This window comes from Pan troglodytes, chromosome 1, assembly GCF_028858775.2.
Source record: "Pan troglodytes isolate AG18354 chromosome 1, NHGRI_mPanTro3-v2.0_pri, whole genome shotgun sequence".
NCBI classification, from domain to species: domain Eukaryota; kingdom Metazoa; phylum Chordata; class Mammalia; order Primates; family Hominidae; genus Pan; species Pan troglodytes.
This window is the reverse complement of record NC_072398.2, coordinates 114,820,481-114,892,355: the sequence shown is the minus strand read 5'-3', so window position 1 is coordinate 114,892,355 and position 71,875 is coordinate 114,820,481. Positions and strand designations below refer to the sequence as shown.

At 45.4% G+C, this 71,875-nt stretch overlaps 1 protein-coding gene, 1 long non-coding RNA gene and 1 pseudogene across 4 annotated transcripts; 2 read left to right on the top strand and 1 right to left on the bottom strand.

The window, feature by feature from the left end:
* The first annotated feature begins 26,182 nt into the window (after positions 1 to 26,182).
* On the top strand, positions 26,183 to 27,043 carry LOC469435 (voltage-dependent anion-selective channel protein 2-like; annotated as a pseudogene).
* Positions 27,044 to 43,211: 16,168 nt separating this feature from the next.
* Positions 43,212 to 61,914, bottom strand: TENT5C (terminal nucleotidyltransferase 5C). Of its 3 annotated transcripts, none has more exons than XM_054665856.1 (3): positions 61,675 to 61,914; positions 60,719 to 60,875; positions 43,212 to 45,011 (listed from the first exon to the last, which is right to left on the bottom strand). In XM_054665856.1, the coding sequence occupies exon 3, from the start codon at positions 44,982 to 44,984 to the stop codon at positions 43,809 to 43,811; it is 1,176 nt and encodes a 391-aa protein (XP_054521831.1). In that variant the 5' UTR covers positions 44,985 to 45,011; positions 60,719 to 60,875; positions 61,675 to 61,914; the 3' UTR covers positions 43,212 to 43,808.
* A 96-nt stretch (positions 61,915 to 62,010) lies between these two features.
* Positions 62,011 to 71,009, top strand: LOC101058849 (uncharacterized). The gene is made up of 3 exons (XR_001708530.3): positions 62,011 to 62,271; positions 62,892 to 63,039; positions 70,839 to 71,009. It is a non-coding gene; the product is annotated as an uncharacterized LOC101058849 (long non-coding RNA).
* The last annotated feature ends 866 nt before the right edge of the window (positions 71,010 to 71,875 follow it).

The window sequence follows — 71,875 nt, the reverse complement described above, 5'->3', positions numbered from 1 at the left end:
GAAGGTGCCTTGGGTTGCAGGGAAGTCTTCATAGAGGAGATGACACGAGTTCACCAAGGGGTGAGTAGAAGTTGGGAGGAGGCCAAGTCAGAAGAGCATCTTCTAGACAAAAGGATGGCCTTGAACAAAAATGCAGAGAAATGGAAGAACACAGTGGGTGTTACAAACCCATCATCTTCATCCTGGGGATATTTTCCTGTTAAGAAAATATTTTTCAGCATAAACTCTGTTGAGCCAATTTATTTCCTTCATCAATTTTCTAATGCAAGGCAATTCAATAGTTTCCTATTTTTTTGACTTTCACTTTTATGTTATCAGAATTATTTTTGCCATCTATTCTTTTCTTTCCTTTGGCATTGTATAGTACCAGTTTCACTGGTTGATCTGTTTGTTTTGTTCACACCAAATTGTACTGAATAAAGCTTTTTTCATGGTGATAGATGTACATAGGCCTTTAATTCTACCAACTTTGACTTTCCTGGGTCAAATTTTATATAAATCAATATAGTCTAGAATCTTATTATTTTACACATCTTTTGGTTAAAAAACAATATTTTATCAAGTATACTTTTTGCCACTCTCACTTTTTTAAATTTCATTTTGATTATTCTACCAGCAAGATGCATTGTGAATTAGGTAGACTACTGAGCAGTTTTTGTTTCTTAGATTATCCATGAGAAAATGCAGTGAATGTGTGAGACCCAACAAGCCAGGCTGACAAATGGAGAGGAAATGCACAAGAGGTGACATGACTAAGAGAGACATGGAAAGGCGGCAGCGCTCCTGGCACGCTGTCTGCCAAGCACCAACACGGGGCTCCCACTGCCCTCAAGGGCCAAAGCATGATGGGGAGAAAGGCCTCGGGATCTAAATGATGAGATAAATGGGTAGGGTCAACGAAGCAGAGCCAAGGCATCCTGCCATGAGCATGGCATGTCAAGGAAAGGGGGAGAGGTTCACTGTTGAGGAATTTGAAGTGCAGGGACGAAGTGGGTGAGGGGCCTTGTATGCTAAACTGAAGAGTTTGGTTGGGCTTTATACAGAGATAAACAAGAGTGGATAATACCTACACAAGATTTAGAAAATCAAATTGTACAGAAGGACTTTTTCTTAAAAAAGCAGTTGAACCCAGCCCCATCCCTCACCCCAGCCAGTCCCAATTGCAAAGTAGACAGAATTACTTTTGACTATTTCTGACATTGGATTGTCTACAGATTACCTGTATATATTGAAAATGTGCCTATATGGTTGTTTCTTAACTATTCAGCTTTAGCTGGGTGTGGTGGCTCCTGCCTGTAATCCCAGCACTTTGGGGGACCAAGATGGGAGGATCACCTGAGCCCGGGAGTTCAAGACCAGCCTGGGCAACATAGCGAGATCGTGTCAAAAATTAGCTGGCATGGTGGCACACGCCTGTACCTGTAGTCCCAGCTACTCAGAAGGCTGAAGTGGGAGGACTTGCTTGAGCCAGGGAGGTTGAGTTTGCAGTGAGCTATGTTTGTGCCACTGCACTCCAGCCTAGGCGACAGAGTGAGACCTTGTCTCAAAAAATAAAAATATTCAGTTTTAGATGTTATGTACAAACTTCTTGCTGTGAAATATGGGGATTTAGTTCTCAATGGATGACAGACTAACTAGTACTAGACTTGCCCTTCTGTCAAAAACAATCATAAAATCAAACAAGATACATGAGATGATGTTTTCAAGCACTGAATGGCAGGTAGTGCAGGGCCCCGTGATTTTTGAGAGAAGAGAAACATACAAGGTAAGTCACATGATCAGCCTGGCTTTCTGTCTAGGGAGGTTTTCTTTCCTTGAGCTCTTGAGGTAGAGCTCAAGCTGAACTGAGGTGGCAGAAGTGAAGTTCTGGGCTGCTGAAGCAGCTGGGATGTGTGGGGCAGGGAAAGAAGGAAGAGGAAACTGCACATGGTGTACGTGTTTTAGGGGATGGGGGCAGAAATCTGGATAAGTATTCTTGATCCAGGGTTAAAGTATATATGTACTGGATGAGACCATTGCTTAGCAAAGATCACCAGTTGCAGAGCTGAGAGCGGACAGTAATTCTAGAGATGATGCAATATTGGAGACTCTAGAGTTCCAGGCAGAGTGGAGAAACCTCACTGAGCACTTCAGGCTTTCAGTGGTGATACAAGAAAGACCACACTTTAAAAGCAGGGAACACATTCTAGGGTTAAGAGGCGTGCCCTAAGACTAAGTTCAAAACAGAAATAGACCTGCCCTAACAAAGAATAAAACCAAGCCTAACAGGACCAAAAAGATGTGCTAGTAGTTTAACTGTCTGCTAGAACAAAGCTCACCACCATTTAAAGGAAGACAAGAAAATCCAGGCTCCCTACAAAGTATCATCCACCAAAGTCTAGCACATGATAAAAAATTACTGGACAGGCCGGGCGCGGTGGCCCACACCTGTCATCTCAGTACTTTGGGAGCCGAAGTGGGCAGATCACAAGGTCAAGAGATCGAGACCATCCTGGCCAACATGGTGAAACCCTGTGTCTACTAAAAATACAAAAATTAGCTGGGCATGGTAGTGCGTGCCTGTAGTCCCAGCTACTCGGGAGGCTGAGGTAGGAGAATCACTTGAACCTGGGAGGTGGAGGTTGCAGTGAGCCAAGATCGTGCCACTGAACTCCAGCCTAGCGACAGTGCAAGACTCTGTCTCAAAAAAAAAAAAAAAAAAAAAAAAAAAAAAAAATTACTAGACATGTGAAGAAATAGAAAAATGCCACCCATAGTTAAGAGGAAAAGTGGTAAATCGTTTCCAATTAAGATTTTTTTTAAGGGAAAAAGGCATTAGTTGTATCTTTTAGAAGGACCACTCGGGTATTGAAAGGCCCAAGGACCACTCCAGAAAGACTGACCTAGGAAGAGACATTGAGTTGTTAGAAGAATCTCCTCACGGCTCTATAGGAAGGTGATGAGGATATAGACTAAAGTTCTGCAGATCTGTAAGTTTTATGGTTATACTAAAATCACAAAATATCATCCTCTATTTGTGTGTGAAAAAAAAAATCACAAAATGTCAGGACAAAAAAAATCCCTTAGGTAGCATTCTATCTACCTTCTCTTATTACATCTGGGAGAACTGGGACTCAGAAAGTGTGATTTTTCCTAAGATCCCACAGACAGTTTGAAGGTGCACTGGGATTAGAATCAAAGCCTCATAACTTTCCATACTCACATGGCCTTCCTGTGACTACCTTGTACTAAAAAAGAGTCTCCAAGATGACTAATTATCTGCATGCTTTCAGGGGGAAGTCCCCAACCATAGCTTCTGAGAAAAACATCAAGGTGTCACTTCTTCTTTCTTCGACCACGTAGAATGGGAGGTTTCCTGTAAGCCACCAGATAGTGACAAAACAGTGCAAAAGTCATCACAAACCAGACGCTTGATGACTACTCACATAAATAGTTGATATTTAAGGCTTCTGACACTGGATTTCTAGAAATGTGTGTGCTTTAAATTCATATTTAAATTTGTTTAGTTGTCGCCCAGAAGCAACATGATGAGGTCATGACTGTGGCTTTGATCCACGGTAGTGCCCAGATAATATAATCAGAGGAAAAAGAAAATACATTCCATGTTGTATTAGGCCTTTCTTGCATTGCTATAAAGGAATAGCCAAGACTGGGTAATTTATAAAGAAAAGAGGTTTAATCGGCTCATGGTTTTGCAGGCTGTACAAGAATGGCACCAACATCTGCTAAGCTTCTGGTGAGAACCTCAGGAAGCTTATAATCATAGCAGAAAGTAAAGCAGGAGCAGGCATTTTGCATGGTAAGAAAGGGGACAAGAGAACAAGAGTGGGGAGGTCCCAGACTTTTAAATAACCAGATCTCTTGTGTACTAACTGGGGGAGAAATCACTTATTACCAAGGGGATGATGCTAAACCATTCATGAGGGATCTACCCATGATCCAGTCACCTCCCACTAGGCCCCACCTCCAACACTGGGAATAACATTTCAACATGAGACTCAGAGGGAACAAATATTCAAACCATATCATTCCACCTCCAGCCCCCCACAAATCTCATATCCTTCTCACATTTCAAAACACAATCATGCCTTTGCAATAGTCGCCCAAAGTTTTAACTTGTTCCAGCATTAACGCACAAGTCTCAAGTCCCAAGTCCAAAGTCTTACCTATGATGATGAGTTCCTTCCACCTATGAGCTGTGAGATCAAAAACAAATTATTTATACTCTCAATATACAGGAGTGGTACAGGTATTAGGTAACATTCTCATTCCCAAGGGAAGAGGTTGGCCAAAAGAAAGGGGTAATAGGCTCCATGCAAGTCTGAAACCCAGCAGGGAAGGCATTAAATCTTTAAGCTCCAACACAATCCTTGATTCCATATCCTGCATCCTGGTGTGAGAGGTGGGCTCCCAAGGTGTACCCTGCCACTGTGTTTTGCAAGGTACAACCCATGGTGGCTGCTGTCACAGGTTGGAGTTGAGTACTTGCAGCTCTTCCAGGAAGAAGTTACAAGCTGCTGGTGAATCTACCATTCTTGTATCTGGAGGGCAGTGGGCCCCTTCCCACATCTCCATTAGGCAGTGCCCTGGTGGGGAGTCTTTGTGGGAGCTCTAACCCCACATTACTCCTCCACATTGCCCTAGTAGAGTTACTCTGTGGGGGCTCGGCCCGTGTGGTAGGCTTCTGCCTCAACGTCTAGGCTTTCTCATATATCATCCGAAATCTAGGGGGAAGCTGCCAAGCCTCCTTCACTCTTGCATTCCAGGCGCCTGCAGATTTAACACCATGTGAAAGCCACCAAGGCTAGCAGTGGCTTGCACGCTTCAAAGTGGCCACCCAAGGAGTGTCTGGGGCACTTTGAGCCAAGGCTGGGGCCAGAGCAGCCAGGATGCAGGAAGCAGTATCCTGAGGCTGCACAGGGCAATGGGGCCCTGGGTCTGGCCCAGAAACCATTCTTCCCCTCCTAGGCCTCTGAGCCTATGATGGGAGGGCTGCCTCAGAGATTTCTGAAATGCCTTCAGGGCATTTTCCCAATGTCTTGGAAATTAGCACTTTGCTTCCTTTTGGTCATGCTAATATTTCTAGCAAGTGGTTGTTCCACAGCCTGCTTGGATTCCTCTCCTGAAAAGGCTTTTTATTTCTCTGCCACATAGCTAAGCTGCAAATTTTCCAAACTTTCATGCTCTGGTTCCTTTTTAAATATAGGTTCCAACTTTAAGCATTTTGTTGCTCCCGCATCTGATCACAGGTTGTTAGAAGCAGCCAGGCTACTCTCAAATGCTTTGCTGCTTAGAAATTTCTTCTGCAAGACACCCTATATCATATCATCACTCTTAATACCAAATTTCCACAGATCCCTTGGGCATGAATACAATGCAGCCAAGTTCTTTGTCAGGGCATAACATGGGTGACCTTTAATTCAGTTCCCAACAATTCCTCATTTCCATCGGAGACATTCTCAGCCTGGCTTTCACTGTCCATTTTTCTATCAGCATTTTGGTCACCACAACTTAACAAGTCTCTAAAAAGTTCTACACTTTCCTTCATTTTCCCGTCTTCTTCTGGGCCTTCCAAACTCTTCCAACCTCTGCCTGTTACCCAGTTCCAAAGTTGCTTCTGCATTTTCCAGTCTCTTAATAACAGCACTCTACTCCTCTGTACCAATTTTCTGTATTAGGTTGTTCTTGCGTTGCTATAAAGAAATACCTGAGACTGGGTAATTTATAAACAAAAGCTCATTGTTCTGCAGGCTGTAGAAGCATGTCACCAACACCTGCTTAGCTTCTGGTGAGGCCTCAAGAAGCTTACAATCATGGAAGAAGGTGAATCAGGAGCAGGCACATCACATGGCAAGAGCAGGAGCAAGAGAGTGAAGGGGAAGGTCCCAGATTTTTAAACAACTAGATCTGATGTGAATTAGCTAAGTGAGAAGTTACTCATCACCAAAGGGATGGTGCTAAACCATTCATGAGGGATCCACCCCATGATCCAATCACCTCCCACCTGGGCCCACCTCCAACACTGGGAATCACATTTCAGCATGAGATTTGGAGAGGACAAATGTCCAGACCATGCCACATGTTCTCAGTTTGTAATTGCAGAAAAAGTTGTTGGCAACATGCAGCAGCAAGTAAGGAATCTCAGTGGATGAATCTTGTGCTCTTCTTGATCCCAGGAACAAATATAGGCACCAACAGTGGTTCTGCAGGTCATTTCCCTTTCCAAAGGCTGTCACCTGCACCTCCCAACCCATTCCCTGGCTGATCTTGTCCAGTCTTTTCAGAAAGTATTTTCCAGGTACCTGACGTAGCTGATAGTGAAATGAGCTCCCTGCTGCAGAAGTAACTCCCTTCCTAATCCCTAGAACTGGTCAGGACTGGGCTGTACATTCAGAAGCTTCAATCTAATAGGGTTTTGCAACCCTGCTCCTGGCTGATACTTGGTGCTGATTCTATGTGTGGGGTACTAAGAGGATTGGAGAAGGCCAGGTGTGGGAGTGGCCATGACCTTTATGGCTCCATTCTACTCTACAGTATTGAAGTTATCCTACTGGTTACAGAGGGAAAGAGGCTAGTCCCTCCCATGTGGCAGGCAGGAAGCATTGATTTCATGTATGTCACTTCTTTTCATCCTAACCACAACCTCATGAGGGAGGCATCAGCATACCACTGTTTTTTGTTTTTTGGGTTTTGGGTTTTTTTTTGTTTTGTTTTGTTTTTTTAGACAGAGTCTCGCTCTGTTACCAGGCTGGAGTGCAGTAGCACGATCTCAGCTCACTGCAACCTCCGCCTCCCGGGTTCAAGTGATTCCCCTGCCTCAGCCTCCCGAGTAGCTGGGACTACAGTCATGTGCCACCACGACCAGCTAATTTTTTTTTTTTTTTTAGTAGGCACTAAGTTTCATCATGTTGGCCAGGATGGTCTTGATCTCTTGACCTCGTAATCTGCCTGCCTGAGCCTCCCAAAGTGCTGGGATTGCAGGCATGAGCCACTGTGCCCAGCCATACCACTGTTTTACTAATTGGGAGACTGAGACTCCAGTGATTAAGTCTCTGACCAAGGTCACACAGCTTATCATTCATGTCCAGTGAATGACATGAGTGACTTCAAAGGCTATGCTCATCCTGCCACACCACTCTGCCTCCAGAAGCAGGAAGAAGGACACATACCTGGGGAAGCTTTTGGATGGCCATGAATTTGTAACTGAATGTATGACAAATATCTAGAGTAATGAAAGGAAGATTGAGAAAACAAAAATACGTTAAGGAGATGTAGCAGCTAACACTTATGTCTCCAAGCCTCACGTTGTGGGACACACAATTCTTTACAAACTAACCATAACAGAAGATCAGAAACTAGAACAAAAGGCTAGCATGTGGGCATGAAGACGTGTGTGTGTGTGTGTGTGTACGCTGCACACTCACACATGGACATCTGCATAAGCACATGTGATGGTGGCTTCTTATACACATGAGGGTATAAATGTGCATGAACAGATCCACATATACATGTTTCAACAGGTAAGATTTTAATTTATTTAATTTTTCAGTAAATGGAATACAAAATGAAACCAAAAATGCTCCTACTTGTATTTACAAGATAGTTGTAAAGTTATTCTGTGACTTGAAATATTAACATCTGCATTTTCAAAAACACTTCTTTAACCATTTTAAGTGCATGAAATGGCAAATTCTGAGCTTTTAGGAGCTGATCACAAGGACAAGCACATCATGACTTACCCAAATGAGTGGTAATGAAACTCTTGCTAGTCAGGTTCTTGAAACATTCTTATCTAAGGATTGCATGTGCTGAGGATGAGAAACCAGACCTACCCAGTGGGCTTTGGAAGGGGCTGGCTGAGGGGAGGGGAGACAACCTGGTAGACCGAAGGCAGAGGACCTTCTGCATTCTTTATCTGCTTCTTCTGGAACTGCCAGAACTTAGCAGGACCCGGGGGCAACCAGCTTATTTTTGGGAAGCACTTCAAGTCCTCTGCCAGTGTGCACAGGCGAGAGAAGAGCTTACTGGCTCAGTGAAAGCTGCAAGCATCCCCAGAGGGAGCCCAGGAGGCCTGCAGAACAGTGGTAAAAAGGGCCACCTGTCAGGCCTGAGGCCAAGGTTCCCGTGCTCTGGCAGAGGACTTCCTTGCCAGCCCCTCAGCCACCGAGAAGCACAGACTTCTCTGACTCCTTTGAGCAGTGAGGTGCCTTCGCTGCTCTCTACCTCAGCAGAGAGAGGGGGCCTCAAGTCTGTCCCCAGCTCCAGCACACACTGTGCATCCCCAGCGCCCAGCCTCCATGGTTCAGCCCACAGTGAACACTCAATAAACAGCTGCAGAATGAATGAAGGCATCTACCCCATCCTTCCTGCTCTGCCCAACAATAAGGTTTCCAAGGATAACTCGAAAGGGATATTCCCCTTTTCACCTGCTAAGCCATCTGAGGAAGTACAGGATCTACTGGACACTCAAGAGGAGAGGCACTCTAGGTAGATTAAATTTCATTCACAGGTATTTATGGAGTGCCCACAAGACTGCACACATAGGTCTAGGTAGCACGTGGGTCTACACAAGTGGGTCTAGGGAAATACAACTGAGTCATAGAGATGGTAAGTTGGTGGCATACCCCTGGCAGGCATCAATAATTGATCACAGCCTCTTTCCTGCAGGGCCAGAGGTGGCCTAAGAATTCTGTCTCAGCAAAGTCCTCCAGGAAGCTCCTGCATTGACCAGAATTGGCACTCAGGATGAAACCTATTTGCCAACCTGGTAGTTGGTACATGCACAGGATGGGCTCCTCCTGTACTAAGTTCAGCAAACTAGGCATAAGCAAAAACCTCCTGGAGCTCTGGAAACTACAACTGGGGGTAAAACAGACACCTGGAAGGGTGAAGGGCCCTTTCCTTCCTGCCTCGCTGACGTGGGCCACCTGGTGCACTGGTGTTGAGAGCAGGATGCTTTGCAGCTCAGGAAACCCAGAAACCCTAATTGTCCCCACAGAACCACAACACACACTGAGGCCCCAGCACAGGGTCTCCTTCATGCCACGATTAGCTTCCTCTGAGGCCAGCTTCAATCCTCTTCACATCAGGACCTTGAGACCCTTCTCCAAGTCCCTGTTATGCAAGACTGCAGGCTAGTGTACCTCCTCCTCCCTCTGCATCCCCCACCCCCTCAAACACACACACAGCAGGCCCCTCCTTGGTGCCCATCCCTTCCCATCCTCACTCAACAAATGGCCTCCTTTCATTGACCTGGTTGGGTAGCCTTGTGCCCTTCCTGGAACCTGCTGGATGTGAAATTGTTTAGAAACTCCACACCAAGCTACTCTAGGGACTTATTTTCAGCCATTCCTCTCACCAGTACAGCTCAGCTTCCCCCCATGAACATGAAGCCTCCAGCAGTTTTCAATCCCTAGGGTGTGTATTTCAGATTTCAAGGGCAATGTGAACAGCCAGCAGCCCAAGGGACATTTGCCAAGAGCATCTATTCATGGCATCTTGTATTACCAGCAGAAAGCCAGAAGCACCGTGCAAGGAGGAGACAGGCCACGCACTGGCTTCATTTGTGCTGTGCTGCCACTAATGTCCCCCAAATGCTCTCTATTATCCTTGTAATCATCCCCAAACATGCACAAAGCCACATAGTCAATGCAGCCCACTGGCATACGCTTTCGTCCCGGCAGCCATGATGTTCTGTTGGGGAAATAGGTTACCACATAAAGCACCAAACACCATCCAGCAGCACCTGTGCCCTGAGCCCAATCAGCAGCACAGACACTCCTAAGATGACACAAGTTCTGGGAAATATATTGAAAAATAAAAATTGATCGATGTCTTTTTCATCTTTGTAGCCCAATGCCTGGCACATGGTATGAGCTCAAAAATGTGTATAAAATGAGTGAATAATTTTGTGAAAAAAATTTTTTAAAAAGTAAAAAATAAAAATAATTAGTATTTGAATCAAACATCAGTTTAACTTTCTCATGTAGTTGGTATTTCTTATATTTTCTTTAACAAAGTAAAATTGAGTTTTTTGGGCCAAAAGAACAAGGAACTAATTAGGTAAGATTTTTTCATTTAAAAACACAGTTAAACTATTTTGTTTTAAATAAATATTACATTACGAACATTGAGTTTTAAGCGTTGCCTTAAAGATAACATTCTATCTATTAGACTCTGTGATCTGGGGTGTTTTTTTTTTTTTTTCTAATGATCTGAGAGACTCGGCTCAGAGGTAAATCCAAAGAAACAAATGGAAATTTTGCATGGTTTTGTCTACTTCTGTGACAATTCACCGACTCACACAAAACATCAGCTATACCTTCCCCATCTCCCAGTATGGAGACTGAGCCATTTGGATCACAGAACAGGATCAACAGCCTGATCCATCTGCCTGTGGGAAAAGCGGATGTTCCTGTTGTCTAAAAGAATCAGACCCTCCCAAAAGGGTCAATACAGCAGTGCACATATTCTCTAAAAATGGCATGTAAAAGCCTGTCTCCTGATGTTTCTTTCCCTGCATTGATTACACTGTACCTTGTCTCTGCCCTCACTTGGATTCCCAGTCAAGGGAATCAGCTTACCCATTGCTTCTTCCGGGAAGTCTTCCCCAGCCCCCAACTAAGTCGTGTCCTTCTTTACACTCTTTGCTATTAGTCATCACATTGGCAGCCCCAGCAGTAACTGAGCTATAAGCTCTGCAAAGACTTGCCTGTCTGTCTCACCAAGGCTCAACGTGATGCCTGTCACATGGCGGGTGTTCCAAACTAGTCTATGAATGAATAAAGGAAGGAAGGAACATTCCCTGAGAACTAGGCAGTCTCTTCCAGATTTTTAGGCACTAGGGTCTCAATGGTCAGACACCTTTAGGCTCTTTTCAAACACATGCCTTCCCAAACAGACTTGTCTTCTGTCCCATAAAGAGCAGAATCAAATAAAAATCTGCTCGAACAGATTTTCAGCATTCGAAAATTTCAGCATTTCAAATCCTCAGCATTCTTCTAGAACAGCGGGATGGGCAAACAACAGCTCATGAACTAAAGCTGTACTGAACCATGCTCACGCATTCACGAATTGTCTATGGCTGAACTAAACACACTGCAAGGGCAGAGCTGAGTGGTCGCAACAGAGATGGTCTCGACCCCAGAGCCTGCAAGATTTACTGTCTTCCGCTTTTCAAAAACTGTGCAGAGCCTGGCTGTAGAACTTCAAAGCAGTTGAGGGTCAGAAGAGAATTCAGGAACAAACAGAAGTGTAAACACAGTAGCACTTGGGTGTGAGGGGGCCCCCAGATGCAGACTGCCCAAAGAGGGTGAAGGTTCGAGCTGGGACAGCGGGGGTGAGACTGTCAGAAGAGGTAGTCTGTAGTTGGAGCCCCAGGAAGGAGATTCTGAAACCGCCACGTGTGGTGAGGAGTGTGTGGGTTTGACAAAAGATAGACCCGGGCTGAATCTGCCTTCATGGTTTGCTGGCTGTGTGATCTTGGGCAGGTTTTGTTGTCACCCCGGGCTTTGGCTTCTTCAACTCTACAAGACGCCGCCTACATCACAAGGTTTCTGTGAGCTTTTGATGAAATCAGCAACAGAATCAAGTGCGTCTCTGAGAGCTGACGCAGCACAGTGCTTCAGAGCCTGGGCTCTCAAGGTTCCAGCTGAGGTCCAGCTTCAAATTCTGCCTCTAGCTCTTGGGGCCTCTGGGTCCTGAGAAGTGCCCAGCCCCTGTGTGCCCATTGCCTCATCTCGCACGTGAGGAGGGTAACCATTCCCAGCCAAGAGCTACTATAAGTATTAAATTCCAAAAGCAGGAAAAGTGCCCTGCACAGCACTTAGCACCCAGGGGGTTCCCTTTGCTCTTACTACTGAATTGTCCAGCATGCCCCAACCCATGGCAGGCGCTCAGTAACTCTGATTTCCTTCCATCCTTCCTTTTCTATGTGGTCAGAAGAGTGGTGTGACAGAGAGGCCCGGTGCTGGGAATCCACGTTTGCCCTGCTGCCAACTTGCTGTGTGGCTTTGCGCAGCTCACACAAATGTTGTAGATCACTAAAATGTTGCTTATAAAATGAAGGGGTTAGTCTAGATTCAGTGTTCCAAAACCCTGAAGGAACAAATTCTGATGTGATGAGAATCTCTCAGGAACCTGGTGAAACATCCGGCTTCTTGAGAAGATTTTTAGAGATTCCCTTAGAATTCTGGAGACCTGGAATGGGCTGAGGTTAGAATTTGTCTTTTAAGTGGGTACTTTGGGCAATTCTTGACATTAAGGTGGTCAAGAGCTCAATGAGCTCGAAGGTCCTTTAGAGCTGTAAAGTCCTGAATGCTCCGGTCCCACAATCCACATCAAGTGTGTGTGTGTGTGTGTGCGCGCGTGCGCGTGTGTGTGTGCACGCGTGTGCGCGCGTGTGTATATGTTTTGAGAGGGAGAGAAGTTGTGTCTCTGGACTGATTTAACTGTCAACTGGGCACTCGATTTCAAAAAGATTTGAGGCTGTTAGCTTGACATTGCATGATCATCTCACGTCCTGGCAGCCAATCTGCAGGGGTGAGCTGTTTGTCGCTTTCTCCTGACTCATGTTTGCTTATCTCCAGAAAACTCTGCACCTTCCAAACGGGCACTGCCCCAGGGCCTGTAGCTGGAGTGTCCCAGGCAGCCATTCTCGTAGGCAGCGCTTTCACAGGTTTCTAGAAAATTCACCATTTTCCCAGCCCCACTCAGCATGGGTAGGGGCTCCACCAGGCCATGTGTGAGGGAGTCAGCAGCCAGAATGTGGAGCCCAGAGGCGGGAGGGGGCAGGGGCACACACCAGAGGCAAGAGGCTGAGCTGGTAGGGGTGGTAAGAGCACTTGTCTTTGGAATCAGAAGCCTACTCCCTGAGTCCCAGATCTGCCAATTACAAATTGCATGCCTTGGGCAAATTACTTTACATGTCCAAGTCTCAGTTTCATCATCTATAAATTATCTGTGCAGAAGGCACTTCTGAGAGTTCAATGAGATCATGGCCAGCCTGTATAGTAAATAGTGAAACTGACCCAGCTCACAAGTGGTTACCATCTCCATACAGCATTGTTTCCCAGTTCTCTTGAAAGCTACACCTGCGTACCACCAAGTTTCTAGACTAAACCCAGTTTTTTTCAGACACATAGACTGTGGAAATGCAAATACTGTAACATCCGGAGAGCACTGTAAGTTACCCTCCCTTCCTGCCTGTTTTCAGCCTTATCAGTAAAATCACTGAATCCCCTAGGCCTCAGTGCCCCGCCTCAGGGTTTGTTGAGACAGGGAAGACTCAGAGGGCAAGGGTAAAGATTGACCCAGAGACTCAGAGGGTAACAGAGCTGTCCTGGGCTCAGGGAGCTGCAGATGGGCTCTGCAGGGCATTGACCGTGTGCTTGTGCACCTCTGGGTGTGTGTGTGCTTTCCTTTGTATGTAATTAGTTGTAAATGCACATATTGGTATGTGTGTGTAGCAGGTGTCCACACTGTCTGGGTGTATGTGACCCTACAGAGTATTTTTTCTCCAGAAGTCTCCTCCCTAGCTCATCGAATTGAAGCCCACACACCAAAAACGGGAGGCTGTGGTTTTGATTCTGGCTGTCCCCTAGTCCCTGCCTATCAGGCTACACGTGCGGACTGCAGGCCCCGTGAGTGGCTGAGGAAATGAGTGGGTGAGTGGGCCTCGTTGTGGGTACTCCGCTGCCTCTGCCAAGCTCCCTAGCCTCCTCCCCCTCCCCCTTCAATTCAACAAGGCTCTCCCTTGCATTATTCCGTGAAGCCTTATGAGAAACCTGTACAGACACTAGCATTAAAGAGCCAAAGATTGCCAGAGCCGAAAGAGATCTTAGAGATACATAGTCCTACTTCCTACTACAGAGGAGGAAACTCTAAAGCACAGAGAGGTGAAGTGACTTGCCCAAGGTCACACAGCCAGTTGCTGGTATTCTCCTTTATTCATGGACGAGCATTTGTTTGCATTCCTGCTATGCATCTGGAACTGTGCCAGGTGCTGGAGAAGATGCCAGGAAGCCTAACTCAGGTCAGGAGCCGGAGGAATTATTTAGGAAATGACATTTAAGCCATCACTTCCCAGAAGGGTGACTGACAACAACTAAGTCGGAAGAAAGGCCCACGCAGGGGAAACTCTGCAGGGAAGGGCTCCGAGGTTTGAAAGAGCTTCACATGTTCAAGGAGGACAGGAGCGAGGGTGTGAGGATGGGGAGATAAGTAGAGGCCAACTCGTGCAGGGAATGTGAATGTTATCCCACACACTGAGGGAACATGTAAGCTGGGGAGGGCAATAGTTTTAAAAGACCATTTTTCAAGAAGACACTGGCGGGAGCAGGAGCAGAAGTAGAGATGAGCTCTGTGCTGTTCCTCCTGTGCTGTCACAGGCACAACCTCACTACACCTCACAACAGCCCTAGGAGGGGTGCTGTGTGCCCTCTTCTTCCAAGAGGCCAGGGCCTGCCTAGAGGCCACTCAGCTGGCAACCTGTGGAGCCAGCCCTCCAATTTCACACTTTTGCCCGCTGAGCCTTAGTCCCTTTTCTTTAAATTGTCTCCCATTTACTCTTCAGCCCCCTGGGATAGGGCTTTGTCTCCTCTGCTCCCTGCACCTGACTCTACAAAGTCACAGTGATGTGCGGCATCCATTCACCTGTCTGTACAGGACTTGATGCTGCCAACCGCTCCTCCCCTGGCTCCTAGGACATTGCATTGTCCTGGTTCTCCACCCGCCTCTCTGTCCACTCCTCAGCCTTCTCCGGTTTTTCCACCTTTGCTAATTCTTCCTGGATAGATGCTCCTCAAGGAATCTGTCCTGGCTGACTCTTGCTTGCTTGGGTGCTTTACACCACAGAGGAGGCTCCAGTTACCATCTCCTCACTGTGATTCCCAGTTGTCCATCCCTAGCCGGCCTCCTGGTCTGGAGGTCTGAAACTATACTGATAATTATCTGCATCCTCTTCTGGAAATCAGCATGACCAAAGACCCCAGACCTTCTATCCATGTTTTCTTCTCTTGGTTAGTGACATCGCCGTCTACCAAATTTCCCACTGCAGAAACGTATTCCCACGCCTCTCCCTACACATCGTTTCTTCCACATCTAATCTGTCATATGTCATCCAATATTACTTTCTAAATCTTTTTTCAGTCTTTCTTTCCCATCCCTATGGCTACTACCCTAATTCATGTCCTATCAACCTCCTTGGCAAGGTATACAGGGCCCCAGGGGTGAAACTAGGATGAAGGGGCCTATGCCCATTCATCATGGCCTGTCATAACAGGAAGCCAACTCAGAGGCATCAGGCCTTCTTCCAGAGAAAGAATGTCATCTCTGTGCAGGGGTGGCTAAGAGAAGGCCAGCTCTCCCTAACCCAATGAGACCAGCATGTGGGTTTGCACAAATCTGTCCTGGGTAGGTCTCCCTGCCCCTCTCTCTCACCAATATGGCACTTCCCTCCCTAAAGGGACCCATCACTGCCAGCCATGCCCCATCACATATTCACATAACTCGTGGTTGCTTAACCTGGTGGACAGATTCTAAGATGGCTCTCAATGCCCCCTGCCTTCTGGCATGTAGGTCCCTTTGTCTGTCTCTCTGTTGACTGTGGGCAGGACCTATGACTTGCTTTTAACCAAAAGAACACTGCAAAGGTGGTAGGATGTCATTTCCATAATTATATTACATGAATTATAATTTCAATCTTACTGAAAGACTCTCTCTACTGCCTTCTTGGCTTGCATCCTTCAATGAAGCAAGTGCCACTTCAGAGGGCTCCATGTGCGAGGAACTGAGAGTGGTCTCCAGTTGACAGACAGTGTTGGCCCTCAGTCTAACAACCTGCAAAGAAGTGAATTCCACTAGCAACCACATCAGTGAGCTTGGAAGTGGATTCTTCCACAGTCGAGCCTCAGATGAGAGCCCAGCCTTGACCAACACCTTGACTGCAGCCTTGAAAGCGATCCTGAAGCAGAGAACCCAGCTAAGCTGTGCTCTGATTCCTGACTCTCAGAATATATGAGATAATAAATGCATGTTGCTTAAAAGTGCTGAGTTTGTGCTAATTTGTTACAGGACAACAGGAAATAAATACACTTGCTGTCACTTACGTGTGAACAAAAGGAGGTGAGCTCTTTCTGCTGTAAGCAGGGGCATATAACAAACAGATGTGCACCAACCTCAGCACAAACCTCAGGACCGCCTCATCTTACTGGCCTTACCTGTACATTTCCCACCATGCCAACTTCTCTGTCACTCCCTGTACCTATATTTTCTCTGCTTAGAATGAATATCTGTCCCCTTTTCTTGGCCTGTGAAGTCCCTTTTATCCATCCTGGACTGCCTGAAATGACACTCCCTCCAAGAAGCCCTCTGAGATTGACCCTTCCTATGGGATCTCATAGCTCAGTAAGTATCCCTCCACCCTGAACCAGCTACATGATCTTGTGGCTCCCTGCCCTGAGGTCTCACTCACCACTCAATGCCCCACACCTCATTGTATTCATCATTTTATACCCAGGGCCTATTAAGTATACGATGCAATAACTATGCACTGAATGTGTGAATAGTTCAGCCTCACATACCTCCTCTACCAGGAACATCACAGCCTGCAAGGGAGCTGTGTGACCATCCTGAGGGGAAGGCAAGGCCTTGCTGTCACCATGGTGGCCTGCTTTAAGAGTCTTATCATATGATATTTATGTAAGAGAGGGAGCTACCTTGGAAGGAGAGCAGATCTGGGTGAATGAAAGGCCCTTTTGTTGTGCTCAGAGCCAGGATGGTTTTGGATATGCAAGATATGCAAGCTAACCTGCACTAGGACAAAAGAGGAACCGGAGCGAAGGGAAACCAGAGAGGGGGAGCAGAGAGCCAATGAGATGTGGGGCACTGGGAACGACAGAGGGGCCACGGCCCGTGAAAAATCCCCATTGGAGGGCAGACCAAGGACCAGGGATGTCTAACGTGCAATTTAAGGTTGTTGGCATTGCTGTTAGGGCTGCCAGATTTAGGAAAAATTTCAGGGGTGGGGGGTTGGAGGCAGGGAGAGACATACAATGAAAAAAATTATCTATTGTTTATCTGGAATTTGAATTTAACCGGGTATCCTGGGTGTTATCTAGCAACGCTGAATGCTATGACATAAATCTCTCCTCCTACAGACTTACAGTCACATCTATAATTAACACCATGTCTCGTACAATTTAGGGTGTTTTGTGGAATTATGTAAGAAGCTAAATTGGGGTTCTGGGCTCTGGGACCATGGGGGCACAGAACAGGAGTAGCACAGGGGATTCAGGGTAACCCATGAACTGAATTAGTTCTGTGGAATCAGGAGTTTAGAGCTGGAGGTGACCATAAAGGTGTCCACAACGGGAAAATCTTAGGAAAGGCTTGAAACTTTCCAAAGCCAGAGAGTAAGGACTTGTAGAAAGCTTACTGAGACAATCTTATTGAGGACTCAAACGGGGAGTGCCCAGCTGTCTCTTCCCATCCACCCCCTGCCCCTGCCAACCCACCCACTAGGAGAGTCTGGGATGGAGGAGCCACAGCACAGCAGCAAATCTCTTAACCTGTAGCTGGGGGAGGTCTGGAGGAGTGGTAGGGGAGAGGTGCCTAGATGGTCTAAGAGGGGTTAGAAAAGCCCCAACAGGCTCACAAATGCACAAGTTTGGCTTATGTGTGAAAAGAGTGGCTGAAATTTTCCACCAGGCTTATCAGAACCCCTGATGTGAAGAGTGTTGGTGGGGGCAGGTCAGCACTCTGCTCCCCTCTAAGATGCGAGATGGCTCTGGCAGAGGAGGGTGGGCAGCTCTGGCTGTGCCACTCCATCAGGGTACAACTGGGACCGGCTGGCGGCTATTTGAGGAGAGACCGTCAGCTCACAGAGTGGCCCAGCACCATTAGCTTTGAGGCCTCACAGTTCCTCTGGGGCTGAATCTCTTAGGGAACCAGCCTGTGTGGCCCCATTGCCTCTGGGTAGTATGTCCAGTCATGGTGCTGAGCTCCCAGCAAAGTACTAAGTATACCACTAAGAGGCAGGGCACTCCCAGCCCCAGGGTGCTTCGAGCCTGAGTACACCTGGAGAAACAAGCTGCAGCCCAAGCTCTGCAGCCTGGGATGCCAGGCTCTGACCATAGGGCCCAGCCTCAAACTCAAGTCTCATTTCTGGGCACCCCTTTACTCCAACTATTCCACACTAACCCATTCTAGCCACAACGGGCATCTCACTTTCCTCTACACATGCCAGCAACATCCATACCTCATGTACTCGGTGGTAGAATTAAGATGTGACTGCAAATGCTTTAGTACTCTTCCCCTCATGAGGTGGAGCCCGATTCCCTTTCCCTCCAGTGTGGGCTGACTTTAGGACTACCTTCTAACATGGAATAATGCGGAAATGACAGCAACTTCAGAGACTAAGGCTTAAAAGGCATTGTGGCCTCCTGCTTATTTTCTCTCTCATCATGCACTCTATGGAAAGCTGGCTGACACATCACACAGATACCCAAGAAGCCTCCAGAGAGGCCCATGTGATGAGGAGCTGAGGCCTCTGGCCAACAGCCATCAAGGAACACAGGCTTTTGCCCATCGCCCCAGGAGAGTGCTTAGAAGCAGATTTTCCAGCTTCAGTCAAGCCTTCAGATGGCTGCAAGTCCAGACAACTTCTCAGTAGCAATCTCAGGGGACATCCTGGCCAGGTCTACCAGCTAAGCTGCTTCTAAATGCCTGGCCCACAGAAGTGTGAGGTAATAAACGTTTGTTGTTTTAAGCTGCTAACTTTGGGGGTAATTTGTTACACAGCAATAGATTACAAATATACACATGCTCTTTCCTGGACTGACATAGCTTCTCTTCTCTACTTTCTTTTCTTTTTTTTTTTTTTTATTATTATACTTTAAGTTCTAGGGCACATGTGCACAACGTGCAGGTTTGTTACATATGTACACATGTGCCATGTTGGTTTGCTGCACCCATTAACTCATCATTTACATTAGGTATATCTCCTAATGCTATCCCTCCCCTCTCCCCCCACCCCATGACGGGCTCCAGTGTGTGATGTTCCCCACCTTGTGTCCAAGTGTTCTCATTGTTCAACTCCCATCTATGAGTGAGAACATGCGGTGTTTGGTTTTCTATCCTTGCGATAGTTTGCTCAGAACGATGGTTTCCAGCTTCATCCATGTCCCCCTTCTCTACTTTCTTTTCCTTGGCCTTCAAAACACCATGCAAATGCCACCCCTTCTGCATCACCTTGCACAGTGCTGAAGGTCTAATTGGCCACTTTTCACCGTAGGCTAATTAGGCAGTGTGCGTAAACCCCCATTACAACCCCTACTGCCCTACTGTATGGAATGAGAAGCATTTACTTACTGCCTCTCTCTCTCTCTCTCTCTCTTTCTCTCTCTCATTGAAACTGGAGCTCCTTGAGGGATTAGGTCTTGTTCATCTTTATATCACTAATGCTTAGCACAATAGTAGCACTCAATTAATATTTGTTTAATTACTTAATTTAATCAATTAACACAGAGAAAGACTGCATAGCATAGTGCCCAACCTCCTATTGTTCACAAATATGTTCATTTCTCTGTTTGAGTTCAGTGAAAAGGGAGTCAGTACTCATAGATAAGTGTCTACTTCTCTTTTCTCCCATCCCCAGTAGTGATTTGTGACCCTTGTGTTACATTTATCTTCTCTCTTCTCCAGTAAGAGAGGAATTTGGAGTTCTGATGAGGCAACCTAGGTTCAAAAAAGTTAAATGACTTTCCCAAAGACATGGAAATGATACACTCAAAATCAGTTGCAAGTAGAAATTCAATAACACGGCTAAATCGTACAAACATCCTGCTAAATGAAAGAAGCAACTTCTACAAGAATGAAATTAGGATTTCATTTCTATATAGCTTAAAAACAGGCAGAACTAAACTATAGTGCTTAGAGATACATACACAGGTGATACACCTATTAGGAAAAGAAAAAAAAAAAAGAGTACCACAAAGGTCAGGATAGCAGTACCCTCTGGGGAAGACAAGAATGATGCAGTGGGGGCTCTTGAGATTTCTCAAGTACTGGCAATGGTTCATTTGGCAAACTGGGTGGTAATACGAAAAAAAAAATGAAGCGTAAATCTTATCTCATTAATTCAAAAGTTACTTTTTAAAATGTTCATTCTGGCCAGGCATGGTGGCTTACACCTGTAATCCCAGCGCTTTAGGAGGCCGAGGTGGGCGGAACACGAGGTCAGGAGTTCAAAGCCAGCCTGGCCAACATGGTGAAACCCTATCTCTACTAAAAATAGAAAAATTAGCCGGGTGTGGTGGCAGGCGCCTATAATCCCAGATACTCAGGAGGCTGAGGCAGGAGAATCGCTTGAACCCGGGAGGCGGAGGTTGCAGTGAGCCGAGATCATGCCACTGCACTCCAGTCTGAATGACACAGCGAGACTCCATCTCACAAAATACATAAAATAAAATAAAATGCTCATTCACTTGGATCTGCCAGTCCAGAATCAGTGGGAATTCAAGATGAGGCATGAATTGAACCTTGTAGCTGTAGAACGGGAGATGCCTCTGCCCATAAGGCACAGTGGGACATGGGCTGTTACGGGGCACTGCTTCTTTTTGCAGCGCCTGGGTTTCTCTTTCTCTTATTTTACAGAGGTTTCAAAGTATGACCCTTGTTTCTGTAGCGGTGGGCCTCGGGCTTCCTGACGGAGCCACACGCAGCGGGCGCAGGACTCCGGGCGCCTGCATCAGCCACAGCACAGCTGCACTGCTTCAACCTGCTCCCCGCATTCGGCTTCCACCAGCAATTTCATTTAGAGAATGGGTTTTGATGTGAAAAAGAAAAATGTCGAACATTCCTAGGGCATCAATTCTCCCTTAAATATTAGATACAGGATTTGAAAATACTAAAATTACTTTTCTTTTTAAAAAAGTTTTCTATACCAGACTACACTAAGACAACTTCCTTCAGGCCTCCCTCTGGTCCTGAGTTCTGCTCCGCTGTCCTCCACTCCTTCCAGCTATGCTCTCCCACTTCTGTGCTTCGGAAAAGGCTGCCTTCCTGGGGCACGTGGACCCGTTCTAACATCGCTGGCACACCCACTGGTCTTCTGTAGGAAGCTGCGGCTCCTAGGAGGTAAAGTCCTCCGGTCTGTACAGGGCGTGGTTCATATCTGGGCCAGAGGAGAAGGGGCCTGGGGGCCAGCTGAAGCCACTGCAGTCTGGACTCCACGGGGCTGAGCCATGTGCTGCCAGGTCTGATGTCCCTGTTCTAGACTAGTCTGCCGCTGGGCCTCTGGGTGTCTCCAGCTCAAGACCTCTGGTCTCTCCCTCAGAGTTGCTGGCTTCCAGAGCTGCTGACATAGGAGTTCTTCAAGCTGCAGGCCACCTGATACCCGCCAGAGCAAGCTGGGTGCAGTGAGGACCAGTCATACGACTCTGCCCAGAGCCAAACTCAGTGAGCCAAGTCCCAGGGAGCCAGAACGGAAGGGGCCATGCCCAGTAAGGCTGCCCAGTGGGGTGGGAACATGGGTCCAAGCTTACTAGCCCAGCTTCTCACCTCTCAGGGAACCAGCATCCTCCAGAGAAACCTGCCCATTGTGCCCCTGAGACTAAATTCAAAGTCATGGACAAGATGGATTATGTAACCAAAGGCAACTGTTCCTCTTGGCCTCACTCCAGAGCTTCATTATTAAAAACAGCTAAGACCATTCACTGAGTTATTACTACATTCCGGACATTCTGCTAAGCGCTTTATATACATATTTGAGCCAATCCAAGCCAGTCATACCTAAATTTTAAGTACTATTTTCTCTATTTTATCAGTGTGTTAGTTAACCCATGGCAAGGTTAGGTAACTGTCAGGGTCACCGTCAATACAGGTGAGCCCAAGTCTGAATGGCCCCATTCAATCTATGGAAGAATCAACTGCAATCATACTGCTTCATGCTCAGGGAAGCCCACTGTGGCTGCCATCTGTGCACCTTTAATGTCCCCCACCACCACGCCTCCCCCAACCACGTTGTTTCCAGTTCTCCACTCTTCCCTGTCCTCATCAATCTCCTGTGACTCTTATTTTCTAGGAGACACCTCCAGAGTTGCTTCTCTGCAGGCTTTCATGTAGAACAAGTGCTGCTCCGACAAAGTCCTCAATGGGCTCACAAGGAACCTAACTTCGAGGGGACTCAGTTTCGTACTCAAACTTGTAGGCCCATCCACGTTCATGTCTGCATTCATGGCCACAGTCCAATATTTGATGATCCTAGTGATATCTCTAGGGGGCCAAGAATAGATAAAATTGTGCTGTGTGCTCTGTATGCCTTGGATAAATTCCTAGTCTCCTTGTGTATGTTTCCTCATCTACAAAATGGTGAGAATACTTGTACCCACTTCACAGGACTGTTGTAAGGATTAAATGAATTAACACACACAAAGCACTTTAAACAGTGCCAAACTCAATAAGCATTCATTATTAGTGGTAGTAGTATTGCCATTTTATTATTCTTACCAAGGCAGGAAAGTATGCAACACATTTTGGAAAGAATTCTATCATGAAGGTAAAATTTTTGAAGTGCTTATGATCAAAGGGCTCATCTTTGGGTATGTGAGAAACAAGCTGGCCCAGAGACTTGTACCCCCTGAGCTGCAGGATAACAGCAGGATAGCACCAGAAGGCCACAGGAGATAAGAGATGAAGGTCCAGGGAGTCATCCAGTTACATGGTCTTTCTCAAGTTGCCAACATAAATCCCCTACTTAGGAATACTCCTTTTTCCAAATGGTTAGATGGAACTTTTTAATAAGAAAAACAGCATGATATCATAATCACTTTTCCAATGGTTTCATCTTCACCCACTATCCTACGTCCTTGCTCTACTTCCCAAAGACAGAGACTGGCCTCTGGCCTTCCAGGAAATCAGACCCAGCCTCCACTATGGATTCACTGACTGCTACCATTGCAGGTCCCAGTCTAAGGAGGGAGTGGCCAGATAACACGAGCCTCCTGGTGGCTCTGTCACAGCTTACCCAAACCACAGACCAAAGGATTGTGCTTGCTAGATTTTATTTTTATCATGACCACAGCTGCTGTGGAGTCTATCTATTCTGAACACTACAGTAATAAAGATTTGTCTTTATTAATGAATTAGTTTAATTCAAAAGAAATCTTTAGACTTCCATCTCCAGCCAAGTTGAAATAAAGGAAACCATTTTTATCTCCTTGGCTGAAAAAATTAAAAACAAGACAAAATATTGAACAACATTGGACATCAGGCAATGAAAGGCAGCAATTCCGGAGAGATGGGAAGCAAAGGAGGTGAGCCCTGTGACTGCCTCCGTTTACTGGCTGGAGAGAGTTTCCAGGCCCCTGAGATAGGAAGGAAGAAGCCAAGAGGATCTCAGTTTCAGAGATGGAGCTAGGAATCTGGGGAGGTCAAGGCCTCTAGAGGGTGCAGGGCAGAGTACCAGAGAGGAGAGAGCACCACTGAGAGGAAGCCCCAGAGGTCTGCAGGGGGTCTCCCTGGACTCTTCAGTTGAATCCTGATCCATGCATAAAGGTAAGGAACCTACTCAAGGTTGGGAAAAGAAGCACCCTAAAGGATTAGAGAGAACAGTCCACAGAGCCAGGAATTGGTCCTATTCCTACCAGCCAGAGTATAAAACTTTATCATTCATGGGGCATCAGATAGAGTACTCAAAAGGGTCTTCCCTCAATAGTGGGGGAAAATTAGTCCACAATGAAATGCAGTTCTGGTCCTATCTAACAAAGCTTAAGAGACCCAAAGGATCAAACTTAACTACATCCCTAACAAAGCTCAAGAATATTTATAGAAATACAAAAATATTGTGTACCCAATAAGGTAAAATTTACAATTTCTGTAATGAATAAAAAATTTTCAGGCATGTATAAAGGCAAGAAGATATAGCCCATAATAAGGAAAAAAACCAATCAACTTAGACTCAGAACTGACAGAGATTATAGAATTAGGAGACAAGGACATTAAAAATATTATTATACTATTAGAACAGCTAAAATCCAAAACACTGACAACACCAAATGCTAGTGAGGATGTACAGCAACGTTCACTGCTGGTGAGAATGCAAAATGGTACAGCCACTTTGGAAGAGGGTTTGGTGGTTTCTTAACAAAACAACAACAACAACAAAAGCCTGGACATACTCTTACCAGATGATCCTGCAATCTCACTCCTTGGTATTTACCCAAATAAGTTAAAAGTTTATGTCCACACAGAAACCTGCATATGGCACATGGGTGTTTACAGTATCTTTATTCATAATTGCCAAAACTTGGAAGCAACCAAGATGTCCTTCAGTAGGTGAATGCATAGAAGCACAGAGGAATCTAAAATGCATATTGCTAGCTGAAAAAAAAAAATCTGAAGAGGCTATACACTGCCTTCACCTTAATCCCAACAAAAGTGACAGGGAAAGAATACAAAAGGCAAACACTCATAATTACAATGAAAATGGAAGAAGAAATGGCAGACGGTGAGAGCGATCCACATGCTTTGGGGAAGTTGAGAAGCAGTTGGATGAGCGGTAACTGACTTGGCAGAGTTTAGAACCCTGAAATCAAAGCTAGAAAGTGGAAAAATGAAAAAGAAGCAAGCCAATGTGCACCTCAAGCCTCAGCAGGGCTTAGGAATCAGAAACATCAGATATCTTTGAAAGCCAGAATGTAGGGGCGGACAGAAAACCACAGGATTTGTAAAAAGTCTTCATAAAGAGCAGTTATACCCCAAGCCTGTACTATCCAGCAATGGTACCTGTTCACCCAAGTGGAAGAAAGGAGGCTTACTCTCTGCAGAAGGTAAATTAGAAAGGCTCTGGATTTGGAGATACCAATAGTAGCTCAGAAGATGGTTGAGACTTTTGATTCTGAAAGTGGGATTAAGTGAAATCCACATGCTTTACTGTGAGTCAGGCTTGTACATCCAGACATACATATGGCTGACATAAGATTCCTCTTGGGGAAACTGACCAGCCCGGGAGACAATACCTACAGATATCCACATCTGGGGGTCTCCTAACAAAACATGGCTGAATACAGAGAAGGTTGGAAGACCGTGAGGTTCATGCATGAACTAGAGCTTCTAATTAATTTTTATGTGACTCATACCAAAATAAGTATGAGTAGCTAAGGATCACCTGCCTTCTGAAGAACACCTCTAAAATCAAAGACAAGGAATAAAACACATTAACAGAGAAAAGGCACTGGGAGAAAAGAGAGTACAAGGGCAAAAGAAAATGCCAGCAAAACTTATAAATAATATTCTCAAAGTGATAGAAGATATTGCACCTGTGAAATGGAAAAGGGAAACTTAAAAGGGGTATATGTTCAAAAACAGGTTAAAGATTTGATAGCAAAACTTAGAAATTCAATGGAAAGTTTACAATGTTTTTTTCACAAAAGTCACTCAGAAAGTTAAAGAAAAAGAGAAATGAGAGAGATGGAGAAAGAGAGAGAGATTCTGATTGAAAACCAGAGATAAACAGTAGCACTAGATTAGTCCAGAGGTCCAACATCTGAATAATCAAAATCCAGAAAGAGAAAACAGAGAAAAGGGAGAAAACATTTTTAAAGAAATGGTAAAGGGAAAATTTCCCATAACTGAAGGATATAACTTTCAGATTAAAATCACTCATGGAGTGCCCAGCAGAGTGAACGTAAACATACACATACAGACACATAGACACAGGCACTTACACACAGGCACACAGACAGACACACAGACACAGGCACTTACACACACAGACACAGGCACACAGACACACAGACATAGGCACTTACACACATAGTAACACAGACACAGGCACTTACACACATGCACACACAGAGACACAGACACAGGCACATACAAATCATACAGAGGCACACACAGACAAAGGCACTTTATCATAGAATCCAGAACACCAGAAGTAAAGAGAAGACTCTCAAAGGGCAGGGGCTAGGGGAACAGGTCACATACAAGGATAAAGCATCAGTGGCATCAGACTTCTCAACAGCAATACTAGAAGCTAAAAGACAATGAAGCTCCTTCCCTTGCCTCCCAGCCATGGCAGGTGCAGCTCCATGAGTGAGTCCAGTGGCCTCACCTGCAAGTGGAGCAACAGCAGCAGCCTCACTAAGGAGACCACCAGATCACCTCTTCCTGAGGCCTGACCATGTCAACCTACCGACAGACCTGTACACAGCCAGTGTGTCTTCCTTCCTCCATCATACGCTCACCTTGTCAAAGCTCCCAGAGAGGGTTTCAACAAAGGATTTGGTTTTAAGTTGGTGAAACGAGGTAAAAGCAAAGTCATGTGGTGGCGTGGAATTCTTAAAGTCTGGTTCATCTAATACAGACACTGGTAAAGTTACTGGGATCTTGGAGTCCAAATATAAATGGTGCAAGTATGATTTGACTTTCACAGAAAAATGGAACACTGATGACACTCTGGGGACAGAAATCACAATTGAAGACCAAATTTGTCAAGGTTTGAAAATGATATTAGATACTAGCTTCTCACCAAACATAGGAAAGAAAAGTGGCAAAATCAAGTCCTCTTACAAGAAGCAGCATGTAAAGCTTGGCCGTGATGTTAACTTTGATTTTGCTGGACTTGCAATTCATGGTTCAGCTTGCTGGGTACCAGATGAGCTTTGACAGCACCAAGTCAAAGCAGACAAAGAATAACTTTGCAGTGGGCTACAGGACTGGGGACTTCCAGCTGCACACTAATGTCAATGATGGGGCAGAATTTGGAGGATCAGTTTATCGGAAAGTTTGTGAAGATCTTGATGCTTTAGTAAACCTTGCTTGGACATCAGGTACCAGCTGCACTCGTTTTGGCCTTGCAGCTAAATTTCAGTTGAAACCCATTGCTTCCATTTGTACAAAAGTCAACAACTGGTTGACTGGGGTCAGCTACACTCCACCCCTGAGGCCTGGTGTGAAGCTCACCCTGTCTGCTCTGGTAGATGGGAAGAGCGTGGATGCTGGAGGCCACACATTTGGCCTTGCCCTGGAGTTGCAGGCTTAATCCAGATGAAAGAAACCTCTGGGAATGGATAGCAGAAGATTTGGTCTTGATGTATTTCCATTGTGACGAGCAGGCTTTTTCCCCCTGAGAAGGTGATCAAAATGAAGGATGATCTAAACAAGAGCTGTATTTTAAATCTTTAGACAGTTACTTGTTAGCTGCTTTCTAGCTGAATAGGCTCTCTCTCTCTCTGTAGTTACCAATGCTGCAGTCCTGCAGTTACCTGTACATTGTTTAGATGTATATAACTGTTAAATATGCTACTCACCAATCATGAAATAGACCTTTATGAAAACTGCACAGTTGTGTGCATGTTTGTTTTTATGTTCCTTTAAACATTGAATATTGTCATTGCATGAGATGAATCAGTGGACATTTTAAGATGAGGTTTAATTTTTTTTGTTAAATTCAACCACCATTAGAATTACTTTTGGTATCCCAGAACATTACAAATCATGACTAAAACAAGCATGTAATTAATGGCTCCAAAGACCTGCCAACGAGGGTCAAATCGCCCTGGAATCTTGCTAATACTTTATTTTTCAGGTGAGCATTCTGCTGTTTGCCTAAATCTGTCCCTAGATTAGTTCCATGAACCTTTTAAGACTATAATAAGAGGGTACATGCTTTTAAAAAATTTTTATAATGAGGAAATGTCTCCACATTCCAAAGAAAAATGACTACTAGCCTAGAATTTTATGCTCAGCCAAATTCAAGAATTTTATACTCAGCCAAATTCAATCCAAGATGAGGGTAGAATAAAGCTATTTCAGACATACATGCAGGCTGACTGGGTGGGCCCTCCATCCTCTCAATCTACCCTGATGTGAGACGGTGAGGTGGTAGATGACGTGTCCCTGGGGGCTGGTTTTTCAGGGGATGGCAGGCAAGAGAAACATCTGCATACAGCGGCTGCTTGGGAGTTAGGACCCCTGTGTGGGGGCAGGAACAATACCCCAAATACTGCTCCACTAAGGGAAGTTTGGAAGCCTAGGGGATACTGTTTGCTTCTCAAAATCACTAGGGGATGCTAGAGCCATCAGCTCCCTAATGACCAGGGTGCTAATTGTTCTACAATGCATGAGACAGTCCCTCAACAGAGAATTGCTCTGCCCGTAGTCCCAAAAGCACATCCTTGAGAAATCCTGAATTAGATACTTTCTTTGGCTTTCACTGTGAGGCTGCTTATACTTGAAGTGGGGCTGAGTGGGTGTAGAATGCTATGGGGGTGGGCTGGGTGTGGTGGCTCACGCCTGTAATCCCAGCATTTTGGGAGGCTGAGGTGGGCCAATCGCCTAAGGTCAGGAGTTTGAGACCAGCCTGGCCAACATGGCGAAACCCTGTCTCTACTAAAAGTACAAAAATTAGCCGGGCGTGGTGGTGGGTTTCTGTAATCCCAGCTACTCAGGAGGCTGAGGCAGGAGAATCGCTTGAACCCGGGAGGCAGAGGTTGCAGTGAGCCAAGATCGCGCCACTGCACTCTAGCCTGAGCGACAAGAGCGAGACTCTGTCTCAAAAAAAAAAAAAAAAGAATGCTATGGGGGTGAGTCGGGTGAGGTGGAGAAGACAGCTGAATTGGGGAGAAAGGAGAGGGAAACTATTGAAACTATTCCAGGATATAAAATACAATGACTGACTAGAATAAACAGGTATGCCTGACACCCATGAGTCTACTGAGCAAATTCTACTATTGAATTCTTTGTGGCTATGCCCAGGTTTGTAAAGGGTTCTGTAATTGTTCTGTGCCGAAGTTCAGGTCTACACCCTGTCAGCATGCCTTGCCTGGACCATTGCTGCAGCTGCCTTTCAGGTCTCCCTGTTTCCAGTCTCACCTCTGCCCCTTCATCCATGACACAGTTGCCACAGTGATCTTTCAAAACACAAACACGAATCTTTCGAAATAGTACTTGGGGTATTGTTCATGTCCCCACACAGGGATCCTATCTCCCAAGCAGCTGCTGTATGCAGGTGTTTCTCTTGTCACTCCCCCACTAAAAGCTTTCAGTGGCTCCGCACTACCTCCCCATTCCCCAGGGAGTGTGCAGCCAAACTGGACTCATCCTGCAAGGTGCAGCTCCAAGGCCCCTGCTTTCTGAGGCTTCTTCCAGTCATCCCCTGCCAATGAGACCCTAACATTGTCCTCCTCTGTCACAGTACTCAGCCACAGCATGACACGAGTGTGTTTTTGTCTTGTATTTCCCAGGAGCTCTTTATGGGCAGGGACTATTTCTCATCCTTCCCTGACCTCCAGGACCTGGCAAAGTGGTGTGCACAGGATGGGCTGAGCACTGCTGCTGTGCTCACTGAATAGAGTTGAGCCATTTCTCCCTCACAAGAAGGCTGAGTGCAGAGAAAGCCCAGGATCACTCCTGTCACCAGCATAAGCAAGGGTCCCACATCATGTCAGGCCTTCTCTGGGCAACTGAGTCCTTCACAGCTTTTTTGAGTCACAAAGGCCACTGTGGAGCTGTGGGCAAGGATCCTACAGATAGGCCAATCCAATATCTGCATTTTGCAGATGAGGAAACTGGGTCCCAGCAAAGGCTGGTGCCTCACCTGAGGCTAGAAGGCTGCACACACCAGAATAGGACATGGTCTCCTGGTGTCCAGGCCAGTGCCCCACCAGCCCTCACCCTAGTGAAATGGGATTAATTGGAAACTAGTGACCATTTTTCCAGATAAAATGTGGGCTTCCTCACCCTATCCTCCCTTCTCACTGCCCCGGAAGCTATAGTGGAGGATGTGGGGCTTGGAGGGATGGGAGATAGACTTGGAAGGTGATTTGAGGCTTCCTTTATTTGATTTTATTTTTTGAGGTGGAGTCTCGCTCAGTCGCCCAGGCTGGAGTGCAGTGGCGTGATCTCAGCTCACTGCAATTTCTGCCTCCTAGGTTCAAGCAATTCTCCTGCTTCAGCCTCCCTAGTAGCTGGGACTACAGGTGCACTCTACCATGCCCAGCTAATTTTGTATTTTTAGTGTAGACTCCACCATGCCCAGCTAATTTCTGTATTTCTAGTTTCACTATGTTGGCCAGGTTGGTCTTGAACTCCTGACCTCAGGTGATCCACCCACCTCGGCCTCCCAAAGTGCTGGGATTACAGGTGTGAGCCACTGTGTCTGGCCCAAGACTTCCTTTTAACATTCGCTGTTGAGAGATCCTGAGCCTCATTCTACAGGCAATGAAGAGCTATTGAAGGTTTTTGAGAACAGGGTGACTTGATTGCAGCAGGGCTTTAGGCTGAAGGGAGAAGTGGGAAATGCAGGCCTCTAGGGACCTGAGCAGATCCACTGCCCCCGTAAGTGATTTGTCTTTGGCTTATGAATGCCTCAGCTAGTGGTGCACAGGGAAGGGGCAGAATGAGTCTCACCTGAACGGTGAGGTCTTTGCTGGAAAGTCTCTTGGCAGATGTAAAAACTGAAAGGGAAGATCCTGGATAAAGAACAACAGGGAATCTGTCCCTAGATTCTGGAATCTGAATTTAAGGAGGGTCAAGAGGTCAAGAACATGGTCTTGGAGTCATGGTGATAGTAACCGGGTCCCATCAATGGAGGCTCGGACGGACAGCAGCCAGCCCCTGGGAGCTTGAGCACAGAGCTAGGCAGCTGGGGGTGTGGACTGGGGTCCAGAAGACCTAGTTCCATAAGGGAGTATCATGAGGATACTCTATATTGTCCTATAATTTGTGTTTTCTCTAGATTTATTTTCCTTTACAAATTTAGTAATGTATCTTGTTAAACATCCAGCTTGTCTCCGCTGGCTCAGGGAACCAAGGGTGCCTATGGGGACTCCTGTTGGAGGCAGTCTGCAAAGGAAGAGCAGCTTCCTAGACAGTGGAAAGACAGGGCCATTGAAGTGAGGGCTCCAGAGGGAACAGCAGCTTGGTCACCTTCGCCTCCTGATGGAAGTATCCCTTCAACACTGGGGATTTTATTAGGGGAAGTGAGAAATCCCTCATCACTGCCTGCTGTGCGGACGTCAAATCTTAGACTCAGTTTTGTTCTACTAACCACAAACCCCCCTGATTTTATCACCATTCGAGCATAGTAATTTTTTTTTTTAATCTGAAGTAAAAATGCGCTGTTCTAACAATAGGCAACTAAAAACACAAAACAAAACAATCTTTCCACCCCCAATCTAATAGTCTAAAAAAAAATGACAGGCAAATTGGTCCCTTTAATCGAGTCCACCTTTTAAAAATTGAATCCTAAGTGTGGACATCTAGCTTACTGGTCTGATGTTTTCCTCATGAAGATCTGTGACATGTGTTCAAGTGTCCTCCGTCCCCTGGGATGTCATCTTCCAGGCTGGTCACCCTCATTCCAGCTCTAAGGACTCTCCCACTGTCCCTGTTCCCATCATGCACCTCCTCCTTAACCCTTAGGACTGCGGCTTCCAAACTCCAGGGCACCTGAGAACTATCTGGACATGATTCCCTGGCCCTTCCTCAGCCCTTCCGCAGTCCCTCTAAATCAGAATCTGAGGGCGGGATCCTGGGAGTCTGCATTTTGAACTAGCACTCTAGGTGATTTTAATCAGGCACCAGAGGACCAAAATGAAGGTTGCTACTTTACTGATGAATCGCTTTGTTTAAGCACCCGTACTCACATATCTAGACTACTGTTTATTAACTGTCGACATAGTGCTAGGGTCTTTACTAAGTTTACCTCCTCTAATCCTTATACTAACTGCAGCAGGTAAGCATCCCCATTTCTATAGCCACAGAAACAGAACTTGCCAAATGTCACAGGGTTAGGAAATGGCAGGGTAAAGTCCATCCAGCTCCCCAGCCCACTCAGTTCTCACTCTCAGTGCCTGTTCCCTCTGCAATGGAAAAGAGAGAAGCCCAAGAGGAAGCAAGTACTGGGCTCTGTTCGCAGCCTCATTCACTTCAGCCTCTCCCTCCCTAGGCAGTAGGGCTATCCTCTGCCTGTTCTTATTGAAGCTTATTATTTTTCAGACAACTTCCTTCACGGCTTAAGCATTCTTTTAAAAATAAATTGTTTTTAATGACTTGGGATGGGGTCTCGCTATGTTGCCCAGGCTGGTCTTGAAATCCTAGGCCCAAGCAATCCTCCTGCTTTGGCCTCTCAAAGTGCTGAGATTACAGGCGTGAGCCACTGCTCCTGGCCAACTTGAGTATTCTTGACTTATTCTTGGCAGAGTGAAGCCTTTTTCATGATGGCCTTTCCTTCATCTTTTCCCTTGCAAACCTGAATGGCCCACAGAGTTACACTGATATCGTCAGGGTTCTCCCTATCCCCCTTTGGACTCATCAAGGGTAAGTCTGAATGGATAGTTTTCCATTTGGAACGTCCTCTCATCAGGAGCATTTGGTATGTCTGGATTTCATTTCTCCAACTTCTGACAACCTGCATCCATGCTGCAGGCAAAGAGGCTGAGCTCCCGGGGCCAGGAGTCTGATTCCAGTGGGGCCGACTTTGCTGGCCATGCCTGGGGGTCCAGTGGGCTGCTGCATTTTCAAACAGTCCATACCCACTGCCCCCTCAGGAAAGTGGTAAAGGGCTCTGCAGTCCACCCTCAGGACACCAGAACAAAGGGGGTCCTAAGTTAGCCTTGGGGGTGCACCTGGGGACTGTGGGCAGGAAGGATATATTGACACAACAATATGGGGTGCAACTTTAAATTCCAAACAAATTGTCCCAAGCTCTTTCAGAGGAGTTCTAAGGAGTAGAACCAGCCTGCCTAGCAGGTGTTCTAATATTTGGGGGCTCTATGAAGAACTGAGGAAGGAAGTCTACACTTGCTGGGAACATCCGAAATTGTGACCCTGATGGGAAGAGGAGATTCTCCAGTGGTGAGGGGCATGGTGGAAGGTGGGCCAACAGGACCATCTGGGACCAGAGGGCAGTGAAGCCCACGTGGTTGGAACTTCAAGGCCCAGCTTCAGAGTTGCAGTGACAGCAACTCATGCTGTCAACGGGCAACCACAACCAACCCTGAGGAGGTGCAATGGAGGAACCACTAAGGAGGCAGGTAATACCCAGCTCACAGGACTGGCAGTCTGCAGTTCTACCTTACTGAGGAACATGGTGGGGGCGGGAGGAAGGCAGAAAAAAACAGGGGGAGGGGCTTGCCCTGAGGCACCCTGTCCTCTAGTTCATGGGTTGGAAACTCCAGCCAGTGGGCCAAATCTGTCCTGCTGCTGGTTTGTGAACAGCCAAAATAGGCTGGATTTTAAATGATTGGGGAAAATCAAAGGAATATTTCATGCTACGTAAAAATGACATGAAATTCGAATGTCAGTGTCCATAAATACAGTTCTATGGGAACAGCCTTGCCCATGCATTTGTGTGTCATTGATGGCTGCTTCTGTGATACAACATTGGTGGAATATTTGTGACAGAGACCCGCAAAGCCTACGATATTGACTATTTAGGCCTTTGCAGAAAAAGATTGCTGCCTCTGGATTCAGAACAACCCTCATCATGTCCCCAATAAGTTATTTCTCTAATTGGTTTCCACCGTGGTGGGGTCAGAAACTCACCCGAGCTGATCCCCCGTGGCTGGGCAGGGTCTCTCTCCCTGCCCTCTTTCACCAGGCCTGGACTGCTGACCCTATCTGAAGTCACTAAATGCTCTTCGGGTGGAAGAGGCACTTGTCTTACAGGAAAACACAACCATGTTAGGGACTGTGAGTGTGTCCCAGGTCCAGGGCTTGCATGGTGGAGGAACCTCTGAAACAGCAGCTTTGGAGGGAGGGCACGCCCCTGCCATGCAAAGTCCTCTTTGTTGATCAACACCATTATTAGAAATGTGCACATCCCAGCAAAACCAGCAGGTCACACATTTACAAAAGTGCCTGCCACACTAGAGCAGGAGGGTTCTGGGCCTTTTCAATGTGCAGATTCTAATTCCTGGTACAGGGAAGTTGCTCAGTGAAAGGACAAAATGACTTCAGTGTATAGAGTTTGCCACAGTCCTCCGGAGCAGTACCTTTCATTCTCTGCTTACCCTCAGCAGAGGAGTGGGAGAAGTGGGTCTGAAGTTCTGGGGAACTTCGGTGAGTTGGCAATACCTCGAGAGTGAGGCTAATGGGTTGCTTAGTAGGAATTATGATGATATTGCAACCCACAGGCCAATGGGCATCGGGGCAGTCGGCCAGGACAGAGCACTGGCCAGTGCCCTAGGCTCCCAGCCCAGCAGCTGGACACGGTCCACACTGTCTTGGCGCCAGGTGTGAAACTGCCAGCCCAGGCAGCTGTGCAGGCTGTGGTGTGTTGCTCAACCTCTCTGAGCCTTAGTTTCTCTTCTGTTAAGTAGTGGGTGGAGTAGGGAGAGAGACTACTGCCCTTAGCTGGCAGGGCTGTCACGAGCATCGTGAAAGTGTGTATCATGCCCTTAACTGGCCTCTTTAGGTCTTAATAAATTGTAGCCAGTGTTTTTACTTCCTGATGTCCAGCAGAACCAAAGAATCTGTGGCACACATATGTTAATGCTTTCAATACCACTTAGACATTTCTCTTAACTCCCCAAGCAGACTGTAAACTCTTCTAGAGCAGAGGATATCAAGTAATAGATACCGTCTACGGGCACCCGGTACTGGGCTTGGAGCTTTATTAAAAAAATACCTGGCTTTCCTAATTCTTAGGAGCCCCAAAGCCGGCATCATCATCACCTGCATTGTATCCACAAGGACACTGGGCTTGGAGCGGTTTATGCAATCACAAGGGGAGCAGAGGAGCATGCTGAGCTGGAGTCTCCAGCTCCAAAGCTCCAGCTCTTCTGCCCCACTGCCTGTCTGTAAAGGGCTCCTCACTTTGAATCCCTTGAACCCTACTGGGCACCAAACTGCCACTCAAACAGCAAGCCAGAAACCTGGCCACAAGCCTCTGGTTTAACGTTTCCTAAAGGAGGGACTGTGCCCGATTCAGCAGCATCCAAAATTCAAAAGGCAAAGTCAAAGAAGAGTTCATTTCCTTTCAGTAATATCTAAAGTAGGATGGAAAATAAGCCTGCTGAAAAGCTGCCTCTTTTGCCAGAGCTAGAGAGAGAGAGAGGGAGCACCTCTCCTGCTGTTCCTGGTCAGATCAGGTGAAGGCCAAGGAAACTGATCTCTCACGGTAGGGGGAGGGGATGAAGGGCACAGGGACGACAAGGTACATGCAGTTGACTTAAGAGCAGGGAAAAAACCACAGAGGAATGTTTTGTGTGGGATCCTGAGATAGCAGGGGATGTGAGGACCAGAGGCTGCCGCAGACCATTCACAGCCACCCAAGCGCTGCTTCTCCCAGGCTCCCGCTTACCTGAGCCAATGTAAAGATTCTTTTCAAAAAAGTCTTTGCTAGCTGTAGTGTTTATTTAAGGATAAGATGACCCAACTTCCACTATATTTAGTGCATGAAAAACCACAGGTGTTTGACTCCAGGAACTGCTTAGGGTTGTGCTATTAGTTTTCTGACTCCCCTCCCTTCTTGGTTTCATTGTTTCAGCATTGCAGGTGAGCTGGTTTCCTGACTTCTGCAAAAGCCCTCCTGCACTCCCCCGCCCTGCTCTCCAGCCTGCAGGTAGTTTAAATACCCCCATAGTACATGGCTGCCTGGATAAGGTGTGGGGGAAACTGTGATGCTGTTTCCATTTCAATTCTAATTTAAAACGCCATGCCAACCACAATAGGCACCCTATTTTAACTTCGTCAGTTGGCTTAATTTTTAATTTTAACTAATCAATTTAATCAGTGGCTTTGTCCTCCTGCTCATTCCTCTTGAAAGGCTTCTGTTGGAAGGCAGGATATTTGCTCTCCCGTGCCTCTTCCATGTGCCACCCTGTAAAATGCAGGACAAAGACAAAATAGCATACTGTAAAAGAACGGACAGCTGGAGCCCTGGAGTCAGACACCCCAGAGCCAGGTGCTGGCTGCAGCAGCTGTATGACGTTTAGGTTTCCTCACCTGTAAACCTAATCAATCATCCTATCTCAGACTTTTTGGAAGGTTAAATGCTAATGCTTAGCATGGGATCTGGTGCTCCATAAGCATTCCCCAAACATGTTAACGAGCCTGCAATGGGTCCCCCCACACCTGATTCACAAAGGGAGGGTTGTCTGAGGAAAGCTGCTGGTTTGTCCAAGGAATTCCTTTCCTGGATAAGTGGAAACGGATCTATTACCAGGCAACTCAACACCTCTTAGGCCCTTGAGAGGGGGCTGACATAAAAACTAATATTTGCAGGGTGAGTTATAGTTTACAGAGTGTTTTCAGTGTTGTAATAGTGGGGGAACCAGGCTTTGCAGTCAAATCTTTGTGCATGGGCTCTGTCTCTTACAAGATACGTAACCCTGGGCAACTCAGAGGCGCACTGAGCCTCTGGCTCCTGTGTACACTGGAAACACTGCTACCTAGCTCACGTTTCTGAGACCTGCAAGCTATGTATATGCAATGTGTACTTGGTCAACTTAAAGCCTTAGTCTAAAGCGAGGAGTTCTCATTCCGTTTTCTCATGGGTTTAGTTCCCAACAGGCCTCTCAAGAAAAACCTCATTTACTATCCATATGGAAGGGATGGATTGAAATGGCTGAAAACAGCCTGGCCAAAGTTGCTGTGGTGCTGCCCGTCTCCATCTCTCTCTCTCTCGAACACTATAGCCTCGGATACCTTTTTGCCAGGGAAGCACCCGAAAGAAAGGCAGCGACTCCAGCTTCTCATGCCTTTCCCTTAGGGACATTTCCCATTTTCGGAAACTTCCTAAGTAAAAGGTGGCCCTGGGATGGCCTGCTTTGGTGAAAATGCCCTGAGTTGGGAGACCTGTGATCCAGTCATGGCCAGAACAGGTAGCCTGCGTTGCTCTGAGCTGGGTGAGGAATGGTATGAAACCAAGCCTCCCGACAGGCTCCAGCTCCCTAGATTCTGGGCGGCACTGACAGAAACCTGCTTGAGAGAGTGATGACAGTCAGAGTACTGAGGAGTGGCTCACTGCCAGGGCAGCACATGCTTCTAGGTAGCATTTATCCCCAGGGAAGGACACAGTCCCGTGTTGCAGAAGGCACGGGGCCAGGAGGCAGGAAACCAGCACCGTGGCCCCAGGTCCAATGCCGTCACTTCGGACAGGAAGTCACTTGACTCAGCTTTTAGGCAGGGAGGAGGGGTAGACCGCTCAGCCCAGTCTGGGCACCACCCCTGACTTGCCTCTGACTCCACCTGCCATAAGTGCATACGGAGCTGAAGGCCTCTGGAGAGGATGAGGCTCCAGGCCAAGGTAAGGTGGCAGAATGGCACCATCACACTGAGGCTCTGGCTGCTCAGAGGTCATATGGGAAACCCCCACAGGTCCTGCTGATGCTGTCAGCATCTTCCAGCTGATACTAACCCCAGATTACAACCAAGCGCATTACTATCCCGCCCAGGCGACTACTCGGACAGTGAAGGAGAAAAAGAATCCCTGCTCGTTTAGAAGTGTACTTCTGGAACCCTAGAGGTCCCAGCTGGCAACGACGGGAGCTTCATTCCAAGGCTGAGGAATGAACACTCGGGGATGGCATGAGAGGAATTCTACTAAAACACCAGAAGGATAGGTCTGCCAGGAGGACTGGGTGGGTGGGGAGTTCGAAATAATACTGCTGAGCGTGAAGACTGCAACCCTTAGTACTGACCTTGCTCAGGGGCCAAGAGCTTGTGTTCAATTGTGTTAGTGTCCGGGACATGACTACTCATTCCAGGAAGCTGGGCACCAGCACATCCCACACAAGTTGTCCTGCGTATAAATATTGGTCTGGATAATGTCTGGGACTGAAATGGTTTCTGGCACCAAAATGAGGCATTACAACACATTCAGGTAAATATCCAGGATTCAGCCTCTAAGTGGCTAATGGCCCAAGGACAAGTCCTCCAGGGAAAACCCATCCAGTTCAACATTTGAAGCACCAAATCTATGCCAGTTATGTGAAAAGTGGGCAGAGAATGAAGCATGCAGGTGTTCACAATGTGGGTGAAGAGCTGATGCAACCCAGTAAGAACACGAATAGAAAAAGCAGGAAGGGGGAGGTGGCAGACATAGGGCCTGGTAAGCCAGAGGAGGTGAGGATTAGCTGAGATTTTAGAAGCCTGCTGTGGGGTCACGTGCATGGAAGAAGCTGTATGCTCCAGAACTCCAAGTAGGCCAGGTCAAAGGATAGGAAGGTAGACTGGGGCTAGCTAGCTCCAGACATCTGCTCTTGCACAGACATGTTGAGTCTGACATCTGCTCTTGCACAGTAGGGTCTTACGCAGGTTTTAATGTATGGGAGGGGCCCAGGCACATCTGTTTTAGAAAAAGCCCTTGACAGAGTCAAGAAAAATAGAGACAAGACTCATGAAATAGCCCAAGCAAGAGCTGAAGGCAACCAAGAGAGCAGAGTCAAGGAACATTTCAGAAGGTACACGCAGTAAAAATGGGGAGGAAGAAGATCCTGGCGATGGCTGATGGGCAAGCGTAAGATCAGAAAATTGCTCTTCAATGATCCCAATTCTTGTAGTGAAAAGAGAAGAATGTCACTCCAGCCTTCATGAACAGTTCTAGATCCAGACAGTGTCTAACCGATGTGAGTAGATGACTAGAACAGAAGTCCATCATAAAGCTAAAGAGGCCACTGACATGGATGTGGATGGGCAGAATGAAGGGAGGAGTGAAGAGGCAACATGGATAGTGTGAGCTAGCAGTCAGGGCTTAAGAGGAGTGAGGGTTACTTACTGAGTAAACATGCCAAAGAAGTGATTGGAAGGACTCCACACCTACCAGACTCCAGAGCATGCACATCCTTGGCTGAAAGGTTTGAGGAGGAGCAGGGACAGGTGGAGGCAAGGGGATGAAGGATTTTACACAGCCAAAGACACAAGTTTCATGAGGACAGTTAGGAGAATGCCATAGGATTTCAAAGAAATTCCACAAAGAAGGGAGGCCACGGAAGGGGCAAGACTTGGGGTGGGCAGGGGTTGTTGTGAATGAGATCAAAGGAATGAGGAGGAAGGTTGCTAACCAAAGTCTACAGCATCTCTTTATACCCTTCGAACATCTATCAACCACTCCAAGTATCACTTGTTCACTTCTATACTTCTTTAAAAATGTGAAGAAACTACAGTAGTTGTACATGTATGGCTGAAGTTGTTTTCTTTGTTGTTGTTGAAGTGGGCTAGGAGCTAAAGGGACTGAATTAAACAAGGTGCCAGCAAAGGTGAACTGCAAGACTACACCTGCCGTGGGTATTAGCTGAAAGGCTGTGGTCAACAACCAAGCCTAGTTTAAGTTAGCTGGGCACCTTGAAAAAGAGCCCAAATATTAAGGGATTTGTGGTCTCCAAGTTAACCACACAGCCCTCCCCCCCAAAAAAGCATCTGTCCTTCAGAGAAGCATCCAAGGCTGATGTTGACAGCTTCCTATTTCTATTCAATGTTTCCTAAAACCTAAAATTCATCATTAAGAAACAAATCAATGAGCATAAATGACAAGTTTTATTTAAATTTTAAATATACCTTTATTTCTCAAACTCAAAGCTTTATCAAGTTCTAACACATTTTGCATTGACAAGTGATTTTATCTGCATCAAGTAAGGTTAGTGACCACCACGAAAGAGGAATCCCCAGACCTCCTAGGCACTAAGAAATATTTCAAAGGCTATGCAAATATAGAACAAAAAGCTTTCAATTTAGTCTAATTGGTATCTATTTTTCATCTATATTAATTTGGAAATAAGTTGCTACCTTAGAAAAATTACATTTTTATCCATTAAAATAAAACACCAGATAGGTTGAGTTTTTTTAAAAACACCCACAGATCTGTATTTAGCTACTTCCTCTTTAGTAGATGGTCATCTCACCTTCCTATGCAAACACACACGAGAATTTGCACCAACTCTCACTAGCCCAGGCAAAACTCCAAGCATTTTATTTAGCTTACACTTCAATTATTTTTTTAAAGTGATAGGTAAACAAGATTTAGGCACTTGAACACACACGCGCACACACACACACACACACACAGTCTTTTATTTCCTGATCTTAACCTTAGAGTTCTCCACAAATAATCCTGAAAAGTTGCCAGATCTTTAAAAATACCTCTCCTCAACACCGCCCCCCTCCCCCACGACTTGGTCCTCTGATTTTAACTGGTTGAATTGGAATATGTTCCAAAGCAAGCTGTGAAATTCTAGTCTCTGCAAGATTAAGGATGTGAATCTAACCTTGGAAACTGGATTCTTACAAAGTCCACCCAGAAGGTTTTCCCTGACACAGAGCCCTGGTCCGACACCCAGGAAGGAATGGCCTCTATGAGCGTCAGGGTCTCGTCTCACCATTGGATAACTACTTTGCTCTCTAAAAGAGGACACTTGAGCTAAGAATATAGCTGTATCCCAATACAAGGCACCAACCAGTACCAGAAAGTAAACTACAAAGGAGTTATTCCTCAAGTTAGGAAGTTGCTTTTGAGTGGCACCATTTCCCAAAGTCAACAAAGCAGTACTAGTTAAAATCCTAACGTACCATAAGGGTAAGGGGTTAGTGCAGAGGTGAAGCTGAAGAATAAGCAGATTCAGGGTTTTAGCAATTTGATTATTAATGTCACCACAAAACACAAGTTCATACACAGCTTGCTGTGACTCAAACCCCAGTGAAAATCAAACTGGACAAAAACTGAAATGCCAAACTACATCTGTAGCATCTATCAGGAACTAAGCATCATCTTCCTTACCCAACTCACCCCATCTGCCAGGTCCCCCAGGTGTGGGCCATGCCACATCCCACAGGCATCCCCATCAGGAACTCTGATTGGAAGGCATTAGTAACAGAGTTCAGTTTCAGCATTGAAATTATTGAATGAGGAATAATGTGTTACTGCCAAGGTAAGATTTAAAGGGGAGACTAGAGCTCAAGGTCAGGCATCTAGTGCGTGCTATTCTGCCAATGTGAGAGGAAAAGGTACTGTCTTCATCTCACTGATGCTCAACCTGACTCCAAGCAGCAGGCTAGGAGAACAGGCTGCAGACATGCCGAAAGCATCAGAGAAAGAGTCAAATCAGAGTTCCGAAACAAATAAGAGACTGCTTAAATTTAGATTAGAACTTGCATGTGAACTTCAGTGCTCTCTGCTCCTGCCAAGTTTCATGTTACTCAACACACACACATACACACACACATAAAATAGGAACCACTGGACTCAGTATAAGTTCAGGGTACCTGGTGCTTGTGTGAGCATTAGGAAAGGCAGGTTTCAGCTAGAGTTTCCAGGGACCTGAAATTCAAGGTTACCTCACCTATTCTGAGGCTGGCAAAAGGCTCATAGAGCAAGTAGAGACATCACTAGCCCAGGGGTTGTGTCTTAAAAGTACAGCTTTGGTCAGTGCAGCTTTTAACCCTGATAGCTCTTGGACAGGTCTATTCTCAAACTACAAAAAGATCTGAGCTGACTAAAAAGGTCAGGTGAAGGGACTCCGAGACAACCATGGTGCAATGGTGGCAAAGACTGGGGACTGGGTCTTTCTCGCAACTTCTGTGCCTCCTTTCATTCTCAGAAGAGGACTATTACCAGATGGGGGGGAAAAAGCATAAGCAGAAAGAACCCCAAGGACAAACTGGAAATTTAATTCCTTGATGCAGATCTTATCTTCATCTGGTGCCTCATTACGCTGGGCCCCAAGCCTTCTAAGTAGAAGAAATACTGATTTCTGTTAGGCAAGTGCTTATGTTGGTGGCTTCATCACATTTCAAAGCTTTGGTTAAACACATCGGTCATTTTTGTGCAAACACATGCCATTTGACCACCGTGGCAGCTTTTTAAGGTCATGAATGACCAGATAGTTTCCAAAGTTGGGATCACTCTTCATTGGGGTTCACTCTTCATTGCCCCACTCTTAACACTGAAGCACACTGGGTCCCCTCAATTAGAACCGGCCTTGACTCAAAGCCACTGAATTAAAATATAACTAAGGCTCACAGGGAAACAGGAGCTGATTACACTAAGAAGTGGCTTCTAGTCACCTAATGTAGCACAAGATAGATACCAGCTAAGCCTTGAGTTTCAGTCATGGCTGATCCGCTTTTAAGAGGACCAAAACATCACATTCCAGAATAAACTTGAAAATATACTTTTAGAAAAAAAGGTAAACCACTCATTTTCTACTAAGCTCTTTTGCATTAGGATAACTTCATTACTTAAAGCAAGGAGAAAACAATCACTCCGGGCTTTGGGTTTTCATAGCCAAAGGAAGGGGGAAAAAAAAATCAGGAGCATGAATTTGATTAAATCACTCTAGAACCCAAGCTGGCTGGCAATATTGAGTGTCTCTGCCCTAAAGTGATGCTTTCTAAGGGATCCCACAAAACATTTCAAAACACATAATCTCATCTAAATCTACTGGAAAAAGCCACAGTAGCCTAGAACTCTCTCATCTACTAAGCTTTCTTTCAACTACAGATTAACACTGTTTTCCTTCTAAAGTGCAGAATTATAAACAAGTCAAATCTACCAGAATAAGGAAGAGCATTCTCATTCACTCAATTCTTCCCAAATATACTGGAATGATTTCAAAGTGCCTTGGAAGCTCCAATGCACACAAGGCCAGACTTCATGCTAACCCCCCAGCTTCCCCTTCACACAGAGCACGAAGACAGCAGGTTAGATTCTAAAGCAGTTCCACAGGTCACTCAGTTCTACTGAAATTCCTGAATTGAGTTGCTGTCAAACACACCTGGAGAAGGAAGTCACTATTTTTGGAAAAAAAAAAAAACGAAAAGAACAAAAACAAAAAATAGCTAAAGTACTCCAGAAGAACAGCTGTGTCATACTTGGAATGTGACCAAAATGGGTTTCCAATTAAAACATGGGAAGACCCTCATGTCAGTTACCACAATGACTCTGGACTCAGCACAATCCTTAGTCTTAGGAAGAATAAAACAAAATTCAGCCATGAAAGAGCTGATGAGGAAAAAAGAAAAAAAAGGCAGGGAGCCATTTAATAAGAATTCTTTAAGGAAAAAAATGAACATTCATGTTTCCTATTTACAATTATCCCCTTCCACTACCACCACCACAATTCTAATTAAACATTATGTTCCACATTTTATTTTGTTTTCAAGTTACATTTCAAGAAAAGGTCATTTTTTTTTTTTTTTTTCCCCTCAGCAATATCTCGCAATTCCTCAGGATAGTACAGCATGTAAACCATAAACCACTTTCAACCAGATCTCTATTGGCTTTGGTTTATTGATGAATGACATTCTCCACTCCGCTGACAGGGAATAAACATAAGCAATTGAGTCCCTTGAACAAAAATTAAGTCACAAGAGCACCCTCATGTTTACCATTTTCTGCCTGACTAAAATTGGTACAAGAGAAGAGATTATCAGCACAACTTTCATGTAACTGCTGAGAATCCCAAGTGAGGGCCAACACAGCCTACCTGGGCTCAAGTGAGAAAAAAGTAGCTTAGCACTTCTCACACGCTGCCCAAATTCTCCCAATCTCGATTACTGCACAGAGCTCAACTCCCATATGCTAATGTTTGGGACGTGACATGTTAGTGTCTATCTTGGAAAGATGTGGATAGGTCATGCTTCCTGTAGCGTTTTCCAACGTGGCACTGTAATACGGGTCCTTTTAGGGTTGGCTCATGATACACTGTAGACCCATTCCAATGGGTACACAAAGGAAAAAAAAAAAAGCAGAATCAGAGCTGAGTTGCCCTTTAAAAGCCAAACACCTACATCTAGAAGGAGGCTCCCCTACCTGAGAGCCCTAGCCCTATTGGGGTTCCCACTGTGGAAACCCTCAGGTCTCAAGGTTAGTTACAGGGCAGCCAGGTAGGGTAAGGCTGGCTGTAGGTAACTGGAGGATGGGCAACGTAGTAGTTGCTGAAGTTGCCATCACTGACGTAAGGAGCCGGCTGGTAGTAACAGGTGACATTGGTGGCATTGGGGATGATGTTTTGTTCCGCCAGCACACGCAAAGCCAGGAGGGAGATGAGGTTCAGGGTCTGCCTGCGTTCATGCCCCATGAGACACACGGTGCTCTCGTTCACCACCCTGCGAAGGATCATGAGGTAGTCGTACTTGCTTCTCTCTTCTTCAGCAAAGTGGTTTTGAAGGTAAGTCTCCAACTTCCTCTGCTGTTCAAGGATGTCCGGGAAGTCGATGAAGAACCTGGAGCACATGTAGCGCTCTAGAGTTTTGATTTCTTCCTGGTCTGTGGGCCTGAAGTCCCGCACAAGAAGGTTGCTGTACTTGAGAAGTCCCCCGCCTCTGATTTCTTCTGGGTTCTTGGTGGCGATCAGTCTGTTCTGCAGATGGTCAAAAGCTTCCTCAAAGTCCCCGTACATGCTCTCCCCAATCACGGTGGGGTGGAAGTGCTCAGAGATGGGGTTATTGGAACAGTCATAGAAGAAAAGCAAAGAATCCAGGATGATTTGGAAAGAGTCCACACTGAACTCAAACTGACGCCGAATGGAGTCGACAAACTTCAGCTCCACGTTCTTCCCATTCTTGTTGGAGAGGGAGATCAGGCTCCAGCGGTCAGTGTCTGTGCAAACCTTCACTAGCTTCTGCACATATGCCTCCTTCAGAGTGACTGGACTGATTTTGAGCTTGTTCACACCCTCTGGCAGGAAGTTCAGAAGGGAACACAGAACCACATCTCTAACCAGCTGAAATTCTGCCTCTGTTGGAAGAGCCACATGGAAGATTAGGTCCAGGTCTTTGCAGCCCAAGCCATTGTCTTTGACCAAAACGTGGCCAGCTGCGGAGCCATTCAGCCGGACGTCCTGCACTTTGATGCCTGCCTCCTCCAGCCGACTGCGGACGGTCTGGACGATGTCCTTCAGAGTTATCTCCAAGGTTGGAAAGTTGCCTCGTCCATGGATAGGTACAACTTCAGTCAGGACCTCATGCAGCCGGCTAACCTGATCCCAGTTGAGCACGCTGAAGGACATGCAATCCCTGGTACAGCTGCTCTCCTCTGCCATCTTCAGGGGATGTTCTGGCTGGGGAAACTGAAAGTGAGGGGTGAGAAACAGAGTTAGGATTCACTTCTACATGGCAAAGCAGCTCGAGGAACTCACACTGTTTAATCTCTGAACATCTTCCTGTAAAATGGTGATAAATAGCACTTACTGCTCAGTGTTGCCGTGAGGACTCAATGAGTTAAATATGTAAAAAACAGTGACACTGCAGAGAAGGACAAAAACACACAAACTCATTCTATATTACTTTAGATTATTTCATAGTTTTGTTTTGTTTGTTTTTTCTGGGTAAGGGTGGAGTGTGCTGAAACGGAGTGTGTTTCAAATGTTCTGAAAACAGAATGTTAGCAAACCATATAGGACTGCAGTAGAATTAGTTACTTCTCCAGCTTTCTGGCTCCCTAACCACATCTTGACCTGGTTGACACCTAGGCTGAAGGTGTCTTATAGTGAAAAAGAGAATGTCTACATTCGTCTAGGCTACAACATTCATACACGAATATACAACACACACACAGACACAGACACACACACACACACGACTTCCTTCACTCCACAAGTAGATGGAGTCTCAACTTTGGGCTACAATCTCACCAATAAGTGGGAATCCAACCCCTTCTACTAGAATAAAGTATATTCCCTTAGCAAAATTCCCATGTTCCTTTCATTTATAGGAGAAGTCTATCCTAACAAGTACTTGTCATCTAGGGTAGAACCAAGGAGTGGTTCTTATGACAAAATTTCGAGTCAACAAAAGGTTAGGTCACCTATGTAGTGGAACCACTCTTCCTAGCAAGGATGCCCAACACAGGACATGGCCAACTTCCCCCGGGCAGTGTGTGCCTTCAAGTGTACTTGGAAAACAATAGTACCTTAAAGCTACCCACGGAGAATAAAGTTGGCAATGAGTACTAGGAGAAAAACACCACTTCATCTGCTAGGACCACAAAGTTTCCTAAGTAATTTTCAGCTATGTTATACTTACCAAAAAATAAAACACAATGGATCCCTGGAAATCCTAATATATAAAAACAAATACTCATATATTAAAATGTCAAGGTGCCTGTAGAGCCACAAGTCGAATATTTGCTAGATGGATGTAAAATCCAGAACAAAGAGTCAAGGCGCTGTCCTCAGATTTCACTGTAAACAGTTTTCCCACCCCCTCCGCCTTTCTGACTTGCTAGACCCACATAAAACCCATCCCAATGACTTCTGCAGTTTCATTGTTTGGAAGCTGCTGTGTTTGAATACACATCGGCATGCATTCTCCTGGGGTTCCAACATGGATTTCTGGCCTTGCACCGGTGCCAGGGATCTCCTATGGTTGTTACTTGGTTGTCAGGGCATTGCTGGGTACATGGAGATGAGCTCTTCAGGCTCTCCCATCAAGAAGAAGGTGAAAATATGAGCTATCCATACAAGGCAGTGTGTTGTGTAGACAACTCCAGTGGTGGAAATAAAATGTAATATGAAAGTAGAAGAAAGGGTGTCCCTGGTTGGGGTGAACAGGAAGGTCACGGAGTTCACTTATGGAGAGGGGACACAAGCCAACAGAAAGACAACATGAGCTCTTGGTTGGGGCCGAGAGGCAGAAAGCAGTGGGCTGAGTATGTGATCACAGCAGGCTCTGCAGGACCAATCTGGGGATGAGTGCTCTATTGCTCGCTACAGAGTACTCGTGGAGGGGAAGACAAAAGTGCCTCTGAACAGCGTTAAAAAGTCCTAGGCTATCTAGATCATCCTACAAAGCACTCCTAGGTTATGGATCCCAAGCAAAATCTGTGACGAATAATGTTTACTGTGACTGGCATTTGGTTTCAAGGCAGATTTGGGATAGTAGAGTTCTCTTTTTGCCATGCCCTTTAAACACTTAGCAGTTCTTTGTGGTCTCCCATGATTAGCACACAGTACATTTGTGTCCACTGTATGTGCCACACCAGTGGTCCCCAACCTTTTTGGTATCAGGAACCAGTTTTGTGGAAGACAATTTTTCCATGGACCGGGAAGAGGGGAATGATAGTTGCAGCATGAACCTGTTCCTGTTTCACCCTCAGATCATCAGGCATTAGAGTCTCATAAGAAGGGCACGACCTAGATCCCTCACATGCTCAGTTCACACTAGGGTTCATACTCCTAGGAGCATCTAATATGCTGCTGATCTGACAGGAGGCAGAGCTCCAGTGGTAATGCTCGCTCACCTGCCACTCATCTCCTGCTGTGCCGCCCAGTTCCTAACAGGCCACGGACTGGTATTGGCCCGTGGTCAGGGGGGTGGGGAACCCTGAGCTACACAATTAAGTTCTAATCATTACAGAAAGTTACGGGGCTGGCTTTACTGTGACCAGAGCTAGACTATGATTTGGTGGCATGGGTTTTATAGATTTCAGGTATGTTGGTCTACCTGAAGAAATACAATTCACTTGCTAGTGTGAATCACCTGTTGTGCTTTCAAAGCTCATCTTTATGACACAGGCATGAGAAGTCACACGGAAACCAGAGGCTGTAATGCAATCAGTACTTGAGATACAAGCAACAATTTTTTAAAAATCTCCAGCAAGAACCTCAGTAATGTTACAGAGGAGAATAACTGTAGGAATATATTCTGACTCAAGTCTTTTTTTAAGGAGTTGTTCAAAAAGACGTCATGTAGGATTAAAGTCAGGACAATGCCTATGCTAGAATGGTGGTTCTGAACATTAGAGGAGGGACATCTGAGACTAGTGATAGCCTGGAAGCTATGAGCCTTTTTTTGGTGGGGGGAAGTACACAGGGTTGAGAGTTTTCATATATTTTAAAGTATGTGAACTTCTAGTAGACTCAAAGTTAGAATTTGTTTTAGACAGAATTTGTAAGGTTCATATGGTAGGAGAGGCAGAAACAGCCAGAAAACATTGTGAAAAATAGGAATGATATGCACTAGCCCGTAACAGATATCACAAAACCACAATAATTGAAACAGCATGTTATTGGCCCAAAAAGACAAATCAGTGGAACAAAATTTTTTAAGTCTAGAAACAAAATCAGATATGTAAAGGGATTTAGTATATAATTAAAGGAGGCATTTCAGAATAGTAAAGTGAAGAAAAACATCTGGATGGTTATCTAAATTATCAAAAAGAAAAAAATGAAAGGGACTCCCTATTTCATGCCAAACTAAGATCTAGATTGGACAGATCAAAGACTGAATGTAAAAGCATGAAACTCTAAGAGTACTGAGGTGGAAATGCATTTATATATACTTATACAGAGTGGGTAGTTTTTTTTTAAATAAGTCACATAAAACCTAAAAGCCTCAAAAATTGCTATATTTGACTATATAATTCAAAAACACCATAAAGTCAGAAGGCAAAAGTAGGAAAAATATTTGTAACATTAGGCAAAGTACTCATTTCCATAATGAATAAGGAGCTTCAACAAATCAGAAATACCAGAAGAACCCCAACAGAGAAGACACAAAGGACACAAACTACATCTCAAACACCTATTACAGTCACAACCTTACTTAAGAGACAGGCAGATTAAAACCTCAACGTATCATTTTTATCCATCAAATGGGCAAAGATCACTAAGTCTAATATGTGGGAATCAGACACCCTCTAGTATACTGCTTGTGGGCTCTCTCCGGACACAAGACACTTAATTTTAAGGAGATATACTCTTTGACATAGGGATTCTACTTCTGGTAAGTCTACTTTGAATTATATCGTTAGTATATTTGCAAGTATACACAAAATATTCATTGGAGAATTATTTATAAAGCTATAAGTATTCACCAATAGAAGATGGTTAAATGATCTGATGTGTGTATAAAACAATACAGAAACGCATGCAGTTGTTCCTACAGATTTGAGCATTCAGGGTTTGTTTTCGACAATTTGAGATGACAATTCAAGACAGCTGTTCTTTCTGTATGACTGTGAAATGCTTATCAAGACTCATTAATAGAAAAACAAGTTAATAGCAAAACTGTTAACAGCAAAACTGTTAAAGTCTGTGCTTACACAAGCATATAAAGTCTCTGGAAACATACGCAGGTAGTAGTTTTAGTCTGTACCAAATACTTCCTCTAGTTTAGGGGAAGCAGATTCAAAGTTAGAAGAAGAAAACTTATTTTGTGCCCTTTGAATTTGGAATCTATATATGTATTAGTTGAAGAAAAATTAAAACCTTATGATCCTAAAGCTTCTCCCTTAGGAGCCTTCTATTCACCTGCTGCCTTATTTAACTTCTTCAATCCCCGTTTTCCTTCCCACCCCTCCTCTCTACATTCCACATTCTGCATTCCCACATCCATGTGACAAAATTAAATACACTTGGAAGCTTCACCTCCAAGATGTAAATGCTGATCTCTACAGATAAGGGGATGAACAGAGGAAGAGAGACTCTTTTCCTCTCGAATGCCTTTCTATCAAGTTTCTACTCATATACTTTTTAAAAAGATGCTCATTAAAAAAAACCCTCAGACTCTCTAAATCATGCAAATCCATCTCCTCTCATCTCATTCTATGTTAACCAAAAGAAATTTTTTTTTTCAGTTTCACAGAATTTCTCATTTCAAACATGTAGCTACCCTTGTGATACTGTTAAGTTGGTTGCTGGCTACAGCTGCAAAAACTTTAACAAACACTTTTTTCAGAAATACAATATGCCTGTGGTTAGCATCTTCCATGACAACTTCTTCTCATACATATATGAATATTGGAGTTAAATTCTAGGGGAAAAAGTCTGTATAAAAGCACAGTGTGGGACATGACAAATGCCAAGTCCATGGCGTAGTTTTTCACTTTCTCAATTTACCATGATTTACATAGAGAGGAGTTTAAGCCACTGAAGACACAAATTTAAGCTGAGTTCATACTAAGTGCTTAGCTCATTAGAAGAGCATAAAATAAGTCACTTGTGCCTATTAGAAAGGGATTCTTCATTGTCCCTCACTCGTCCAAACAATTTCAAATACCAAAAGTACATTTTAAAGTTACTTAGACAAACATTGGTATTACTAGAATACATCCAAGTCATAGGCCCTCAGTGTTTAGGTAACACATCAGTGCTTAGTCCAACAGTTTTTAGTTTTAATTAACCACGTTAAATCAACACTGATATAATCCCCATATAAAAGAATCACGTGGAACACACATTCCCAATTCATGAAAGGCCCTGGTTAAAGGCAAATTCTAGTTAGCAGAATTAACAAAATAGAGAACAAATTAATTTGAAGCCTAGTAAATTCAAACTAAAGTGTTTCATTTCCCTTTTACTGTTTGAGAAACAGATTCATTATATTTATACAGTAGAAATGGGGAAAGGTGGAGACCATAATTTGTTCCTGCAGATTTGAGAATTCAGGGTTTGTTTTTGACAATTCAAGATGACCAACTATCTCAGGTACTTTCGTACTCCCTTTTCTTCTATTATCTGACTGCAGTAAAGGTAGAATACACACACTGAAGGGAAAAAAAAAAAAAAAAGAGGTTTGCAGAGATAGCAGCAAAAGAAAGGAAAAAACAAACTAGGCCAGAAGGTTAAACCAAGGTCCCTGAGAAAAAGTTTGATGTCTAATCTAATCATTTCCCACTGCCCAGGACAGAGCTGCTCAACGCAGATTGGTCTGAAAACCTACGTTTGAGCACTAAAAAGAAAAAAAAAAAAAAAAAGCTATTTCTAGTCCTGCTTCATAGCTTATCTAGGTCTCTGGACTAGCCAGTGAACTCCAGAAACACGATGAAAGTGTGAGGAACCCAAGGTGGGCGAGCGGGAGAGGCAGGTGCATGAGCTGGAGGGGAGGTAACTGTGAGCATTTATAACATTTGCACACAGTCAATTCGGTCAAAGCAACATTAATTCTTATTTTGTGCCTGGCATTAGACACAGAAACCGTCCACAAGGTTCTTAGTATGTGTGGAGACATACGTCTATCAAGTTAAGGACTGCATATATCTAAGTCTAGGTCTGTGACCTTTAACATGAAAGCTATGGAAGTGATTGTCTAGAAAATTTCAGGAAAATGCTGAGGCTTGAACTGAGGCTCTCAGCTATTGAGGGCTTTCAGCAGTCCAGAGGCAACTAAGTGTTACCTTCTTCTGACCCTCCTGAGGGTTTATGAATACAAAAGAAAATCAAACACATTTCAGCCTTCCTTTGGGGACAAATTCTCTTTCACTATTTCTGGATGTTACCTCAAATGTGTGGTTCTTCCCAGTAAAACTTTCTAACCCAAGGTAAGAGCTGGAATCTTGGGCAATGGGCCAAGCCTGGTGACAGACTCCAAGAGAAGTGTGTACCTGGAACAAAGACACCTGCGGGCCCTGGCTCCTGGCCAACAGGGGACCCGTGCACCTGTGGCTCTTCCCACACATCTTCCACACAAACTCCTCCCCCGTGTACAAGAGGACACTTTAGACAAAAAGAGACCATTCCATTACATATGAAAACCTAGAGAACATAAGCAGAAATAAAAGTGGTGGCAATACACTTCATACTATCCTATCCCACTTCTTCCCTTAACAAGAGTGAATGACAACCACGACTCCAAGTCTATCTCTTCTTTGCTTGTGAAATGAAGGGTGTAGAGGTGTGTGTCAAAGCAAATGAAATAGTACTTAGTATGAGCCACTTCACTTCAATTCCCATCTAATCCTCATAGGAACTCTAAGGAATCTACAACTATCCCTTTTTCACAAATTAAGTAATAAGGTTCAGAAAAGATTAAGCGAATTGACCCCAGGTCCTCAACTGCGAGACTAGTGTCTGGGAACTGCTGACTCCCTTCCACCAAGCTCAAGGTCTGCCATGGTGGATGGGAGGTGGACACGGAGTGACAAGCACATGTCACAACCCACATGTGCACTGGGATCACCAGTTCTCGTAGCCACTAAAGTGATCTTTTCTAAAACAGACGTTATTGGTCCTAACAAAAAAGGACACAGCAACCTTCTGTTCACTATGTAACCGTGAGACCTAGTCTTTCCATTGCCCCGTCCCCACCATACACACCAAAGATAGCAAAAAGCTGGAATCAGCCTTTACTCTCTGCTTTTGTGCAGATTCCAGTTAAGCAAAAGATGCCAGGTGGCTTAGAGGTGCCCCCTGCCACAGAGACACCAAGGAAGACAATATATTGCCACAGTGTGTGGGAAATCCCACTTCTCAGCGGGGCAGCACATCGTTTCATAACATAAACGTCTGCTTCTGCCCACATCCTTTTCTCTGGCAGGTGCTAATACATGCAGAGCCCTCCAAGGGCTCTTCACATGGCGGCAGCCACAGCCATGGCCAGGGGACACCACATGTGACTAGATGTTTAGCCAGGTACCCTAATGAGCCACCAACTCTTTTACAACATCACAAATAGGCAGTAAAACAGTGCTTTCAGGGCTCTACCTGGATCAATCATTTGATTCCTATAACAACCCCATAAAAGAGATACCATTCCTCCTACTCCCCCACTTACAGATGGGAAAACTGGAGAACAAAGAGGATGTGCAAATTGTAAACTGTCCAAGGATGCACTGCTGGTGAGTAGCAGAAATGGAATTTAAGAGTCTTCCTAAAAGGTGGATAGCTTTGGTGGGGCAGGGAGCTTGAAGAAGAGCTGGTTGTGCTTAGATGGTCAGAGGAAGGAGATGACAGTAAGTAGAAAGAAAAGGAAGGAAGGTATAAAGATTTTTAAAAAATAAGATGGTAGGAAAGAAGTTTGGCTAGACCGCTAAGGCCACCTGAGTGAGGTAAGGCCAGATGGCAAATTCTGAAAGCAAGGGAGAAGCATTTAGAACTGAAGTATCTAACAACTGTCAGCATAGAAACTCCAGGCTGGAGCCACCAGAACTGAATGTGATTAAGTGTAGAAATGCTAATCGTTATGCTACTATTTGTTTTAAAGGAACAATGGCTGGGAGATGAAGGCCTAGGATCCTAACTTCCCAGGGAGCTCCAAGATGCTTGCTACGTTGCAGAACAGTGGTGATTTTAGAGAAACCAAGTCCAGAAGAGAGAGAGAACCCAAGAGTGGAAGGTGCTGGACAGTCGCCTTGCTGAACTAGTAATAAGAGGAAAAATTAATGGCACAGGAGGGAGATTATCAGGAATGGGCTGATCCTGATCCAGAAAACTAAGGCATGCTGCTTTGCTCATGGAATAAAGGAACAATTACTGAGACTCCTCTGATGGCTGGGAGATCAGAGTGTTGATAGGCTGATGAAGCAACAGAACAGGACACTAGCTACAGTCGAGACGGCAACCTTCTCAGATCAAAGAAGCCAATAACCCAACTGGAGCTACAGAGAAATGGTTGATAAATTTGCAGGCAGTGACCAGGACTTAAAGGGCCAGCCCAGGAAGGAGAGCTGGAACAAAACTGAAAGCAGAAAGTCTGGAACGTACACAGGACCTCATGAATGCTGAACCTGAGACTGGACACCGTCACTTCCCCCACCTGCATGTAGTTTGACCCTTGAGATTCTTTCACCCATAAGAAAAGAGCCAGGTGCTTCGAATGACCATGGACCTTGGTCATTTTGCTTGGCATGTGCAGCAGCAGATAACTGGGCAGAAACAAGAAAAACCAGGGTCAACATGGATATGGCCTTCTGAAAAAAATCCTCCTCCCTTACTCCTTGAATTCCTTGGGGGATGAAGGCCAGAAGTTATCTAGGAAGGGTTTGGAGGCAGTCTAAGGAAGCCTTTTGTCTGCCAGCTCCTCCCTAGGGCCAGACCCCCCACACAGGGAGGGGGCCACATTCTGGAGACTCCTCCACAGCCCCAAACACATGAAAGTTACAGATAACAGACACTCGAGTGTTTCATGTACATGGAATAGCAGCTTAGATTATGAATGGCCTGAAGCAATAAAAACAGATAAAATAATGCTTTACTTTTTAAAAGGCCAATAAAATATATCCTACGCTCACTATTTTTCCAAGATGTTATTTTCACAGTTGCCCACTTAAATGCCCGCAACACTTTCTACCTGAGTTCAAAGAAGTAACTGCCCCAGGCCACAAAGCTGTGCCCAGAGAAAACATTTCTAAGTCAGTGACGCAACAAACCCCACAGTTGGTCTTTTCTCACTCTCAGCTCCATTGCATTCAGCTAGCGTCTCATTCTATTTTCTTAAGGTTATTATCATCCTCCAGCCATTTACCAATGATGTTTACTAGAGTCAAAAAATTTGGTTAGATTCCCACATGAGCTGTGGAAAGCAGCCCTGGACTGAAACCCAGGCAGGCCACAGAACCAGGCTGTGATCTCCGCTGTTTAAGGGGCCTCCATGAATTCTCACTTCCCACTAAGAAGTGAGAAGCCAACACACAGTCTGAATGGTTATCACTGGGCTCCATCCATAGACACCCACCAACGACAACTCCAAACAGAAAGCTCTTTCCCACCTTTGAAAATAGGATGCTTAGGCAAGTGTGGGTGGAGAGATAACGCTGGAAGAACTAATGCCGTGGCCGCAAAACAGCAAACAGAATCAAAACACTGGCCTAGATATTACAGCAGGGATGCCACACAAGTTCAAGTGTTGAAAGGAATACTCTGACGTGGTTGCAAATGGAAATATTAACAAGGTCAGGACACAGACATCTTTAGATGGAAGCAGGGCATAAAAGCCTTGATTTTATTCCAAGGTGTCAGCATTAAGTGCTACACACACAACTTGAAATGGAAATAATCCTTGTTGCTACTTGGTAACCACCTTCCCACCATCAACTGCTTCTTTCTAAATCAGAGGTGTTACTGGTCTGAATTCATTTAAAGAGCTCCCCAAAGAGAGCCTGCCTTTCTGTTTTAGAGATTGCCTAGACTGAGAAAAATGAGATGATTCCTAAGGAGGAGACTGCTTACTGTAAGAATGACTCAGTTTACACGTAATCCACAGGGTTTAAGAGCTGACAGCCTCCGGGTTTCATCAAAGGCTGCTTCCACAGGCTACTTTACCATCTAACTCTCCAGCCTACAGCTTTAAACAGTTGTCCAAAAGGAAGACCTCAGTCAGCTAAAAGTCCTGTCTAATCACTAGCAGCTTCCCTGCCCAGGCCTTATCAGGAAAGGGACAAGCAACACTTAGTTCCTCAAATGTCACCCTTATCATACGTTAGACCATAAACACACCCCATTCACAAGTGTCTAAGTGTGAGCTGACCTCCATTTCAGAGCAGATGCTAATGACGTGCATAGTTCCATCCAGGTTTTTGTTTTGCATGGATCCTTCCCTTAGGAGTTGGCATTCAAGTTGCAGGTTCCGGGCCTCCAGGTACTGCGCATAGCAGCAGCTCATGTCTAGCATTCATCAAGTAATTAATGTGCTGTCACCAGACAGCTCAAACACCTTTGACTTGAATGTTACTTCCTCTTGCAATTTCACTCAAATTTTAATTGTTGATAAAACTTAATTGTTGATAAACTGAGTCCTGGTCCCCTGCCAGTCTCAGAAGATTTTATCAGCAGTTCCTTGAAATTCTATTGCCTTATGATTATTCTCTAAGAAACTATTAAAAAAAAAAAAAAGAATGAGCACTGGGCTAGGAATCCAACACCACGTGTTTTAGTGTCAAGTCTGACGCACAGTGTGAATGACTGTCAGTAAGTTGGCCATAACTGACTTTCCTTTCACTCTTTCAAAAATGTGCATGCCTACTATGTTTCGAGCACTGCTCCAGGAGCTTGTGATGCACTGGGAAGAAAGAGAAGATCCCTGGCCCTGTGGAGCTTATATCCTGCTTCCTACTCTCCTTCCATAACTTTGGGTTGTTAAATCTTGCTTCCCACACATGCAGAATCAGAACTTGAGAGTGAAACATTTTTGCTGATGGTCTAGACTTGTGCTGCCCAATACAGTAGGCACTGCTGTAAGTGCAAAAACACATACTGGATATCAAGGTCTCAGTATGATAAAAGGAATGTAAACTATCTCATTTAGATTTTTTATATTGATTACATACTGAAATGATGAAATTTGATATGGTAGATTAAATACACTTATTAAAATGAATTTCACTTTTTTTTGATACAGGGTCTCACCCTATTGCCAAGGCTGCAGTGCCGTGGTTCGATCGCAGTTCACTGCAGCCTTGACTTCCTGGGCTCAAGCAATTCTCCTGCCTCAGCCTCCTCAGTAGCTGGTACCACAGGCACGTGCCACCACACCCAGCTAATTTTTTAAAAAATTGTTTTTATATAGATGGGGTCTTGCTGTGTCATACAGGCTGGTCTGGAACTCCTGGACTCAAGGGATCCTCCTGCCTCAGCCTCCCAAAGTCCTGAGGTTACAGGTGTGAGTCACTGCCCCTGGTCAAATTTCACCTACTTCTACTCTTTAATGGGACTACTAGGAAGTTAATCGTGTCTCTCATATTTTTACTGGAAAGCACTGATCTAATTTATTGTCATTATATAATGAAGAAGCTGAAGGCTGAAGAGGTAAAGGCTCTGCCAGGACCAGAGCCCAGGTCTCCCCACAGCTAAAGTCAGCCTCAGAAGCAGAGGAGGTAAAAAGATGACAAACAGCCTGGGCACAGGAGATAGCAGCGGTGCTAGCTCTAGCTGAGCAGCTGTGAGCAAGCCTCTAGACACATATCAGGCACTTGATGAGGGTACACGTCATCTCTGCTTCTGGATCAGTCCTCTTTCTGCTACTGCCGTGCTGCAGTTATTCCACAGGAATGACAATTGAAACTGCCCAAGTCCATATAGCACTGGCTAGCTGTGGAGATCCTAATGCCCATCTCTAACTACGACAAGCAGAGGGCAACGATGGACAGAGTATGTTTGGGGATCAGGGGCAAGCAGCCAGGAAAGGTGGAGGGTTACCTCTTCTATCTTCATAAGGGCTAAACAAGTTGAGAGACGCTTACGGCAACGTAAGAGGGCGTGGGCAGTTCCAGGTTCATGGATAATTTTCTTCTCAAAATGTTTTTATAGGAAGCTAAGTATGGTAACAGTATGGGACTTCGTGCTTATTCAATCAAAGATAAAAATTTAAGAACTAGAAAAGAAGGTAGACGGAAGAACTGTAAGAAAGTATTGGCCGGGCATGGTGGCTCACACCTGTAATCCCAGCACTTTGAGAGGCTGAGGCAGGCGGATCACGAGACCAAGACCATCATGGCCAACATGGTGAAACCCCATCTCTACTAAAAATACAAAAAATTAGCTGGGTGTGGTGGCGTGCACCTGTAGTCCCAGCTATTCAGGAGGCTGAGGTAGGAGGATCGCTTGAACCCACGAGGTGGAGGTTGCAGTGAGCAGAGATCGTGCTACTGCACTCCAGCCTGGCGACAGAGTAAGACTCCGTCTCAAAAGAACAAACAACAACAACAACAAAGTATTAATGAATCGAGGTGTGAAATGAGCGGGTCCCCAGATGGAATAAGGTCAGTCAGAAGCCTGTGGGAAGGGCCTGAAGCTGGATTCAAAATTTGGTGAGAAAGGAGTATCATTCCTTTGTGCAGATATGAGTATCTGTTCTGTGAGGCAAAGAAGGGCAGTTAGGGAGACTCTGCCATGGGGGGTGGGGGGTGGGTCAAGAGTAAAGAGTCAGAAAGGCACGGTCTTGAAGAGGAGGTTCAGCTTCCAGAGGTGCAGGCAGTCCCTGTGCGCTTGGATGGAGTTCCAAATGCACAGATTGTAGAACTAGCCAGAGGCAGGGGAGGCGGACTCACTTACTGCCCTCATCAAGTTGCTGTCTACGGGCCCCTAAACCAGGTCAGTGATGACAGTGGGAAACAATAAAAAAGAGAAAGAATCAGCAGAACTAGCAACTGAGTGAAGAGAGAGAGAGAAAAGGCTGAGTGAGCCATGTGAGGCTGGTGTCAGGGGGGTGGGAAGGATGGCAAGTGCTTAAGGGAGTGGGTCTGGAGCTCAGCTTGAGGAGTTTCAGCTGTTGGTCAATTAGCTAGTCACTGCCCCTCAGCTCCAAACCTATACCCCTGTGGCCTCTACTTAAAAGAGGACTCAGCCATTGGCCTGCCTGCCTCGGTCCACCAAGAGAACACCCACTTCAAGTACGCCTCCCTCTTTGCAAGCCGCCAACCGAACATGTATCCAAATGACAGAACACCTTCTGTGTGCCAGGCCAGCTCTATAAGCAGGTACTGGGGAGTCAGCAGTGAGCACAGATTCTGCTTTCCGGCGCTCATATGCCAGTGGCTGAGACTAATGAGAGAAATCCGAGTGCCTCGACTGCATGATAAAGCCAGCCCAGCTCCTCTCGCATCCAGAGCTCTTCCAGAGGCATTTCCAAACACCACTGCCTTGGCGTCCTCAGCACCTGGCACTAGCTACTGCCTAGGAAGCACTTAACTACTTACTGACTCAATCACGGTTCTCCAAGAAATAAACAACACTCCATGCAGTTTTGTGACCAAGACTCCAAGACTTTAGTCTCAAGCTCCGACACTAAAAAACATCCTACAGGGAGAGAGTTGCTTAACATCAGCAATTTTTTTTAAATATTTTTTTTCTGTTGTTCCAAGAAGTTTTCAAACAGTTCTAGAACAGACTGTGGGGGCCAGCTGTACAAAATCTATTAATTCTAAACAATTCTTAAGGCTTCCTTACCTAGTTGAACTATATAAAGATGCTTCCTCTAAACTATCTGAATTCCAAATGCAAGCCTCTTTATGAGGCCTGCAATGAAAGCATAAAAACGTTTTGAGAGATCTTATGGCCTGAAAACATCACAAGAAATCAGCAGTACTAATGTACCCAAGCAGCTTTAAACACATGAACATTTCTTTAAACACAGAGGTGTCTGCTTCATTGTAATACAATTTATGCCATTTTAACGTACTATAGTCAAAACACCAAGATGGCAGGAAGCATTTTCCTACAGTGCCTTGTTTACCTCAATGACAACACAAAAAGCAACAGACCTTATCTAACCCAAGTAATGTTTTATTCCAAGTAACCTCACATTCCACATTACTCCTTAACTCCTAAACACACACACATGCACACAAAATAGCAGATACACCCAGAGACAGGTGTGAAACCAAGAAACCCCAAAACATAAGTTTAGCTTAACTCATGAAACTAGTTTTGGGCTTCCACGACTTCTCTCAGTAATGCAAAAAAAAAAAAAGGTTCAACTCATCCACTGAGAGCCTTTGGGTTGCCATTTCTTTAGTAGGTAACTCCATGAACACAACATTGATCAGAGACAAAAGATGAAGACAAGATCCTATGTACTTGAGCAGTAAAAACAACAAAAAAAGTTTTTTAAATGAAGTTTTTAAATTTTCTATCAAATGTGTCTGGTTAATGGTACTGTGAAAACAAGAGCACTACAGCCCACTTTTAAGTTATTTTTACTGCTGCACTGTTCCTTGGACTTTCAGAAATATGAGGAATTCTGTTCTCTGACCGGCAGCGCAAGATGTGCATGATCTGCCCTGGCCTTGAACACGGGGGAATGTGGGCTGAATGTGTGCACTATGGGGAGATACAGCTGAGGGGGGACGGGCCTCTGGAACTCGGGAGATTTCAGTGGCTATTGTGCTCACGGTAAAACAGAAGAAACCAGGTAGAGATAGCCACAGGTGCACAACTAAGTCATGCTCACTCTGACAAGCAGGCTAAGAGCCAAATCCTTTCCTTCAGAATTACATGAATTTAATCCCTGGATACAAGGTAGGTATTGTGGGAAACACAGCGTAAGAAATATGGCTGTTAATTCTATGTGCTCACTGAAGTTGCTTATGAAATTAGGGATCTTTGTTTTGGTAACAATTTAGAGGCCTCCTGGCAGAGTTTTTTTTTTTTTTTTTAAACTTTGTTATGGGAGCCCCCTACCCCCGCATAGCTACCTGAACAATTATATACAATATACCAAAATCTTCCTAAAAACTCTTTATTGAGAATATATGTACTCTAAAGCTATGGGTATACCTTAAGAGAAAAAGTTTATTATCTGAAATAAACTAAGCTTGACTCAAGAGATCATTTTCCATCTTCACAAACAAGAATGTCAAAGGACAGAACCCCTGCAGCCCAGCTCAGAGGTTTCCCTAAAAGCCCAGAGAAAAGTCAGCATTCTTTACTCTCCATCCCCCTCCCCCTTTTCCACTGCAGGGCCTAACGTGGCTGGTCTCACACCCTCAATAATACCCTTGGGGATTTAAGACAGTAAAATTCTGGGTAAGCTCTCCTACCACTCTTGCGGCTGCCCAACTTACTTCCTGGCTCATTTCCTTGCCAATTTACTCACGTTGAAAGGTTGCTGTCGCCAACAACGGTCACCCTCTTTCCTGCACGCAGAGGGCAGCTGAGCCAGCCAGAAGTGTACTTTGGGAGGATCTAATCACCCTAACTTTATTTCCTGGGCTGGTTCAGTCTCCTAACCCACCTACAAAGTAACCTGAAGACCAAGTTGTCACAATACAAATAATTATGCACACAGTATTTATAAAAGCTTTCTTACTATAAGTGCATTTTAAGCACTTCATTTGTATGCACTTTATGTCTCCGTAAGAAAGCAAAAATGTTAAAAAGGAAGCAGGCCCCTACTTAATTAAGCCAGGGAACTGGTTAGAGCCCTACCAAAGCCTACCTACGGACAAAAAAGGGCGAAAGGGAAGGGAGCGGACACTATCCCTCCCGCAGGGTCCAGCCCTAATAGTGGGTTCTCCAGAAGCTCGCCAGGCATTCATTTCTCCAGGGGAGCGCCCTTACTTGGAGGTAGCGCTGCTTGGTTTTCTCGCCCGCCAGCGTTGAGTTCAGGTGTGCAGGCTACCAACCTGTATTCTTCAGGTAAGTCACCCTCCTCTGACTCGCCTCCCACCCTGCTCCCTCCTGCCTCGCGACCAGTGCGAAGGGAGTCCCCGAACTGCGACACCTCCCGGGGCAGCCGCACCGGTATCCGTCCGAGTCGACCCACTTGCCGTGGCTTTTCACCTACGCAGTAAAGCAAGTTTCATTTTCAAAAGGAGAGGAAGCAGGTTTCACAGACACCGCATTCCCAAGAAGTTTCTGAGAGACGCGCAGCGCACAAGTCACTGGCTTGGATCCCTTTGCTGCTCATGGTGTCCACAGTCTGATGTGAGCGCATTAAATTTAAGGATCTCCGCCCTTCTCCTTAAAACTCAGGACTTGGCAATGAGCCTAGGAAGCGCCCCTCCCCTCCCCAACCAGATCCAAGCCCCGGACCGCTGCGTCTCCAGCTGCGCCTAGTGAAACCGCCGAATTCGAATTCACACTCGGCGGGCCGGCGAAGGTGTGCGCGCCCGCGGGAGCGCCGGGGCGAGCCCGAGGGACTGCAAGCCAGGAAGGGAGGCATGGGTGGCGGGGGGCGCCGTCTGATCCAGGTAGGAGCGGAGGCGCCGATCACACACTCTTCAGATGCCCTGCCCGCGCCTGGCCAGCGCGCAGCCTGCAGGACGCGCGGAGCAGGAACTCGCTGGAGTTTGCCAAGCCCCAGGTCTCTGGAAAGTTGTAGCTCCCTTTCGGAGCGTCTCTTCTGGCCCTTTAGGACGGGTGTGTCAGGGGCGGGAGTCCTCGAGGGAGCAGGAGGGGAAAGGAGCACCGGGTCTCGGCACCTGTCCGCAGCTCCCCTCGGGTCCGCCGGCCCCCTACCAGGCTGGGCAAAGACCTGAGCACCACTTAGTGGGGGCGGACCCCCACTAAGTGAGCTCGCGGCTCACTGGGGCTGCTGCCGCATCGCCGCACCTTTAGAGGAGGGGGATCGCGGACTCACCTGGGCAATAGAAGAGGAGGCGACAGAGGCAGGTCCTTGGCGTGGGCAGGCCCCAGCAGGAGCGGCGCGACCTCTACAGCCCCTAGGCAGCGGCACCGAGTGAGCCGTCCCGCCGCCGCCCCCTCCGTTCTTATACGGCGGGACCACGCCCCCGTCCCCGCCCCTGAGCCGCCCTCCCGGGGGAGCCAGGGGCGGAGCGTGGCGGAGCCAGTCCCCTCGGGACCCTTCCGCCCGGCCCTGACGGCAGGGGCGGGGCGAGGGCTGCCCTCTGATTGGCTCTTCGGGTGAATGGTTGCCAAGAGACGAGTAAACCCTCAGCGGCGGGAAGGGGCGGGGTGCACAGGGAGGCAGCACTGCGCAAGCGCAATAGAGGGGGCTGCGTCGACACCCACTTAACTTCGGAGTTAGTGGGACACCTTTCTTTTTGCTTAGTACGCTTTTCTGCTATTCCTGCCGCATAACTCTCTCTTCCCCAGGCTTTTCCCATCTCCATCCTATTCTCTCGCAGGCCGGTTTTTCTTCCGCCTCTCTGGGGATTTTCGCGTTGGTTCTCCCTGCCCCCAGGAGTGAGGCGGGTAACGCCCACGCCTACCTCCGGTGTGTGTTTTTGAAGTCGGAAAAAACTTAATGGTTTCTGGGCCCCGGGCACCTTTCTGATTCCCCAAGCAAACTGGCTGGAGGCGAAGGCGTGGTCTTCGGGGAGAGAGCGCCGGCGGCTCTCTGGCCCCGGGGACCACCTGTGTGCAGTTAGTGGGACGAAGGGCCTCGGGGAGTCCATCGCCAATGTCGGCAGCCGCAGCCGCTTCGGCCCCATTCGGAATGCCACAGCACTTGGTCCAGTGTGTTATATAACATGCAGGCAGGGCTTGGACACCATCCATTCATAACATAGCGAGTGGTTTACAGCCCAGGTTCTGAATTCAGACTAATCTGAGTTGAGATCTCCATTCACCACTTAAACTTTCTGTAAGGCCTTAGGCAAGTAACTGAACCAACCCTCCAACAACCTGCGTCTCCTATCTGTAGGACAAGACTAACAATGGGACAGCGCTGTAGAATTATATAAATATTAAGAAAATACGTGGGAAACAGTTAGTGCAGTGCCTAGTGCCTGTTAGAAAGTGTGTGGCAAATGCTGTATGTATCAGATAGTAGCCAATGTTGGACAATATTATTTATCAATAGACATTATTGTACTTGTATTGATCGTTTACTAGGTGCTGGGGGAAAAGATTACTTCCCAGATGCAGTATTTACATCTCCTCCGCCCTACTCTTCCAACTCTGCCTGAAATAAGTGTGGTTCTCCTGTCTGTCAGACTATGAAGAGTTCTCAAATATGTCTTTCCCAGCGAGGGAGAGGAGAGTGAGTATCCAGGAACTTCAATGCGATAGGACATCAATATGAGTGTTTATAGGGAAAGCCAGTGATCCTATTGTTAGACACGAAATCAAGACATATGATCTGATTTTTTGTTTTACTTTTTGTTTTTGAGGTATAACATTCAGTAAAGCGCACAAATCAAAAGTGTCCAGAATGATAATTTTTTACATATGCATACCCATGTAACTGCCATCCATATCAAGATGTGGAACCTTTCCAGCTCATTCATGCCCCTTCCCATTCAGTATCCCACAAGGATTACCACTATTTTAACCTCTGTCACCATAGATTAGTTTTACCAATATTTGAACTTGCTATGGATGAAATACATAACACGTACAATTTTATGTCTGGCTTCTCTTGCCCAACAGTGCGTCTATGAGATTCATCCATATTGTTGTGTGTAACAATGGTCCATTCTTTTTCACTACTGTGTATTACTTCATTATATAAATATTCAACGATTTGTGTACTCATCCTACTGTTGGTGGACATTTGAGTTGCTTCATGTTTCTGCCTTTGATGAAGCTGCTGCAGACATTCTTACACATGTCTTTTGGTGGACATAGCATTCATTTATGTTGTGTGTGTATATATATATATATATATATATATACACCTAGGATTGGATTCCTGGTTCATAGAGTGTTCACATATTAAACTTTAAATACACTGCCAGTTTTTAAATTCGTATAACAATTTAGGTTCCAACCAGTGATATGAGATTTCCGGTTGTTTCACATCTTTGCCAGTATTGGTATTTTCAGTCTTTTTAATTTAAAAAAGGGGGGGGGGATATGTATTTCATTGTGATTTAAAATTGCATTTTTTGATGATCAAGGATGTTGAGCAATTTTTCAGATGCTTATTGTTCATTTCAATACCCTTTTAATAAAGTGTCTGTTCAAGTCTTTTGCTCATTTGTAGGGAGTTGTCTGTCCTAATGACCTATAAGAGTTCTTTACATATTCTGAATATGAGCCCTTCGTCCAATATATGTATAACAAATATCTTTTCCCAATCTGTGTTGACTTTTAATTATTCTAATGTTATCTTTTGATGAACAGAAGCACTTAATTTTAAAGACATTCAAAATATTAATCTTATCTCTTATGATTAGTGTTTTGTATGTCCTGTTTAAAATAATCCTAAGCCCATAAAAATAATATTCTTTGTTTTCTTCTAAGAACTTCATTGTTTTAACTTTCACTATCTGTAATAAGGCCTTGGGCAAGTAACTCAACCATCCTTCCATAAACTTCCAACCACAATAAAGTTAATGCAAATTATTACATTGGCCTTTCAACCATTTCTACTCTTTCAGTGCCTCTTGGAAACCATTAGTACAGTTAGTCTCAAGGTAGAACACAGGACAGAAATTCTTAACCTAAAATTTGACCCAGCATGGTTTAGTTCCACCTTTTCCTGGGTGAAATTTTGTTCAACTTCCTGAATAAAATTAGGCAATTCTATGGTAGGTGAGAGGTGAGAGCTAAGAGCGGAAAAGAAACTCACTATATATGAGTTTCTCAAATATATATACATGTATATATATATTTTTTTTCTTGGGCCCCTTTGTATTCCTGATGCATTAATGGACTTTTCTAGAATTGTGTTTCAGGGTTTTGTTTTTTTTTTTAAATACACTGTGTTCTTTCTGCCTCATAAAACTGGCATCCTGGAGCTGGCAGGAGTCTTAGAAAGTGGCCAAGTTCTGCCCGTTGGACACAGAACCAGATATTCAAACTCTTCTTCCTAGATTATTGGTGCCTCCTTCTTGCCAAATTCCAGCCCCTGCTGAGCACATCCAATCAGAATGGTTTAAAGACCTTCTTTGCATTCTGAATGATTCACTGGATTCACTGATTTATACCTAGGGAAACCGAGGGACAAAACAGTCTTTAAAATGCAAGCGTACCTCACTTGTAGTGATGATCCTGAAAGAGTTTTACATCTCAATAGATTCTGATTTTAATACTTCAGAAAAACAAAGAAATTCCACCATAGTCCTACTGTAAGTCAAGAAAGACCTTTTGTATAGTGTCTAGTTATCTCCTGATCTATCAGTTTCTTTGAGCAATTTCTTAAGTCTTGAGTTTTTTGTAATAAAAACATTACAAATGTTTATTCAAATGCCCTCATCTAAATATTTTATTTTTCTTAAAATGATTTTTATGTGAAGTTCTTGTCCACATTTAACACACATGTAGAGAAGTACACAGCTCATAAGAGCACAGCTCAATGAATTTTCACAAACGGAATGAACCTGTGTTGCTAGCATACAAATCAAGAAACAAAGGAACATCAAAGCATTTGTGGACATATTTTATTTTATTTATTTTATTTTTTTATTTTTTTATTTTATTTGGTCTTTTTTCATGATATTATGTGTATCAGCAGTTCTTTCTTTTTTTATATATACTTGAAGTTTTAGGGTACATGTGCACAACGTGCAGGTTAGTTACATATTTTAAAACCATCACAGTGGCATTGTGTACATCCTAGTGAGTTTCTGGTGGGGCAAAGACATGACTTGGCTTTTCAATTCCCACCTACAACTCTCACCAGTAAATCTCTCTCTCCTCTCTGGCTCCTGCAGCCCAATATTTTTCTCGGGTGTTGCAGAAAGAGACCTGGGTTTGGAATAAAATGGTGTAAGTTTTATTTGGAGCAAAGTCCAGAAGTAATGGAACCTAGAGCTGGTCATATTTGGTGGGACAGGAAGAGAGGAAGGGGCTGCATCTTCAGGCATGGCTGTAGCAGCAGGCTCAAGTACAGCATGGCAGCAGAGGCACTGCCACCAGAGCAGCATGAAGGGGTAAAGTAGGGATCCAGAAGGGGGATGGTGGTGACAGTGGCAGTGCCAGGGAAAAGACGATGCCAAATATAAGCAGTGCTGACTTTATCCCTCCAATCTAGGTGTCTCTAGACTCCTTTCCTGCCCACCCCACTAGCAGTATGTCCCTGGAGAAAGGATGTAGGCTTGAGTCAGATGGCAGGCAATCCTTTTTTCAGGCAAGGTGAAACCTTAGACAAATGGCTTAACATCTCTGAGTCTGAGCTTCCTAATCCAAAAAATGGAAACGCTAACAGCAATTAGCCTACCTGCTTCATGGGGTTGTATGCTGATCAAATGAAGTAATAATACATATGAAAGCAGTCACCCCATTCACAAGATGTGTCTCGTTGCCAACCTCGTACCCCTTTCTCATTTCACTGTCAGGACACCTTGGGAAGCAAGTCAGATGAGAACAGAAAAGGGTAGATTCTGAATACCTTGCTGTGGCTACCATCACTTCTAGAGCCCCAGATTTCTTATCTAAGGATTAACATTTTTTCAAATCTCCCTTCTGGGAAAAGGGATTTCATAAAAATGCAAATTGTGAATGGATTATTTCATTATATCTCATGACCAACCACTGGGTCCACTCTGAGCTTGCCTTATATTTATGCCCAGGATGTCTTTCCCACCATCCTGCCAGAATGCCTGAAGCTCCCAGCACTGGAGTCCATTCCAGTTGGGGAACAGATTCTGGTCATTCCCACATAGCTTGCCAGAGGAAGAATACGGCCGACTGCCAGGGATGGCGAACTCCCCTAACACGTGTCATTCTCAGTTGGTCTTCCAGTCCTCATATCAGTCTTGATTCTTAGTTGTAAGCACTCAAAAATGACTCTGGCTGATCTAAGCAAAATGGAATTTATTTCAAAGATATTGGTGAGCCCACAGAATTAGCAGAATGCTGGAGAACTTGGCCAATTGGCTCTGCTACCAGAAACAAGGTTGAAAAATCATACTGTGGAACTGGCCCAGGAAAACACCATGGAGGACATAGGCAGCCTTGCCACTCCTGCCTCTGGAAACTGGATGTAATTGTCTCTGCCACCACACTGTCACCTGTAGATAGTCAGAGTCTCTGTGAACCTGTGTCCCTGCTTCTTCCCATCACTGGTTTCTGATTCGAACCTAGAGTGGGTGGGATTCTCTCAAATCAGCAAAGACCAGATGGTATGGCCAAGCCCTGGCTTGGCTGCAAAGAAGGCTGGTGAACAGATCATCTGATATTTTGAGCTTTAACTCTGGGAAGTAGACTTTGCCTCTTAAAGGTAGAGGATACTCCAAACAGAGGAAGGAGGTTCAGATGCTGGATGGCCAGAATACGCACATCTCCCTTCCAGCCTTCCGCCACGGTCTCCTGTGAGCATTGCCTAAACAAATCGGCATTATTTAATCCAGCTAGCTGTGGGACACAGATGCAGTCAGGATTCCGAAACCTCTGCATCTGAGGGCCAGAAAAATGGACTCTTGGGAAGCTTCTAGGAGGAACACCATCCAGCTGACCTCGCCCTGCCAATACTTTCTGCTTTTGGCCAGGTGACACTTTTCCTCTTTAGAATTCCTAGAATAGGCACTCAGTGAATATCTGATGGGGAAAAAAAGAAAAAAAAAGAAAGGAAAGAAAAAGAGGCCTTGGGTAACCACCCCTCCCTCAGGTCCCGGGATCCATCCCTGGCTCTGTGTGATATGGTTCACTTCACTGCTGTGGGCCTCAGTTTCCCCATCTGTTAAAAAAAAAAAAAAAAGACTCAGCCTGGCTAGCCTGCAGTGCCTCCGGCTCCAGCAGTGAGCGTCAAGGAGCTAAAGGGTGTGGGGCTGTCCCGCCCACGGTGCTTCATGGGGTTGGCTGCACATAATGACAGTGTCCCAGAGCTGGCGCTTGTGTAACAGGCAGATTTACCGAGAGGGGACGACTGTTTGCTCAGCAGCCGAGAAGTCTATAATTAGACTGTCACAACATCAGCAAAAGTACAGGATCAATGTAATCAGAGAAGAAATGGAAAAGAACACGGCATCAGTAAAATCCTCCAGTGGTTCCCCATGGTTTCCGGAGCACTAATCACCCAGGCGAGGTTCAATGTCCCGCTTGTGGGTTTCCTCCTGGGTGATGACCAGGTTGGTTTAGGCCTACTCTGCCTGCCCCTCTCAGCAGCCTGGTTCTCCTCCTCCTCTCTCCCTTCTCCACTCCCTCTGCTCACTGAGTCTTAGCGATGAGAGGCCAAAAGAAACAGGACTTGCACCCCAAACTCTGTAGCCCAAGCACCTCTATTCCTCATGATGTGCGTAGTGGGAGGAAAGGGGAGGGAGGAGAACCAGTCGCTTTAAAATGCAGATTCCAGGGCCTCATCTCAGCCCTATTGAATCAGAACCTCTGGGGGAAGAGCCCTCGTCTCTGCATCCTCAGACGATTCTATGCATGCTAAAGCTTGGACACTGCCAGGCTAAGCCACCCTCCTGCTGGTGATAGACTCTCCCTCTTGTGTCTATTCTGTACCTGGTGTAGTTAGAGCACAGTCAGGCTGCAGCAAGATTCAGGGCAACCCAGGTTAAAGGGCCTTCCCAAAGTCAGGGAATGATAATGGGCTGCTTATTTCCTTTCTAATCACATTAAGAATTCTAAGGTGCCAACATGTTCCTCTCACTAATCCTCATGGCCTCTGAGCCAGGGGTAGTGTCTGGTGTCATTAGTTTCTTTCCACCAAAGTAGATCTGGGCTCAGATCTGTCCCCAAAGGACTGGATCTGAGGGCTTCTAGTCTCCCCTGAGTCTGATCCTCATAGAAACTGTTCTTTAAATCTGTGAACTTTTGCTTTATTTCTTAAAAAAATTTTACATAAATATTGTCAGATTATTTATGTAATCAGATATTGCAGAGAAGCAAAAGGAAGAGATAAATCATGACTAACCCCACAGCAACTGTTCTGTTAATATGTTGGTGTTCATCCATCCACACGTGTGTGTGTGTGCACACTCACACTCAGACTCACACATTCTATTCCTGTCTCAGTGAGGGTCTCCGAGGAAACGAAGGGCACACACTGGAACAGGGGATTGAGGAGAGCTAGTGGGGGCAAGGTTAACGGAAACCTTAAGGCATGGGTGGCCCCATAGGACTGACAACCAATGGGGAACCATTTCCACCTAGGCCTGATGGGATGAGAGAAGAGAAGTTACCAGAACTGGGGAGACTCACTGCAGCTCCAGGGAGCTGCCGCCTTTGGTTGAAGATTGTGGTCACCCTTAATCTGCTCCCAGCAGGGAGGGAGCCAGAGGAGGAACACCTGAACTCTTCTTGCCCTCTGACTGCCTGTGTGTGCCTCCCACTGGCAGAACCCAACCAGGAGTCAGCCTCCAGAGACCCCGCGGAGTTAGAATGTCGTCTAGAGAGGGTGTGGATAGCCAAATGGAGACAGTCTCAGTGTGCTTCTTATGTGTGTTTATGAGTTTCCAATACAGTAAACAATAATGGAAGTAACTTAGATTTTAAAAACTCTTTGTATTCTCAGTAATTGTTAAGAGTATAAAGGGGTCTGACGACCAAAATGTTTGAGAACCATTGCACTACTCTTTTCCTGTGGGGTTTCAGAGCAGGAGGATCCTATTAGATTATGGGATCAAACTGATTGTCACTAATTCCCTTGCCTAAATCATAGATGAATACGAAGCAGATTCTACATTAGAAAACTACAGAGTCTGCAGGAACATGGAGAAGTCATCTGGCCCTTTTTTCTTGGCTTTGGGGAGGGTGACTCCAAGTGGGCTGTGGGCTTCCCTTCCCCTGGCTGCCTCGTGGGCTTGCTGGTGGCCAGGATGGCCCTGCCAGTCTTGTCCAAGACCCCTGGGCCAAGCCCACATCAGGTCAGGGTTGGAAATCTTCCAAGGAAATTGAGAGTATCTAGTTTGCCTCTTTAAAGACCACAACAGTAATATTTATCCTCTCATTTGTGATGGAGACTGAAGTTTATGGTTTTGCATTTTTCAGTAGAAGAGTATAATTTTGATTATTTGTCAAGAATTACAAACATGCTTGTAATATGCCCTAGTTTTTTCAGTCTATGAAATAAGAAGTAAATAATAGCAATTTGCTTTTTAATGGTAGATATTGGGAGTTGTAACAAATGAATTTTAGACACTCCTAGGGAAAGGCTGGAGTAGGATACTACGTAGGGTATAAAATAATTGGTGTTCCTTACTTAAGAGAGAAAAATAGGAAAATGTATGTCATGGGCACTCTAGGCTGGTGCCCAGCATCCATGTTTCCTTCCCTAATTGGGGATCCAGTTAGCCGCTTGAGTAGAATTGACACCGCCAGCCCCAGGGCTGGGTCCTCACTGGCCTAAGCCCATCAGTGTAATTCCATCGCCCTGTGATCATTCAAGGATGAGCAGGTATCTCATGCCTGCACTCAGTGGTTGGAGAAAGAGAAGCAGAGAGCATTCATCTTGTCTGGGCAGGATGCTGGAATGGCTGTGTTGTTTTGCTGCCCTGAGAAAAGCCAGAGTATGATGAATTCTACACACTGGCAAGGGCAGAACCAAAAACTCAAGGACAACCAAGCCAGGAGACCATACTGCCCCCAGCCTCTCATCTTCCAGAATTAGAAGCCCACAGCTCAGCTCCTTATAAGTGTTTAAGCCAACTCAATTATATTTTCTGATGCTTAGCAACCAAGAGTGTCTGATATAATTAAATATATTTTCCAATTCAAATACTATCAGGGAAAAAGTGGGACTATGATGTTGACCCAAGAAAAACTGTCAAATCTGACCAATTAAGGACAACCCTGATTTTACATCATCAACACTGAAGCTGACCTCCCAAATGACGTCTTCTTTGACTTAAAGTCCCCCTACTTGACCTTCTACATAGGCATTTCCTGTAACGATTTTGTTTTTCTTTCCAAATAAACTCTCCCTCCCTGTTTTACTGTGCGGTGACGAAGCAACAGAAACTTCAGCCTCCACGATCGATGTTTCTCAAGTGTCAAGGAAAATGGAGCCTAGGAGGGCAGCCCCACAAGCAGCGTGATGGGCATTTAAGCCGACGCATGTGCCAGGTCCTAGAACAGAGTAACTTCCCCATCTCAACACAATAAAATGGTGATATGAGAATACTTTTCTTATGTGGATGTTGTGAGGATGAAGTGGGCTAATTCACACACAGGAAGTTTTCAAAAAATGTCAGCTAGTATTATTCAGGAGGCTTCCCTCTCTGGGACTGAGATTCTTCTCCTGAAAAAGGAGGGAATCTTCCAGAAAATCTCCAGGGCCCCTACCAGCCTGACATGCAGCTCTTGGCAGAGAATGGAGCTGAGGCAGGAGCTTCTTCAAAGACCCTCTCATTGAGGAGCAAGGGACCCTGACCAGCCATTGCCCACTGTTCACCAGGTGAGGTCACAGGGACTGTCTGCTAGGCGGCCCCCAGGCCCCTCAGGGAAGACATTGATGTTAGTTTTGTTTTTGTTTTGTTTTCAGTGTAGAAATTGTAGCAGAGAAACACAGGGCAAGTCCACCCTGATCATCACATACATGGTATATCAAGAGCAGGGCTGAGCACGCAGTCTAAGACATTGTGTCGTCCTGTGGGGCTCAGGCTCCTCATCCATACAATAGGGTCACCCTGCCTGTCACTTGGAGTGACCATGAGAATTACATAAGATAACCTGTGTGACCTGTGAAAGTGTGTGTCCCATCACAGTGCCTGGTGCATATCTGTTTTCCTTCCTCTTTTTGGAACCTGAGGCCACCAGCTACCACTGTAATGAGAAACAGAGTTGGACAGAGCTCTACCTTAGGTTGCAACAGAATAAGCTCTTGCAGCTGGCTTCAGATAATGAAGAGTTTTTTTGAAAGTTGCTAGGGTAATGAGGAGACAGGAGTCTCATAGGGACCCCGGACAAAGGTAAGGGAAAACTGACTTTACAGGACTGAATCTGGGGACTCAAATGTGTCCTGGCAAATCTAGGAATCCATTTTTCTC

Excerpts from the sequence above, each read along its gene's own strand:
- TENT5C (XM_054665856.1), bottom strand. The coding sequence starts at position 44,984 with ATGGCAGAGGAGAGCAGCTGTACCAGGGATTGCATGTCCTTCAGCGTG.